The sequence below is a fragment of the Culex quinquefasciatus genome, chromosome 1 (genome assembly GCF_015732765.1).
Source record: "Culex quinquefasciatus strain JHB chromosome 1, VPISU_Cqui_1.0_pri_paternal, whole genome shotgun sequence".
In the NCBI taxonomy this organism is placed as follows: domain Eukaryota; kingdom Metazoa; phylum Arthropoda; class Insecta; order Diptera; family Culicidae; genus Culex; species Culex quinquefasciatus.
In genome coordinates, this window is record NC_051861.1 from 56,907,042 (window position 1) to 56,979,130 (window position 72,089).

The 72,089-nt window shown below is 37.4% G+C and overlaps 2 protein-coding genes across 2 annotated transcripts; both read right to left on the reverse strand.

Moving 5' to 3' along the window:
- Nucleotides 1–23,861: 23,861 nt before the first annotated feature.
- LOC119769711 lies at nucleotides 23,862–25,052 on the reverse strand. Its single transcript, XM_038263167.1, has 2 exons — nucleotides 24,701–25,052; nucleotides 23,862–24,652 (listed from the first exon to the last, which is right to left on the reverse strand). Exons 1-2 carry the CDS (start codon nucleotides 25,050–25,052, stop codon nucleotides 23,862–23,864), a joined length of 1,143 nt encoding a protein of 380 aa, XP_038119095.1.
- A 7,902-nt stretch (nucleotides 25,053–32,954) lies between these two features.
- On the reverse strand, nucleotides 32,955–58,596 carry LOC6053054 (homeobox protein goosecoid). Its single transcript, XM_038249813.1, has 3 exons — nucleotides 58,587–58,596; nucleotides 58,439–58,521; nucleotides 32,955–33,825 (listed from the first exon to the last, which is right to left on the reverse strand). The coding sequence occupies exons 2-3, from the start codon at nucleotides 58,442–58,444 to the stop codon at nucleotides 33,595–33,597; spliced, it is 237 nt and encodes a 78-aa protein (XP_038105741.1). The 5' UTR covers nucleotides 58,445–58,521; nucleotides 58,587–58,596; the 3' UTR covers nucleotides 32,955–33,594.
- Between the last annotated feature and the right edge of the window lie 13,493 nt (nucleotides 58,597–72,089).

The window sequence follows — 72,089 nt, forward strand, 5'->3', positions numbered from 1 at the left end:
GCATTATACTCACAGGTTCTTGAAATCGTCCACGGTCCCGGCTGAGCGACCGGTCTTCCTCCTCCCCTCTTCTAGTAGGTTCAGCAGCAGCCCGAGGTGATTGACCGTCGCTGGTGAATTCTTTAGTTTTTCTTAAACTCGACTACGGTCCCGGCTGTGCGGACCATCTCTATCTTCGCCTCTTTCGGAAGGTTTAGCCTGGAGTGGCTGACCGCCACCGTAATTTTCTTGCTATTCTTAAAGTCGGCCACGGTCCCGGCGGTGCGGACCATCTTCATCTTCGTATATTCCGGCTGGTCGACCGTCGCCGGTGGAATCTTAAGCTTTTCGAGCTTTTCTTGAAATCGGCCACGCCTTTCCGACTGAAAGCAGCATCCGGGTTGAGCTCCGACTTCTGGATCTGTGAAAAAGGAAACTGATTAAAAAGTTAAAAATTGTATTTCTTTTAATTCTTCCTAATTTTTTATTCTAAGCTTTAGAAATTCTATCATTTTAAAATTATAAAACCCCAAAATTATAACACTATAAAATTTATAAAATTTTAAGGTTTAGCATTTCTAAAAATTAAAAAAATACCCGTCCCTTAAAATCGAGATCTACAAACTGACATGGCGGGCGCCGTTGGTGGCCAATGACTGTTACCTATTCGCAACTGATCTTGTTTTGGCAATCATGGTGTTTTATCTTTTCAGCGCATTCATACATGCTGTTGATAAGGAAACACCACTTGATAGTCGAAGCCTATGATCAGTAGTGCTGAAAGGATATTACGGTTCTGTTCAGCAACGGAGGGGCAACCATGGGTGATCTCTCATGCTCATGCTCATGCTCATGCTCTAAAAATTAAAAAAATACCAAAAAATATATAAAATTCTGCAATTCAAAAATTCTTATATTCTTTAATTTGTTATTATTATAATTCATAAATTTCTGAAATTTAAAATACAAAATCACAAATAAATTAACTGCTAAATGTCCAAATTGTTTTTAAAAAAAGTTCATAAAAACAAAAAAATGCAATATTATAAAATCTAAATTTCTAAAATTCTTTAACACCAAAATTTTTAGATCTAAAATTATAAATACACTCAACCCCCCGGTGTTTGATAACTTTTACGTTTGAAACTTTTTTTTATTTTTGTACCCAGCTGGTTTGACAAAGTCAATCTAAAAATGACGAACTGTCACTTTTTACACGGGACTCACCATTACTATCAAACCAAACTTTTGGTAGTAAGTGTGAACTCTTTGTAAAGAGGGTGTCAATTGGTGTCAATCAATCGGGGTTTTAATGTAGTACAGATCTAAAATTTAGTGTAGTACAGATCTAAAGCATTCTAAATTTATTTATTTTATTTTATTTTAAAATTATTAAATTTTTAAGCTCATTTATAAAATTCTAAAATTTAAAAAATCTTAAATACAAAAAAATGTTAGATCATCAAAATTGAAAAAATCTAAAATTGTAAAACACTTTAGAAAACACTTGAATACTAGAATTGGAAAATATCATAATTATAAAATTTCAAAAATTCTTCAATTTCTAAAATCAATAAGGCCTTTAGAAAACTTTAGATAAAATTTGTACTAGCCTAATCCAAAGTACCAAAATTCAGGAAACATATCTACTAACATATATAACAATTTAATTTCTAAAATTCTAAAATTATTAAGTTCTAAAATTCAAAAATACCAAAATTCTAAAACTCTAAAATACAAAAATACCGAAAAATTCTAAAATACACTAAATCTAAATCTAAATATGCTAAATCTTTTATTCAACATTTGAAAAATCTAAAATCTGTACAATTCTGAAAATCTCAAAAAAAAATGGTCCTATAATTCTTACATTCTATGACTATAATTCTATGAATTCTAACATTCTTGAATCATAAAATTATGTAATACAAAAATTGTATCATTCCAAAACTTAATATTCTAAAATTCTACTGTTTCAATATTCTTAAATTCAAACATCATAAAATTCTGATATCTTTAAAAAAAAATTCAAGAATTTAAAAAAAATGGTGTAGGTTATTCTAGAACTCTTTATTTTTTAAGAAAATTACTTAACTATACTCTAAAATCGTTAAAATTCTAAAATTGTGTAATTCTTAAATAAATTTATAATAATAATATTTTCAATTTTCAAAAAATTGTAAATTCTGAAAATCTAATTCACTTGAATACTAGAATTCTAAAATATCAAATCCAAAAGTTCTTAAATATTAAAACTCAAAAATAAAACCAAAATTCTAAAAAAAAATAATATTGACAAAAATTCTAGAATTCTGAAGAACTCAAAATCTAAAGTACCAAAATTCTAAAAACTTATCTAACATATATAACAATCAACAAAAAATTTAGAATTTTGAAGAACACAAATTTTTCTATTCTTAATTTCTAAAATTCTAAAATTATGAAGCTCTAAAATAAAAAAAACTGCAAATTGAAAACCATTCAATTAAAAAATACCAATCAATTCTTAAATTCTTTTATTCTAAACTTAAAAAATCAATTATAAAATTATATAATTCTATAAATTCTGTAATTCTTAAATTCTTCAATACTAAAACTGTGAAATCCTGAAACTCTGATATTCTAAAATTCTAATATTAAAAATTCTAACATTCTAAAAATCTAGCATTCAAAGCACGATTTAAAGACTCTAAAATATACAAAAAATCTAATTTAATATATTAAAAAAAAACAATTAAATTCTAAAATTACATAATCCTGAAATTTCCAAATTTTGATAAACAAAAATTCAAAAACGGAAATTTTTAACATTGTAAAATATAAAAAAAATCAAAGTTCTAAGGTAAATTATAATATTATTTATTTATTTATGAAGCACCGTCTTTACAGACTGAATTTAAATTAAACGCTTAATCCTATGCTTAAAATTTAACTTTGTCATTCCATGGAAATATTTGTCGGATACAACATTGAAACATTTACAACATTCATAAAATGGATTGTAGAAGCTTCTCCAGCCATCGTTTGGGAGACGAATAAACTCCGCGTCCCTTAGGGTCCTAGACAGTGTGTTGGCTGGAAGTAATGCTTTCAATGCTTCACAATCGGTGACCCCGTTGACAACGTCGAACATAAATAGCCTCCTCAAGAAAGAGATGCGCCGCGAGAGCTTGTCCATTCGCAGAAAATGTAGCCTTTCTTCGTAGTGAAGCAACCTTGCCGGATGTTCTATTGGAAGCCGGCCCAGAATAATCCTAGTGGCAGTTTTTTGGACTCTTTCAAACAGGTTAGTGTCTCCAATTTGTCGGGGAGCCCAAATTTGTAACCCGTACTCAAGAGTGCTGCGAACCAGAGAAAAATATAGACATTTCAAGGTTGACGTGTCTGTAAACTCCTGCGTGTTCCGTGAAATGAATCCCAGAGTGGTTCGTGCTTTGGCAATCGTTGCTTGCAGGTGTTCCTTAAAAGACAGCGTTTTGTCGACTATGATGCCGAGATCCTTGATCGAGTCGACGAGCTCCAAGTCCGTTCCTTCGGCCTTATAGCGGTAGTTTGTTGGTGCGTTTCCTCGGTAGAAAGACATAATCTTGCACTTGCTTGCGTTGATCAGCATTCCGTTGACCCGGCACCAGTTTAACACCGCATTCATATCCTCTTGTAGCGCCGCACAGTCATTTGTGTTGTGGATAACACGGTAAAACTTGAGGTCGTCTGCGAACATCACCTTTTCAGACCTGATGATTTCGCAGATATCGTTGATGAACAGGTTGAAAAGCAATGGGCCAAGATGGCTTCCCTGTGGAACACCGGATATAACAGGGAACGGTTCAGAGCGAGCGCGACCGTGCTTGACGTATGCTTTGCGATTCTCCAGGTACGATGTTAGCCATGTCAGCAACCACCGCGGTAGACCAACTTTTCCAAGCTTGCTGATGATGATCTTGTGGGAAATTCTGTCAAATGCTTTGGCGAAATCTATGTAAATAGAGTCTACCTGCTTCCGGTTACCAAGGCATTGGCTTATGAAAGGTATATAAACCATCAGGTTGGATACTGTGGATCTAGTTTTACGAAAGCCATGTTGGTGGTCAGAAATGGTCTGATTTGTAACATCCTTCATCGCATTTAACACAAATAGCTCCAACATTTTTGCCAGGCTGCACAAAATAGACACTCCACGATAGTTTTCCATGTTGTGGATGCTTCCGCTCTTATGAATGGGAACCATGGCAGCCATTTTCCAAATAGACGGGAAAACACCGGAATGAAGCGACTGGTTAAAGAGCATGCTGACAGGAAGAGCAAGAGAGTATGCACAAGACCTCAGGAACAAAGGGGATAATTTATCCGGGCCCGGTCCTTTCTTCACATTAACCTGCAGCAGGGCTTTCCGGACATCCTGTTGTGAAAGGGTTAATTGCTGGATATCCAGATCATGCACCTTCACGTGACGGAGGTGTTGGTCATCTTGGGGATTGTCGTGCCGTGCAAATGTTGACTTGAAGAAGCGAGCACAGAGCTCGGCAGCCTCCGCCGCCGTTGAAGACTTGTCCGATTTGTAAATAAGCTCGACTGGAAGTGTTTTTGTTCCTTTTTGTTGCGAACGTAATTCCAGAAGGACGACGGGTCCTGCTTGAAGCGTTGTTGAACGGATTCCAAGTAGCTCTGGTAGCTGGACCTGTGGGCATCTTTGTATTTTGCTTCAGCGATGGCAAGTCTCCTTTCAGCAGCAGGTGTAGGTGATTTGCTGAAATATTTCCTAGCCTTACGCTGCCGGTTTTTGAGATAAGAGAGTTCACTGTTCCACCACGCAAATTTCTTAGGGACGGGAGCCCGGCGTCTTGGTACTTCCGCTTGTAGAACCTGGTATAAGCGATGGTAGAAAATAGAGACCGCTTCGTTGGGATCGCGACAGGAAAGTTCTGTGTTCCAGTCAATTTGTGTAAGCAAATAGTTGATCCGGTCAAAATCACACCGTCCGAAGTCAAATTGGTCATCGGGGTCAAGGGAAACATGAGAACTCGCTTCATCAAATGTGTAGGACAGTAGCAACGGAGGGTGATAGGCGTCCACGTTCAGCAATGGAATTGGAGGTTCAAGGACATCCCAACTTGCGGCTTCACTAACAAACGCGAGGTCCAAACGCTTGTTGTCCTCGTTCAGTACATGGTTGATTTGTTGCAACCCTGCATCAGCAACTGCATCGAGAACCACGCTTTCTTTCGTTACCTCCTCGCCAAAAGACCTAGACAGTGGTAAGAGGCACCCCAGATCCTCGTCAGGAAACCATGTAACGTCCGGCAGGTTGTAGTCACCTATCAGGAGAATCGAATCAGCTTCCGATATGTGACTATTCAGTTGTTGAATGCAATCGGCATGCAATTCATATCTGTCGAATCCAACTGAAGGGCTGAGGTAAACTGTGCAAATGACTAGCGACGATTCTCCGATGTTGACCTTAACGCATGTTTGTTCAAGCTGCGTGGCATTATTAAGGGTGATCTCGGAAGGGTGAAGGTCAGGTTTGACTGCAATTAAAACTCCACCTCCTCGGCTCAGATGACTAGTAGTAGGAGTCCTGTCACCACGGTATACTACGTAGTTCCCAGCAAATTCAGAGCTTAAGATATTGTCTGGGAGCCACGTCTCGGTCAATATTACGACATCGTAATCACATTCTGCCAACGATAGGAACAATTCACTGACCTTGGTTCGCAGTCCGCGAACGTTTTGGTAATAAATTGACCTGACATTTTTGTTGTTGTGTTGACCAATGTCAATCCCACTGTGGTGTAAGTTGACACCCTGTGATCCTTCGTTGATGGTGCTGGTGGATGAAGGTCCAGCTGACGGGAGGATACGCACACTAGCCTCAGGGTGGATGACACGCACACTAGGAGCACAAGTACTACCAGTGCTAGGATTGGAATTCTGCTGAGGGGCCATTGCATCATAGGATCCGGTAAGAGTGTTGCTGATGTCCATGGGAACACTCCGATCCACTAACTCCGTCGTATTTACAGCGGGCGGATTCTGCGTCGATGTCGATGGGAGTTGTATCTCGTGGACCTGGGAACTGGTGTTGCCAGGGGTTGACGTTAAAGGCAGAGGGGCATCCTGGGCTTGAGCATCTACATTGCCAGGTGAGATCCGGTCGGGGACGGACGGCGTCTGCTTATCTAGTGCGCTTGGTTTTACACGTTTGTTTGTAGGGTCGGATTCCGAATCAACTCCTCTTCTTTTCCGCGATAAAGCGGATTCGCCGTTCGCATCTCTGCTGAAAAGACGGTCCAGCGAGGCGCTCAAGGATTCGCGGACACGTTCATGGACCGCCGAAAGGGACTCGTCTGGGGAAAGATGGGCCAAACCGAGTGATGGGCGAGTGGACAGCATTTCGGCATTGATGGCGTTAGACGTGGTTATCGTGGCAGCCAGCTCCGTAATCATTGACGAGTTAGTATCCATTTTGGACACCAAGACTTCGAAGACTTTTTCAACATAGGTGGCCAGGTCGTAAACAGCCAACTTATTCTTCTTCACCTTTTCCAGGATAGCATCTTCACGATGATCACGACAACCAATACACACCCATGAAATGCCGTCGTTCTCCTGGCAAGCTTTGAGGTGAGGGCCTGACACACGAACACATGCAATGTGATATGTGCCTTTGCAGGGACCACTACATTTGATAACTCTTGCTTGCTTTTCAGGATCTGGACATGTTGAATACACACACACCGCCATCGCTTGCACGCTCCGGCCACCCACAGTTGGTAGCTGGGAACACTGTTACGGCGGCAGTAGTGGTGTTAACTACGTGTGTGTTGAGAACAAATAAAAAATATTTGCTACGGCCAACTGGGCCGAGACTGTTTTCTGAACTTAATTTCAAACGAAAAAATCAAGCCTCTCCGAACGAAAACGAAAAAACCTCCAACGCTTCCGTATGCAACTCAAGTGGACCGAATTCCCCAACTCAAAGCGGGGGGGATTCAAGGTAGATACTTTCAAAAATTTGCGAAAGAAAAACCAGTGGTGTGAAATAGCGTCGTGGCGTTGGTAGCTTGTGTATGCGGGTGTATATATTAAAAAATTCTAAATTATGAAATACAAAAATTCATAAACAATCAGAAAAATATAAAAATTCTATGGTTCTAAATTTCTTCAATTATAAATTTCGTATAATAAATGGACGAAAGGAACCTGTCGTGGTTAAAAAAGATCTGACCGTAACGACGGGATGGCGGGGGAGAAGCACCTAGGAGGATGTGCTCATGGTAACGACGGGCTTGGAGAGGTGGCCAAGGAGCAAGAGCGACAGGTTGGATTGAGCAGCGGATGGCGTACGACGATTGGAGATTCCGGACAATCGTAAGATCAAGTCAAGTATGTTTTCAAGATGTGGATGTGGTCCGTCCACAAAACCAAAATTGTTCAATCTAAAACTTCTCGACATAGGCGGAGTTTTGTTGGAACTGCCGCCTAGCTTAGGAAATGGCTAAACCGGATGTTCGTACTTCGATTACCAAGAACACCATAGCGACGAGGAGGATTGAAGAATCTGATGTCGTTCGAGCACTCGACCGGATCGGACCTTACGCGAGCACCGGTCTACCGCATGAACAAAAAGCTGGATGAGGAAAATAAGTCACAAAAGTTTGCCCAGTTCCCGTGGGACGTCAGCGTTCGTCTCGAGCACGCCTATGCGTGGACCGCTTCGCACGCAAGATAAACACCAGCCTGACCTAACCTTAAAAATCGTTTCGCCGGAAACCGTGTAGGCTTCCGCAGAATTACGGTTTGATGTTTCCAGCCAATTCATGTTTTGTTGACTTACCGTTTTCCGACGCGGCCCGCGATGCAAAATGGGCAAAAGGCCCCAACATGCACAAAAGAAAATGCGTGGCTTGCCACGAGCAGTGCGGCTTCCGGCACGGTTCACTCCCTTACGGCACACGGCGGGGTACGGATCGGTTCAACCTGGCACGGGCACTTTAGGCGGCACGAACGGTCGAACCGATCACAACCAACAAGCGGACACGACGCACGGAACGGAATTATCCGTCTTTTTGGGACCGAAAATATCACGCGGACACGAGACACGAGCAAAAAGAAAAAATGACAAATGACTCAAATGACAGTTGAAAAATACACTAGTGTGAGTGAAGCGAATTTTCGCCGAAATTTTGCTGTCAAATATAGCTAGGTCCCAAACCAACCAAAGACATGAACCCAACATGAATATATGGTGTCTGAGATTATCCCCGACAAACGCACGCCGCCGCCAGACGCAAGATGTTCTGCCGTCTGGGTAATCACTATTGCTTGCACGATACTGACGCGCAATAATATTCATTACCATAATGACCCCCCACCGCATGCATGGCATGAACAAGAATACGAACACAGCACAAAGAGAACACCACAAAATCCATCTCTCCATTACTACTGCTTGCACGATACCCTTTAACATCAATCCCTTCCCTACTAACCCCGAGTAGGCTGCGGGTAATCGGCTCCCTCCCTCATACATTTACACACAAAATCCTCTGTAATCACTCTTAGCTTTAAGTAAAATGTAATTTAAAAAAATGTAAAAATTAAAATGTAAGCCGACTCGGTACCAAAAATGACCTAATAAAAACAATTTTATGAAAAAAAAAACTATTTTTTTAATCTACTGGTGGTCAGCAATTTCGGGTTAACAAAATCAACAATCGATTGATAAAAAAGCTGTGAAAAAAGTTAACCCATACTTTTTTGTTGAATTAACCAAGATATTCTTAGATCTGAAACATACAATCACCTCATACCATATATGATCAAATTGCTTAAATTAACGAATCATTTATATACAGCATGGGAACCATCTGGAGCATTTATATTTTAAATTACTGCTATTTTTCTACAGCTTCTTGGAACCATCTTGATTATATTTGTTATATTTATTATATTCATTATATTTATTATATTTATTATATTTATTATATTTATCATTTATGCTATATGATTATTAGATAATACACTACAGACTCACACTTACACTTACAAACTTCCAATACATTTAATACATTATGCATTTAAGAGCGAGTTTTTCACCGATGCGAAACAGGTCGTATCGAGGTGCTCCGATTTGGATGAAACTTTCAGGGTTTGTTTGTCTATACATGAGATGAACTTTTGTCAAATATGAGCCCTCTACGACAAAGGGAAGTGGGGTAAAACGGGCATTGAATTTTGAGGTCCAAAAAACATGAAAAATCTTAAAATTGCTCGCATTTCCGTAAAACTTCATCAATCCCAACTCTCTTAGATGCATTCGAATGGTCTTTTGAAGCCCTTTAAAATGTGCTATAGACATCCAGGATTGGTTTGACTTTTTCTCATAGCTTTTGCAAATTACTGTTAAAGATTGATTTTTTTAAAACCTTAATAACTTTTTGCAACAGCCTCCAACACCCATACTCCCATAGGTCAAAAGTTAGGGAATTTCATGGACTATAAGCCTACGGTATTAATTTCTAGAACAAACATTTTACAACGTTAGTTTTTGCCCTGTAGGCCTTCATAGTGGCACTTTTTGGTCTCAATTCTGACATATTCGGAATCCTCAGAAAATTTTACATTAGATTGAGCTGTTGGAATTTTGAATTTGGAAAAAATGCCATTTAGAATTAACTTAAATATTATTTAGCATTTTGTCGGATTAGAGGTAAAACAAGTTTTCGCCTACTTGATACAGCAATTGACGTATTGATCATAGGGTAAATAAGATCTATTTCTTTTTCAAAATGTTTTGTTTTTATTTTTTCTAATCAAATTGTCCGAAGATTCCGAATATTTAACTTACGTGAAATTGTCCGAAACTTCCGATTGACAAAATTGAACCCAACTTTTGACCTTCTTGGCATACAGGGCAAAACTAATTTAAAATGTTTGTTCTACAGAAAAATCGTAAAACTATGGAAAAACTGCATTCCCCAAAATTTAAGTTCATCTCATGTATCTGAAAGTTTCATATCGGAGCATCTCGATACGACCTCTAGAAACCGAGCAGAATCTACAAATACTGCCTCTTAACCATTTTCATCGGCCCGATGAAATTCCCTAACCCCCATTCCAAACCTCCCAAAAATAATCCGTTCACTTTTAAAAGTCGCATGGGTTCCCTGCACTTTTGCCACTAGTGAACAACAAAAACATCCCCTCCCAAATCCCCACGGGACTGTGTGGGCCTTGGAGCACAGTGAGGAAATTACGTTCTTAGATATTTTTGGTTGTACCGGGCAGCAATCAAATTGTCTAAGAATATTAAATTGACCATTGTGGCACCCCCTACAGCGTGGTGCAGACCCGTAATGCTATGCTATGCTAAATAACCAAGATATTCTTAGATTTGCCCTGGCCGATCTCTCCGTGTAGTGATTGAAAAAAATGACGCTCAAAACGCGTATAATCCTGCAAGGCAAGCACGCTGCCCCACTGGCGACTGATGCAGGCAACACAATTAACACTAATCACTGAAAAAAATGACGCTTGAAACGCCAATAATCCTGCAAGCTAAAAATTGTTTTGAAATGTAATTATTTTGATTATCGCCTCAGATAAGTTTAAGTTTAATTCAGAGCAAAAAAGATAATTTATTTAAAAAAAACTTAGCATCATAAAAATTATGTTGGTGAGAATTAGAATGCGGCTCCTGCAAAAGCTGCGGTGTACTGCAGTCTACATGCAGGCTTATTCTGGACAGTGGCAACAGACTACGAGATGGCGTTAGTTTATCATCCACCATGTTTTTACACAATCAAATAAAAAAAAATCAAACCATCCACATTAACGATCCCCGGGTCTTTTGTGGTCTCTATTGCAAGTTTCTGCTCGAACCTAGGAGTCCGAAGGCTTGAATGGGGAGAGCACCCAAACCTCTTTCTACTCCAAGGAACCTTCCACCCCAGAGTGTTTGAACTGACGACCTTTGGATTGCGAGTCCAACCGCCGCCAGCGATTCCACCGGAGTAGGCTTGGTTTGGTGTGTTGTTTGTACTTATGGCATGGAGACGACTTCTACACCTGGAATGACTTAACGGCCTAACAACAACCAAGGCCGGGACCGACATTTTACTTCCTCATCCGATGGAAGGTTGGAGCAGATGGGAATCGAACCCAGAATCATCCGCTTACAAAGCGGACAGCGTAACCATTCGGCCACGCACTGCTCGATGTTTTTACACATGAATTTCAAATTATTTTGTTCTAGCTGCTACTTCTGTTGTCAGTAATTTTATAAAAATATTTTAAACCGTCATGGGGTGAATTGGAACAGCCACCTCCTCCAAAAGTGGCCACGTGTTTATGTATGGCCCCATGGGAGATTTATACGTAGAAAGTTGTGTTTCACCTTCTGGTCAACGCAAACCGTAAATAAATCAAAGTTCGTTCAAGGTTTATTCCGGATGTTACGGTAATGTCCCGAGGAACCTAATTGGGGCCATCCAAAGTCCCGATCCGCCAATACATCGATAAGGGTTTTTTTTTCAAATATTACGTCCAGCGATTATCGAAATTTGAGACATACCCCCCCCCCTTTTCCTGTCACACACTTTTCCGACACCTTTAACTTGGATTGTCCCCCCTCCATTCTTGGACGTAATTTTGGAACGAACATGGCTAAAAACGCTGTCCCAATTCGCCCCAGATGACGTATCAGTTTAAGCGAGGCGGATATCCACCAATATTTTGCGCATACACTCAACCCCCGGTGGTTGGTCACTTTTTCGTTTGACACTTTTTTTAGTTTGCACCCCGTTGGTTGGTCAAAGTCAAACTAAAAAGTGACGAACTGTCACTTTTTTACACGGCGCTCACGCACACTATCAAAACAAACGTTTGGTAGTGTGTGTGAACTCCGTGTAAAAGTGATGTCAAACTAAAAAGTGACCCGTTCGTTTGACAACAGTTGGTGGCTGTAGGGTCCGACCCTCCGAGTGTGCTGCCCCTTGGCACAAGTTGTGTGAGAGAAGTTGTGTGGGAGAGGGAAAGGACGCGAGAGAGTTAGTTTCATGCGGACAGTGTGAAGGAGTGCACGCAGCGACGAGCTGCGGCACGACGCGAGTGGTTCCGGGAGAACCGGATTAGTGTTCCGGGGCGACCAGTGTACGGACTTCGGTCAGTGGGCGGACGGGTGGACGATCGGCGGCTTTTACGAGCTGCGTCCGTTACGCGAGGACCCCACAAAGTTGGCGACGAGGATTAACAGGTATTTGCAGCTCAGCAGGTGCTAAGTTGGGCCGTTGTTTTGAAGACAGTTGCGCTGTTTTCAAATTCTGTTAAAAAAGAGGAGGAAAGATGAAGTGCTCTCTCTCTTTCGATTAGATCTTTCTAGGAAGGAGGGCAAGAAGGATCATGACGATTGCAGTGATGCATGGATTGTTGTGTGTATGCATTCTCGACACACACATAAGAGAAACGTCACATGGTGGGGTGCGTTTTGTGGCCCATGCATAATCAAGACGAATAGATGACTGATTGTTTTGGTGTAGAATTCTGTGGTTAACGTAGGACTACAGTAATTTTGATGAAGAACTTAAATTATTTTAACGTAGAACTACAATAAATTTGACGTAGAATTTCGATTATTTTAACTCAAGACTTTGAGACAATTGACAAAAGACAATTTGACGGAAACAATAATTGTTTAACATTAGACAAAAATAATAATAATAATAATAATTTTGACGTAGAACTTTGATTATTTCAACGTAGGACTACATAGTTTTTGACGTATAATTTCTACTACACTAGTTTTGACGATTAACTTCAACTGTTTGACGTAGGATTATTTAAAAGTTTCGGTTTTCAAACGATTGAGAGCAGTTGACGCGTGACAAGGACAACCTTACTTGTGGAGCGTGTAATGATTGATGACGTTTTATTCTGTGTTTAGACAGGCAGGCACCAAGAGAAATGTCCCTGTAACATTGGTTGCAGGTGGTGAACAGGAAGTTGTTCACGGGATAATGTCCCTGTGACATTGGTTGCAGGTGGTGAACAGGAAGTTGTTCACGGGATAATGTCCCTGTAACATTGGTTGCAGGTGGTGAACAGGAAGTTGTTCACGGGATAATGTCCCTGTAACATTGGTTGCAGGTGGTGAACAGAAATCTGTTCACGGGTGGATTGGTTCCGAGTGGAATGTCCCTGTTATTAAACAGGTGGTGAACATGAAGTTGTTCACGGGTAAATGTCCCTGTAGTTGAACAGGTGGTGAACATGAAGTTGTTCACGGGTGAAACCTTTCCGGGTGAATGTCCCTGTGATTAAACAGGTGGTGAACATGAAGTTGTTCACGGGTGAAATGTCCCTGTAATTGAACAGGTGGTGAACATGAAGTTGTTCACGGGTGAAACCTTTCCGGGTGAATGTCCCTGTAATTAAACAGGTGGTGAACATGAAGTTGTTCACGGGTGAAATGTCCCTGTAATTGAACAGTTGGTGAACATGAAGTTGTTCATGGGTGAAATGTCCCTGTAATTGAACAGGTGGTGAACATGAGGTTGTTCACGGGTGGATGTCCCTGTAGTTGAGCAGGTGGTGGACATGAAGGTGTTCACGGGTAAAATGTTCCTGTAAATCAAAAGGTGATAACATGAAGTTGTTGAATCGTTATCGTCCCTGTTGTGAAACAGGTGGTGAACAAAATGTGGTTCACGGGTAAAAGTCTCTATTATAGTTGTCACAGTTGGTGCACCAATAATTGTTACGGACAAAGTGATCAGTTATCTAGCTGTTTACGAATTGATTGAAACTGTCCCTATTGTTATAATAGGTGGTGAACAAATGGTTGTTCACGGGTAAAGTGTTCAGTTGTCTAGCTGTTCACGAATCGATTAGAACTGTCCCTATAGTTATTATAGGTGGTGAACAAATGGTTGTTCACGGGTAAAGTGTTCAGTTGTCTAGCTGTTCACGAATGGATTGAAAATGTCCCTATTGTTATAATAGGTGGTGAACAAATGGTTGTTCACGGGTAAAATGTTCAGTTATCAAGCTGTTCACGAACTGTTTGGAACTGTCCCTATTGTTATAATAGGTGGTGAGCAAGTGATTGTTCACGGGTAAAGTGTTCAGTTGTCTAGCTGTTTACGAATTGATTGAAAATGTCCCTATTGTTATAAATGTGGTGAACAAATTGTTGTTCACGGGTAAAATCAAGGTAAAATGTTCAGTTGTCAAGCTGTTCACGAACTGTTTGGAACTGTCCCTATTGTTATAATGAGTGGTGAGCAAGTGATTGCTCACGGGTAAAGTGTTCAGTTGTCTAGCTGTTCACGAATTTATTAGAACTGTTCCTATAGTTATTATAGGTGGTGAACAAATGGTTGTTCACGGGTAAAATGTTCAGCTGTTTAGCTGTTCATGAACTGATTGGAGCTATTCCTATAGTTATTATAGGCGGTGTTAATATGTTCACGGGTAAAGTTTTAAGTCATTTAGCTGAATACGATTAGTCATTGAGTTGTTTGTAACTGTTGCGGAAGGTAATCAGATGTCTAGCTGTAATTAATCGTCCCTGTAGCTGTCGGTACAGGTGATGGACAAATATATTGTCCACGGGTGTCATAGTAAGTGTGGTTTCAGATGGTAGAGAACATATATGTTCTAAAATCAATTGTTTCGGGGTGTAACAGGTATAGAAAATAACTGTCAGTGGCTGTTGATATCGATCATTGTGATCCAATGTGCTCTGGATGAAACAGTTTGGAAATGCTCAGTAGTGAAAACAAGTAGCAAAATGTTTGTAAAATGATAGAATAATTGCGGGGATCAGTTGAAATCTAATGCTTATTTTTATTATTTGTGTAGTTATTGGAGGAAATGATACTGTGGAAAATGCGTTTGATTCTAGATTTGGAGTGGTTAATCTAAATGTATACACAATACGGTTATTGATAGAGTGACATTAATGCGGTAGATTTGAATGAGCCAAAGGTTTAGAAAAATATTCAGTTCCAAGTGATGCCTAACTATGGTAATTGTGTTCAATGGGAAGTCAAAGAAAATCAAATTTAGGGATGTATTCAGTGTTAAATTGTTGGAGATTTTGTCACTTTATTCAAACATTGCTAGGAGTTACTGATAACACAGTTTAACACAGTTACTGAAAACACAGATTAAGTAAAACACAGTAATCAATAGAATTTATTATGTTGGAGATTGAGTTACATGATTTAGTAAATACTAATCGGAATATTAAAGGAAATGTGCCTATCTCTAGCTTATGTGACTGGAGTAACATTGGGTGAGATCACTAATGAGTTCTTTAGGGAAGGTTACATGGATTAGTTAGTATAACATGGCATGGTAGTTGAGTTAAGTAATATAACTGTGATTGCAAAAGTAAGTGGATTTTTAGGGACGAAACTATTGGCACTACGCCCCCCGGGGCATGGCCTTCCTCTAACGTGGGATTTCTGCTCCAGCGCCTCTGACGAGACAGGAGAAACCGGGACCGACGTTTTACTTCACCATCCGATAGAAGCTCAGTGGATAAGGCGGGAATCGAACCCGCGTCTCATAGCATCATCGGGATCGGCAGCCGAAGCCGCTACCCCTGCGCCACAAGACCCATCGGACATCGATCCATAAAAAAATAAGCTATTCAGGCATGTTTAGCCATGTTGGTTTGAGAACAGTTGTATGAGGTGTTAACAATCATAAGAACATTATGAATGTATTGTATGGTGAATTTAAGGATGAAGGAGAATGATTTTTTAAAGATTGATGATTCATTATTGAAGAGTACAAAAGAATGAATTGATTTACGGAAGCACTTATTGTAGAAAGCTTTAACAGTGATCCACATCCATGTTCGATGTCCACTGTTGTACAACAACGTATTAGGAATGTTTACACTGCAAAGAATTTATATGTAGATGTTTGGGGTTTTAGGTAGTTGTTTGTATAAATATATAAAATAAGCATTTAAATAATCAGTTCATTACTTGGATGAAACGTAACCAAAATAGAAATTGTGGATGCTCTTGTGAGATTTACCTTGGCAATGTGTTATTTGTTTCCAATGTAGTCAAATTTAGAAAATTTAACATAAATCACTAGAGAATGAAGATAGAAGCTTCTGAACTTACGTTGATATAAAAAGTAAATAAATTTGGTTTTGCCATTTGTTAGTTTAATAAGTATAATAAATCTGTATCACGAGTGTAACTTAAATTTCTGCTTTAGTTGCTTTAGTTTATATTTTAGTAGCTGAACTAAAATACGATAGGTACGAATTATGTCAACGTTATACTGGAAATTGTGGAACAGAGTTTTCTTGCTGACATAGGTGGTGTAGGAGAATTGAGTGCCTAATGGGCTTTAGATATTACTAAGATAGAACTTGGACGAATTGATATTGATACAACAAGGATTTGTCTATATTTCAGTCAAAACATGTTGAATGATTGAGGGACAGAATTATGTAATCGTTAGAGTAGATTATAAGACGGATTTTTAGATGTGTTTTGCAATGAAGAAAATTGTCCTAGAATTGGAAAGGCATAAGGCGGATTCGGTAACGGAGCATGTTTAAATAATAGATTTTATGCTGAAATGTGTAGATCGTTTGTTTCGTGTAGTTCAACAAAAGGAATATTTAAGAATTATGTACCAGTTTCCAAAAAAAAAAAAGTTTAAGCAAAGCTAACTTTTGTTACTATGGCACGATTAGTCACGTTTCTTGTCACAACAGGATACATTCAGAACAAACAAAATGTTTTGCAACACTTTTGATAGAAACTTGTTTGATTGAACGGTAAAGTGCTGATATGCAACATAAGAGGCACGATTGACTAAGATGCTATTTCCATATATAGATATAAACAACATGAATAAATGAGGATGTAATATTCAAGATACTTGAAAAAAAAACGAAGAGAGAATGGATTGGAGCAAAATTGAGTATTTGGAATATTTCCAGAGTAATTAAAAACTAAATTAAAAAGGAGGATTTATACCTGATAGTTTTTCATATGAATATGCAACGCTAGTATTTAACTCGATAAACTGCTAGTTTTTCAGACATGTGAGAAGGAACTTTCAACCTAATGAATAAGGGTCTATTTCATCTAGTCTTGCTTTGGAAAATATCGATTTAGAGAAGAGTTTACTTTGAACGGTACCAATGAGCAATTCAACAAACTACGCTCGAATGTATGGTTTCTGCGAATATTAGTAAGTGTGGTTGTATTGGTGGGATAAACTCAAAACCTTATGGTGCGCTTGTATGAGTACAAGAAACTTTATTAAGCTCTAAAGTCATATCTTTCAAATAAAACCAAGGGGGGATTGTAGGGTCCGACCCTCCGAGTGTGCTGCCCCTGGCACAAGTTGTGTGAGAGAAGTTGTGTGGGAGAGGGAAAGGACGCGAGAGAGTTAGTCTCATGCGGACAGTGTGAAGGAGTGCACGCAGCGACGAGCTGCGGCACGACGCGAGTGGTTCCGGGAGAACCGGATTAGTGTTCCGGGGCGACCAGTGTACGGACTTCGGTCAGTGGGCGGACGGGTGGACGATCGGCGGCTTTTACGAGCTGCGTCCGTTACGCGAGGACCCCACAGTGGCAATCGAGTGTATACGTAAAAAGAAAATGGTGAGAAAATGGACGCTAAGTAAGCAACCTAAGGGAGCACGACTCTTCTACTAGCATATCAGTTTAAAAGAGAGCGATTTTCCCAAATGAAGTCACATTTGGGAAAATCGCTCTCTTTTGAACCGATATGCTAGTAGAAGAGTCGTGCTCCCGCTTAGGGTCGTCATCGTACTCTCCACCAGTGGAAACAAGAGGATTCCACGAACAACTCGGATTGGTCAAGATAATAGAATAAGTCAAGAATACATAAAAGTATAGTCAGCTTTTGAATTGAGTGATAAAACAATTATTTTTTTATTTGGCTTTTATTTGATTCTTTCGATAATCCTCCTTGTCTAATGACAATACAAATGGGCAAGTATTAGAAAAAAATACTCACTTATTTATCTTTCCATATTCTTGCCATCTAGTATCAAATTATTGCAAACAATATGATCCCATCGAACAGCATGTTGATTAGGGTGACAAGAAAAATGAAAAATTTGGAAAAAGGTAAGAGATACCTTATGTCAATTCTTTAGGTAAAAATAAGAACACGTGTCATTTTTTATCCAAATCGGTTAAAATTCGCTTTTTATCGTTTAAGTTTGCATTGGAAAAAATAAAAAAAATTATGGGGAAAAGCAAAAAAATAAATAAAAATGAGAATTCTTATGTAAAATTTTATGATAAACAACTTTGTCGAAGATCACAACACGATTCGAATTAACCCTGACGTGTTATTAACAATTTAAACAAGACGTTTTTGTATGAAAAGATTTCCCGCCAACTTTTACGATAGAAAGCGACCCTTAACCCTTGACCAATTTCGTTCAAAATTTTCACAGTTACTTATTTTTGCCTAAGGAATGGAATCAGGGGGTATCCCTGATGTCGATTTTTTTATTGTCACCCTATTGTTGATTTAATTTTTGATTTCTTTAAATAGATACATTGTGTTACCTAATCCTATTTTTAAATTCACACACTAAGTACGTTTCTTTTAATTACATTTAGGGTGAGATAATCCATTTATTTATATATTTATATTGCATTTAAGTGTCAATAGCCTGTTTTATAAATTAATCTGAAACATTTTCGAAAGTGCAGATCCAGTGTGTTCGTTTGCATCCTTGTGTCCCCAAAAAAAGGCGATGTGGTGGAAACTTTCGGGCTTACCCGCTTTTCGATAGGTGTTTGCCTCAGGAACAATATTTTCATGCAGCGAAAAATTCCCATAAATCGTATTGAACTAGCGATTTGCGATTTATTGAAAAAATGTTTTTTTTTTCATAGAAAATTTCATATATTGTTCTAAAACCTTGAAAAATGCGTTCAAATTGCCCCGTTGTATGGTTGTATGGAAAAAAATAAAGTTGTCCAAATTTAGCGAGCACAACCATTTTTTAGTTCCTTTTGGGGTCCTAAACAACTCCCCAAAGTTTGGGAACGATTGGTTTAGTCCTCACTTTGCGCAAAGCGATTCAATTTTCCATATAAATTTGTATGGGAAAAACCATTTTTTTGGATTTTGATATTTATAAAATCCACGTTTCACGCTGTACTAAAACCGGATTCATATTCGGATGCTCTGGAAGGTGCTCTAAAACTTTCCCGAAGAGACTATGATGCTAACTGTACCTTCATTAAATTTAGAACAACTTTCCACAAGACACCATATTTTTAGGATTTTTTCCCGCGAAGTTATTAGCGTCCAAAACTGACCCTTTTTGCGCGGCCAGCTGTAAGGGGCTACCTAACAACGATGTTTATTTCCAATTCGTACACGCACGTGCTCTCTTTAGGTTCAAACTCTCTCACGAGCTTGTTCGCCTACCTGCCTGCCTGCCTGCCTGCCTGTTTAATTTAATGAAGGTTCTACATTTGAGAAATGGTAAGAATCGGATAATTATGGCGCCTTCCACAGGTAAAAAAGTGAAACAGTTGTTTTTCTCCATACATTTTGACGATTTTTTCCATACAAACTTTAATCGATTGGAGGGAGGGGTTCCCGTGGTCAGAATGAGCTCAAATTTGGAATTTAGCCTAGTGATGGGTCAATCTTTGATTTCAGGGGGTAGCCCCAAAAAAGTTCGGATTTGGACCACCCTAATAAGCCTACTACACTAGATTCATTAATTTGTATATTTTGTAAAGTTTTCGGTACACTTTACTAAGGCGGATCATTCTATTTTTTTGAAATTTTTCGTTGTGTGAAAACATTGTTCTTGAGGCAAAAAACTATCGAAAGGCGGGTGCGTCCGAAGGTTTCCACCACAACGTCTTTTTTTTGGGACAAACTAATCCTTATGCATCATCTACACAGCAATAATGAAATTTTGTGTAAATCAAATGCTGGCCTCAACTCGTATTCTTATCTGTCTCAGTTATGAAATTAATGAATTGTTAAAAAAAGCAAAATGATATTATATAGCAACTTTGATAATACACTCAATCCCCGGTGGATGGTAACTTTTTCGTTGATCACTTTTTTAGTTTGTACCCCGTTGGTTGGTCAAAGTACACGGCGCAAACAAATGTTTGATAGTGTGTCTAAACTCCGTGTAAAAGGGGTTAGTTAGTTGTCTTTATTAATGAGCCTTTCAGCCATAAAGTGTAAAAGGGGTGTCAAACTAAAATGTGACCCCGTTCGTTTGACAACAGTTGGTGTCAAACCAACGGGGTTTGAGTGTATTCTGTTGTTTACAAGAATGACTGCACAGGCTCAACTCGAGGGAAAGCATGAACTTTAATGCCCCAGAAACACGTGCACTTTGAATTTTTCGAAAATATTTAGACAGGGCCGAATGGGTTTTCTCCAACGTTTTTATGGAGGATAAGGGTGGTTATAATATGTTATAATATGTAGAAGAACCGAATCGCACAAAATCTCCATACAAACTTTCTAATCTAATCTAAGCAAACACTAGCTCAGCCAATCTTTCGAGCGATCCTGGAGAGTGCCTTAGGTTAGATTACGCCTAGCACTCTTTTTGTCATTTATTTACATTTGTAGTGTACCATTGCATTAGAATGCATTGAAACATCACAAGCGTTAAATCGGCCAGGCCTACTGCGTAAAGTCGTTTCGCAGAGACATGATTCGTTGATGTGGGTTGAGTTTGAGCACGGAGTGTTCAACAGTGATGTCAATCATCGCGAGGTTCATTTTTGGTTCGCGGCACATTTTTTTGTTTGTAGTGCTTTTCATTTACGGAATTTGACAAAGTTGTGTATGAAGGACTTTTAGAACACACCAAATCGTACAACTTTGCTGAACATAGTGTTGATATTTGATGAATACAAAAAGAGTTACAATTTAAAATTGCTGGTAGATGTGGTTCACTTTTCCTCGAAGCTGGATCGGTTCTCGTCTCGTTTCGACACTTTTAGTTCTTTTTGTTTCGACACTTTCGTCACTTTAGTTCGTTACGATTGCGACACAATTTCACGCGACTGTCTCTCGATACACTTTTCGACACTTTTCAACGCGACAATTTTGCTAATTAGCATTCTTCGAAACTAGATTCACTTCGACACAAGCGATAAACGCGTTCGCGACCGGGAACTTTCGAGACTTTCGGATAAAAGTTCTAAAGACGTGGTTTTCACTCGAGAGTCAAGTTTGAACTATATTAAGACTACTGCAGTAGGGACTATTTACAGGGGGGAATACATACAAAGACATGTACTTGTTTACTTGGCTAACACTAATACATCGATTTTTATTCTCCCTCTCTTTCTCTCGACACTTCCTTCGACACAACGACGACGGCTGACAGTTCGCTCGAGACTGCGTTTTGTTTTCGCCCGCGGCGTGCTTCACTTGCTGCTGCTTGCGCGTAGGGTGGATTGACCAATTGTCGTCACATTTTAAACATCCTCCCGCCTTTGAAAGGTTGCGCTTTCAACACCGTTCTCGGGGTCGATTGGAAGGAAGCACAGCTTTGCAACCGCTCGCTTAAGGATCCCATACTTAGTCTTGACCTTGACGACACGCGTGACTCCGTCAACGCCAGGGAACAGCTCAACGACTCGACCGAGTAGCCACTTCTACACCGGCATGTTGTCCCGCTTGATCAGCACCAGCTGTCCAACTTCAACGACGATTTTGTGGTGCCACTTGTACCTCTGCTGCAACGTCGTCAGGTACTCGAAGTGCCAGCGATCCCAGAAGTGTTGCACGATTTTGGTGATGTGCTCGTATCGTGATCGTGCGTGCTTGGTTCGGTCGACCTCGGGACGTGCGACAGCGTTCAGCGGACGAAATACCAAGAAATGTCCGGGTGTTAGTGGCTCGAAATCCTCCGGGTCGTTCGAGAGTGGCGTGATCGGACGAGAGTTGAGGATTGCTTCGATACGTGCGAGTACTGTCGACATCTCTTCGAAACATAGGGCTGCTCCCGCCGTGTGCTTCACCAGTAACTTTTTGGCCTGCTTGATGTTCGATTCCCAGATCCCGCCAAAGTGTGGGCCTCCGGGGTTGAATCTCCAGGTGATCTCGTTGATGTGGGCGCGTTGAATCTCGCTCGAGATGGATTGCCTTTGTCGACAGGCAGACGAACAGCACGATCCAGGCCTTGTGCTGAACAGTCGACCGTTTGTTGCGCTGCTTGATGAAAACTGGTCCACAGAGATCGATTCCGACTTGATGGAATGGGTACCATCCTTCCAGGCGGCACGCAGGCAGGTCTCCCATGAACTGGCGAACTGGGCGAGGGTTGTCTTCGAAGCACACGACGCACTTCCCAATCACATCTTTGACCGCGACTCTCCCACGGATGATCCAGAACTCCCTTCGACTGGCAGCTAAGGTCAGCTCGATTCCAGCGTGCATGTTTTGCGTATGCTTATCGCGGATGATGGCAACAGTTGGATGTTTCTGTGGCAGGATCATCTGGTGTTTCGTGTCGTACGAGCAGGACGACTTGGAGAGGCGTCCTCCGACCCGGGGACGTCGCGGTCATCTGTGAATGGGGAAAGCGGGATTAGCGAGTGGTTCTTGAGGGTTACCTTTTTGCGCAATTGGGCGAATACTTCCGGAAAGGCTTCCTCCTGTGCGAGACGAACGAGGACCAGCGTGGCTCGACGCATCTCCTCCGGGCTGAACAGACGACCGTGGCGACGATTCTCTGACTCCGCTTGCACGCGTTCTGGTGCCAGCGCTGGATCCGTGCGACGGCTCGAACCATGGTGAAGTACTTCTCGCAGTTGTCGAACAGCGAAAATCTCTCCACCGTTTCCACGGCGCAGACGACGAGTAGTCCCGGAAGTTGATCTTCAGGGATGAGCTGCACACTGGTTGGTCTCTTGTCATGAATGGCGGACCCTTCCACCACTTTCCGCACGTTGCTAGTTTTCCAGGCATGATTCCACGCGAGTGTAGATCCGCCGGATTGTCCTCGGTCCGGCAGTGGAACCAGTCGATCTTGCTGGTCAATCGCAAAATCCGAGCAACTCGGTTGGCGATGAACGGTTCAAGTTTGCTTGGACAGGTGTTGATCCAACTCAAGGCGATCATGGAATCCGTGTAGCAAGTTATGCGGTCGAATTCGATTGGTAGTGATCGTTTTGCTTTGTCGACTAGTTGAGCGAGCTTCACACATCCACAAATTTCTAGGCGCGGGATCAAGGCTCTTTTTTCTTTAAGCGGTGCGACGTTCGACTTGACGCACAACAAACGAATTGCAGTTTGACCTTCGTGGTTTACTGATCGTACGTAGAAATTTGCCCCATAGCCCTTTTGCGACGCATCGCTGAACCCAATCAACTCGACAAAGACCTTTCTACGGAGGGGAAGCATACAGCGACTGATCCTGATGGTTTTCATCTCCGTCAGCTCGTCCCTGTACTCGATCTACAGCTTGGCCAGATCTTCCTGGAGTGCTACGTCCCACTTCTTCTTTCCTCACCACATGTCTTGCATGTAGATTTTGCCCGTCATGACCACTGTAGCTGCTAGTCCACACGGTTCGAAGAACTTGGAGATGTCCGAGAGAACTTTGCGCTTAGTTGGAGGTCCTTCCGAAAACGCAATCGAGTGGATGTCGAAACAGAAGACGTCGAGATCTGGTTGCCAGGTAATCCCGAGGGTCTTGGTTTTGCCTTCTTCGGTGAAAAGCACTTTCTGCTCCAGTTTGTCCTCTGGTATGCCGGCCAATAGTTCGCTGCGGTTAGAACACCACTTGTGCAACTCGAATCCCGCCTTTCCGAGCATTCCGGCCAACTGCCGCTGCATTTCGAGGGCTTCTTCGACTATCTCGGCTCCAAAAACCGCTGCGAGGGGGAAATGCTCCTTCGTCGATACAGGTTTGCAGCAGTGCCCGGGTTGCGCAAGCGGTGCCATAGGTGACTGTCGTCAGTTGATAGACGCCGATGTCTTAGTCGGGACTGGTTCGCCACAGGATCTGCTGGAATCGATGATCTTCTTTCCGGACATCGATTTGCCGGAACATTTTTGCGACGTCCGAGGTGACTGTGACTTTGTACGTTCGAAAACTGAGCAGATTGTCGATCAGGAGGGTCCAAGAGTTGGTCGTTCAGGGACTGTCCGTTGCTGGATTTCGCCGAGGCATCAAAAACAACCCGTAGTTTGGTGGTACTGCTTTCGGGTCGGACGACGGCGTGATGCGGCAAAAAGTAGTAGGGCAGTTCTTGTGGTTCAGCGAGAGAGAAAGTGCCAACTCTTTCCATGTGCCTCAGGTCGATGTACTCTTGCATGAACTTCCTGTAGTCGTCGTACAGTTTCTGGTCCTTGGTCAGCTTTGCTTCCAGCATAAAAAAACGACGATGAGCAATGTGTGCCGAGTCTCCGAGCTTGACCTCTTCCTCCTTGAACGGCAAGGCGACGACGTAACGACCTTTTTCGTCTCGACAGTGGGTGGTCACAAATTGATCCTCAGCAGCTTGTTCTTCGGGGGAAAGGAAGCGTTCCGTGCTGTAGCTTTCGACTTCCCAGAACTTGGTCAGTTGTTCGTCCAGCTGTTCGTTCGTCACCGGCAGAGCTTGCAGTGTAGGATAGTTGACCTCCTCGTTCACCGGACCTCCTGCGACCTATCCGAAGATCGTTCGTCGCAGCGTAGGCAACTCGTCGCCGAGCTTATGGGTCTGGCTCAACATCATCTTATCCCACTCGACGATGCCAAACAGGATGTCGATCTTCTCCGGTTGGTTGAAGTGAGGGTCTGCGAGGTCAATCCACTCCGGTATGATCCAGCTTGAGATGTCGAACGAGCGCAAAGGCAACCGGTTAACGATGCACGGAGCGACGAGAAACTCAACAACGACTTCTTGGTGTTCGATTACAGACGGTTTCGAGAAAACGTGAGCGACAGCTGCTTCGGTGATTCCATGGCCTGCTCCACCGAATCCGACAATCGAGACACTAGCAGGGAACGTTTTGAGTCGCAGACGTTGGGCACACGCAGTCTTCATGAACGAAGTCATTGCACACGAGTCCAGGACCGCACGACACTCTTGCACTTCCCGTTTGATCCTTGAACGTACACGATCGCAGTGTGCAGCAGTGCTTGTCCGCTCGTCGAGATCAATGAACCTTCTTGGGGGACGACTTTGGTTCAACTGATCGATCCTCTGACGCCACTGGTCCGGACGTCTTCTTCGAATCTAGAGCGGGGTCGACAAGGTCCGGGCGCGGGTTGTTCACGAGTAGCGTCTGGAGAAGTCAGGGCACACAGACCGACGCGATCTCGATCTTGCTCGGGCTTGTTGTGGATTGCTCTAGGGCGAACCGACGATACACTAGACTGCGACGACGTTCCTTCACCTGGCATCTTGGGGTCGAAATGGAGAAGCGTGTTGTGACGTTGGCCACATGACTTGCAGGTACCACTCTTGCAATTGGCGACAATGTGGCGATTGGAGAAGCAGTTGATGCACAATTTCAAATCCTTGACCCTCTGGAACCGCTGCTTCACAGGCAGAGCGAGGAAGCTGCGACACTCGTTGATGTAATGGCTACCTGTGCAGTTGAAATAACCGAAATTCCTCTTCTCCTCATCACGGGTGGCGCTCACCAACACCTTCGGTTGCAGCCTGGCTCCGACTGGCTTCGGGTGGACACGGGTTTGCTTGCGTTCTTGCTCCAGGTTCTCATAAATGCGACAGCGATTCAACAGAAAGTCAACCATTTCACTCCACTTCATAGAACTCTGGCCGACCACGTGGGACTCGAAAGCCTTGTGCGTGTCACCATCGAGACAGGAAGCGACAACGTGGACTTGCATTGCATCGGAAAGGGGTTCGAGGTTAAGCTTCAAAGAGGACAAGCCACGAAGGTTCCTTTGGACGACGTTCAGCAGCTGATGCAGATCGTTCGCCGACTCGAACTCCAACCGCTTGATCTGGCGAACAGGTATTGAACTGTCATCCATTTCAGAGAACGTAAATAAAACATTTAATTCAAACGAATATTTTTTTCATGACTTTCAGGGCACTTTGTGGGTGGCAAAACTGCTTGATCGCTCTAAGGACCCGGGTTGGTTTTTTAGCAAATATTACTTTAAGGTTAGACGGAACGCCAGTTCTTGGACAACTTTTGTTCAACTTAAATAAATGTCTGAACTCGACAGGTTGCTCGCTATCGACCTATTTAGCGTCTGCAACAGACAGAACATGTTTAAGTTACGGTGTTTTCTTTAAAGGTGCTTCCAAAAATGCTAGTGGTGGTATCAATATGGCGCTGCTTTCCCGTTTTACCTTAAGTTATATGGTTGGAATTCAATAATTCTAGATTATTTTTTTTGAAAAGGTCCTATAAACAAAATTTTCAATTTTTGCTTTTTGGGTGTTTTTAGAACCGCCTTGTGTCAGGGGTATTCAAAACACCCAGAAAGCAAAAAAATGAAAATTTGGTTTATAGGACCTTCTAAAAAAAATCCATAATTATTCAATTAATTATTTGTTTTTAAACATTGCACAAGATTAAAAATAATTTCAGCAGAGCTGCTAAGTCAGAGCCTTCATAGGCGGAATCAAACCTTTTTCACGATTTGCAGTCGACAAATTTGGAGAAGCAGAAATTGAAAAATTATTTAAGCCAGAGACTTAGGATTGAGCCATTTCTTTTATAACATATAAAACGTAAAAGCACTGGTATAACTAGATATTAAATTATGTGTTTGCTTAAAGCCAACTTGGCTTTAAAATTGTACGCATTCCAACTGAATTGTTTTAACAGTTAAAACAGAGAGAAGGGAACAATGTTGGACATAAAATTGTGCGATTGTAGGAAGTTTGATAGAAAATTCCGACAAATTTTGAACCGAATGCATAATAGGTGCATTTTAAATTCGTCTGGACCGAAATATTAGCGTTTGAAATTTGGAGCACTGGCATTGGTCCTGAGGTCTGAAATCTTCTTGTAACTTTTTGCGTACGACTTTTACAGCTATACAATCACTAGCGTGCACAGGGTGGGGCAACATGGGACAATAGCTAGGGGTCGGACAGATCGGTCAATACATTATCAACGCATCAAAATAATTGATCAGTATATCGACATTTCGTCAATATATTAACGAAATCCCACCATGCCTATAGGAACCTTGGTGAGTTGAAATGTCATATTCAAATCAAAACAAAACGAATTTCACCGGTTTCGTTTACAGTCACGACGTCGTTCCAGAAAACCAAACGGAACCCATGAAAAAGTGGCCTGGGCGCCGTTTCGGCGCTGTTCTACATGGAAAGTGACGACCTGCTTTCACCCCCAAATCGGTTCCAAATCATAGGACATAGTCTCGTTACGGTGAACCAGATCAACCAACTGCCGGATGCGGATGCGGAGTCGAGCTGATGGACGTGTTTGAGCGGGTTCGAGTGAGCGGAGGCCAGTGGAAGTTGGACGTGCTGATTTCGGTTCGGTCCGATCGAATGCTGTTGAAGAAGAGGGACAGGAGCGAGAAAGGGTTGAACTGGAGCAATTGAGGAGGTTAGTAAGCTGGATGGTTTAACATCAAAAAATCCAATCGACTTCCTCCCTCAGACTCTTTTCCGGTTCTAAACAACCTCGGCGAGCTTTGCTCGTTCAAGCGCATCCGGTACGATCGCCAGTACCAGATTCAATCCCAACGTAGCCACGGGCGGCGGCGGTCGGAAGATTCCGGGAACCAACAACACGATTTACATTGTTTCGGCACTTGTGTGGAAGTTTTAAGCGGAACGCGGAGGTGCTAAATCCATTTCGTCCCAGTTGCTGCACTTTTTCAACCAGACCTGCAAACGGTTCGCGGGATACATGCCGACGAAGAATTCAAACTCATTGTTTTAAATTTTTTGTATAATTCTTTAATTTGCTGTTTTTTTTGTTGTAAATATAGTTGTGTCTCCGCTTTTTATTGATAAACCACCGAAAAAGGGAGAGGAGGGTTTCGTTTCGTCCTATACTGCCGTTCTACGCATAATTGTCCCATGTCATTTTTGGTCGATTCTGACTTTTGTCATTTTTAGGTTTAGTTTGACGTTTACTTTTCGAAAAACAAATAAAATCTAGTACTTTGTTAGGAAACTCATCAAAAACAACACCAAGTCTGTTTGTCCCATCGTTAAACTTCTACGCATAATTGTCCCACCAAGTATTTTCTTACACGGAATCATTAGTTTTACTAAGCATTATGTCTTGTTTACCTGTTGTATAGCAAGAGAATCACAAATAAGGGTGATGAACTGCTAACTGGGGCGATTAGGGACACATAGGGCGAATAGGAACCCACGGGACAATTATGCGTAGAAACACAAAAATCGGTCGAAAAATTTCAATCGCGTTTTTCTCAGTTGCACTTTTTTGAACATGGGACAATTATGCGTAGAACGGCAGTATAGTCCTGTGCAACCGGCATGCTGTAGACGGTTCCGCCGAAGCCACAGCAAAAGTCCTGAGATGCTGAAAAAACACCTTGTGCTCCAAAGGCAAATGATGGCCTCTTTCAGAGGAGCAAACGGACACAAATCATCTGAAAGCTAGCTAGCAAGAAAGTGGGTTTTGGCATTCGTGGACATTGCCGTGAACGTCCCGGGCACCACACCGTTCCGGATGGTTTCACCAAGTCCCCGTCCCCGTTTTTCCTAGTCGGGCGGCTCAGGCAGAAGGGTCATACGAAGGAATCGTCGATTCTGGATATGAACCGTGTTAAACTCCGTTTTGCGCAAACTTTTTTGAAAATGATGTTGTGATGATGTTTATAAGATGTCAAATTTAACCGAGATTGATAATACACGGTGGGAACGCTAGCTCAACTATTCGTCGATCTATTAACAAAAATATCAAAACCGCCGTCAATAGATTAACGAATAATAAAACCATCGACTCTGTCCGACCCCTAGGGCAAGAGGGTGTAATATGGTTGTATGGAAATAAATAAAGTTGTCCAAATTTGGCTAGCGCATCAACTTTTCGGTTCCTTATAGGGTCTTAACAACTCCCAAAGTTTGGGAACGATTGGTTTAGTCCTCACTTTGCGCAAAGCAATTTTCCATACAAATTTGTATGGGAAAATATTTTGAATTTTGATATTTAAAAAATCCACGTTTCACGCTATATCAAAACCGGATTCATATTCGGATGCTCTGGAATGTGCTCTACAACTTTCCCGAAGAGAGTATGGTGCTAGCTTGCTCCTATGAAAAGATACAGCGTCCTCAAAACTCGTCTAAAACGTGATTTTCGATCAAAAAACACGTTTTAGACGAGTTTTGAACACGCTATATCTTTTTATAGGAGCAAGTTAGCACCATACTCTCTTCGGGAAAGTTGTAGAGCACATTCCGGAGCATCCGAATATGAATCCGCTTTTAGTATAGCGTGAAACTTGGATTTTTAAATATCAAAATTCAAAAAAAAAAGGTTTTTCCCATACAAATTTGTATGGAAAATTGAATCGCTTTACGCAAAGTGAGGACTAAACCAATCATTCCCAAACTTTGGGGAGTTGTTTAGGACCCCAAAAGGAGCTAAAATAATGCTGTGCTGGAAAATCGATTTGGATATTACACCATATTCCTTTTTTAAGTCACCTTTTTTTAAACGATTCTCGATTTACGCAACTTTTTTTAAGTCATGACTTAAAAGAAGAATGTCCATGACTTAAATCGAGAATATGACTTAAATTAAGAATCTTTGAGAATTCGTAATTTTTCGGAGAGTTTTCAAAATGTATGAATTGTATGTTTTTAAGTTATGATATTAAAACATGTAAGCATAGTTTTGGAACATCTGGGATGTTCTAGTCCATCCGAAACTTCCGGAAATTTTGAGCAAGAGGTTTACCAAAGAAACAAGTCGAAACTTCAAGATATTGACTACGGATCCTACCCAGACTACTTTAGTCAGTGTGGTAGGCTACAGAGCATTATTGTAAGAACTTATTGGGATGTCCTGGGTCATCCAAGAACTCCCTGGAGTTAAGATCTGTGAATCTACCGCCGTAACAAGCAAGATGTCGACGGTTTTTGAACCCGGAACATACCCGCATAGCTTCAGTGAGTATGGTAGACTACTTTGCAGGGGTGTTGGGATGTGTTTGGATGTTCTGGGTCATCCAAGGACTCCCTAGAGTTAAGATCTGTGACTCTACCGCCGTAACGAGCAAGAAGTCGACGGTTTTTGAACCCGTAACATATCCGCATAGCTTCAGTGAGTATGGTGGACTACTTTGCTGGAGTGTTGGGATATGCTTGGATGTCCTGGGTCATCCAAGGACTACCTGGAGTTAAGATCTTTGAATCTACCGCCGTAACAAGCAAGAGGTCGACGGTTTTTGAACTTGGAACATACCCGCATAGCTTCAGTGAGTATGGGGGACTACTTTGCTGGAGTGTTGGGATATGCTTGGATGTCCTGGGTCATCCAAGGACTCCCTGGAGTTAAGATCTGTGAATCTACCGCTGTAACAAGCAAGAGGTCGACGGTTTTTGAACCCGTAACATACCTGTATAGCTTCAGTGATTATGGTGGACTACTTTGCTGGGGTGTTGGGATGTGTTTGGATGTCCTGGGTCATCCAAGGACTCTTTAGAGTTAAGATCTGTGAATCTACCACCGTAACAAGCAAGAAATCGACGGTTTTTGACCCCGGAACATATCCGCATAGCTTCAATGAGTATGGTAGACTAGTTTGCTGGGGTGTTGGGATGTGTTTGGATGTCCTGGGTCATCCAAGGACTCTTTAGAGTTAAGATCTGTGAATCTACTACCGTAAAAAGCAAGAAGTCAACGGTTTTTGACCCCGGAACATATCCGCATAGCTTCAATGAGTATGGTAGACTAGTTTGCTGATGTGTTGGGATGTTCTGGGACATCCAAGGACTCCCTGGAGTTAAGACCCATGGGTTCACCGCTTTAACGAGCAAGTGGTCAATAGTTATTGACTACGAGACATACCCGCATAGCTTCAGTGAGTATGGTAGACTACTATGATGATGTGTTGGGATGTTCTGCGACATCCAAGGACTCCCTGGGGTTAAGATCTATGAGTCTACCGCCGTATCAAGCAAGAGGTCAACGGTTTTTGACCTTGGGACAGACCCGCATAGCTTTAGTGAGTACGGTTGACTACTTTGCTAATGTATTGGCCTGTCTTGGGTCATCCAAGAACTCCATTGAGTTATAACACGAGGGTCTACGGCTGTAAAAAGGACTTTCTGGAGCGGGACATAACAGCAAAGAAGTCTATCATACTCACTGAAGCTCTGCGGATATTTCCCAAGGTCAAATACGTCGACCTCTTGCATTTTACGTCAGTTGACCCACAGATCTTAACTCCAGGAAGTCCTTGAATGTCCCAGAACATCCCATCATATCAGAAAAGTAGTCTACCATACTCACTGAAGCTATGCGGATGTGTTGCGTGGTCAAAACCTGTTGACCTCTGGTTTGTTACATCGGTAGACCCACAGATATTAACTCCAAGGAGTTCTTAGATGTCTCAGAACATCTCAAAACATCAGAAAACTAGTCTACCGTATCCACTGAAGCTATGCGGATATGTTCCGGGGTCAAAAAACCGTCGACCTCGGGCTTGTTACGGTGGTAGACCAACAGATCTTAACTCCAGGTAGTCCTTGGATGTCCCATAACATCCCAACACATCAGCAAACTAGTCTACAATAATCACTGAAGCTATGCGGATATGTTTCGGGGTCAAAAAACCGTCGACCTCTTGCTTGTTACGGCGGTAGACCCACAGATCTTAACTCCAGGGAGTCCTTGGATGTCCCAGAATATCCCTAAACATCAGCAAAGTAGTCCATCATACTCACTGAAGCTATGCGGATATGTTTCGGGGTCAAAAACCGTCGACATCTTGCTTGTTACGGCGGTAGACCCAAAGATCTTAACTCCAGGGAATTCTTGGATGATCCAGATCATCCCAATAAGTTGTTACAATAATGATCTGTAGCTTACTACACTCACTGAAGCAGTCTGGGTAGGATCCGTTGTCAAAATCTTGAAGTTCGACTTGTTTCTTTGATAAGCCTGTTGCACAACATTTCCGGAAGTTTCGGATGGACTAGAACATCCCAGGTGTTCCAAAACCATGATAAAATGTTTCAATAACATTTCTCAATAAAATACAATTGACACATTTTGAAAATTTTCCTAAAAATTACTTAATCCCATATATTCTTAATTTAAGTCATATTCTCGATTTAAGTCATGGACATTCTTTTTTTAAACGATTCTCGATTTAAACACCCCCATTTCGTTGTGTAAATCAAGAATATGGTGTACACCCTAATGGGGCAACTGACCCACCATCCTCAGAAATTGTTTTTTTGGTCAGAGGGTGTCCATAAATGACGTTATTTTCAAAACGATCATATTATTGCCCCACCTTCCTCGATCAGCTGGGCACGCTAGTGTATACTATGTTCTGAAGAAATGTTGATGTTGTTGAGTACTTGTATAGGCTTCGAACACAATTTTGTCGAATTCCGTAACTAAAAGCACTACAATCGAAAAATGTGCCGCGAACCTAAAATGAGCGTCGCGATGGTTGACATTACTGGTGTTCGAACAACAACACAATTCTGAATCGACAGGGGAGAAAGAAGCGTGGGGACACACCACTATACGCTCCGAGATTTGGTTGTATTCGTTGGGACCTCCATGCTAAGAAGGTTTGGTACTAAGGGACCCGCTGGGATGGAACATTGTATTTCCACGAATACCCTGGACACTATTTTCCGTGGTTATAGCACCACAACTCGCTCTCTGTAACAATATTCCTAATTCCAGTGCAAACTCACCAAGTCGTCATGGCCTAGTGGTTAGCATTTAGCTTACCAATCCAAAGGACTGGGGATCGAACCCCGTCTAGAGTGACTTTGATTTTCCGTTCATATATTAATTAATTAAAATTCCAGTGTTCTTTAACTTTCTCGTTGGGAGCAGTTGGGAATCGAACCCAGAACCATTCGCTTACAAAGCGAACACCGTAACCAGTCAAGCACGGCCGCTCCCGCATTGATTCTCCATACAAACTTAAAAAAAAAACCATTCGGCCCTGTCTAAATATTTTTGAAAAAATCAAAGTGCCCGTGTTTCTGGAGACCCCAAAGTTTATGCTTCCCCTCGAGTTGAGACTGCGCAGTAATTAAGACTTTGAAAATTTTGTTTTTTTAAGGTAACTTTATGATAGGAATTTGCAATTTTTCGAATTGCTAAATCAGGATCTTTAAAGGTCAAGTATTGAATGTTTAAGAACAAATATGAACAAATTATTTGATAAAATTATCAATAACTATAATAAAATTTACAACTGTCAGTTTTGAAGGATTTTTAAAGAAGAGCTATTCTATTCTGTTCTGAAAAATCTACGCTATTCGTTTCGACAGGCATGCATCAGCTATTTTTTTTCTAAATCCTTTTTTGTGACAAGGTACATCCAGAAATGTTTGGTCTTTTTGGAAAATTATATACAACTTAGTCAAAAGAAATTCTATTATTTTTTATAGCGTAGCCAATTCATCAAACCACTTCGACGTCTGATGCATCATCACTGGTACTCATTTCGTCAAATTTGTTCACAAACTTGTCTTTGGAAATCATCTCAGACTGTAATTGACGGAACTTCTCTTGTGTATTCACTGGAATGTTTATAAATTTTCGAATTTTGTTGTTGATTTCGAAATTTGAGAACTGTTCCTGCTCCTCACGTTTCTGCTTCCGCCACTTTGCTCTACGATTCTTGAACCATACCTAGAAAATAAAATGAATTCATTAATCATTCACCAGATTACACGGCATGTTTAAAATAATGAAAAAATACCTATTTTATTTATTTATTCTGTGGTGTTGGATTTTTCGAGCCCATAAAATTATTGATTTGTAATTGTCACACAAAATCGGGGAAAGTTGCCCCGAACCCTCTTCGATTTGCGTGAAACTTTGTCCTTAATGGTAAGTTTTGACCCTGATCACGAATCCGAGGTCCGTTTTTTATATCTTGTGACGGAGGGGCGGTACGACCCCTTTCATTTTTGAACATGCGAAAAAAGAGGTGTTTTCATTAATTTGCAGCTTGAAATGGTGATGAGATGGAAATTTGGTGTCAAAGGGACTTTTATGTAAAATTGGACGCCCGATTTGATGGCGTACTCAAAACTCCGAAAAAACTTATATTTCATCGAAAAAAACACTGACATTTTTTTTAAACTCTGCAATTTTCCGTTACTCAACTGTAAATTTTTTTGGAACAAGTAAATTTAAGGGAAATTTAATGTACTTATCAATTCTACATTGACTCAGAAGGGTAATTTTTTCATTTAGAACAAAATTTTTCATTTTGAAATTTCGTGTTTTTTCTAACTTTGCAGGGTTATTCTTTAGAGTGTAATAATGTTCTATAAAGTTGTGGACAATTACAAAAATAATGATATATAAACATAAGGGGTTTGCTTGTAACCATCACTTGTTATCGCGATTTTACGAAAAACAGTTTTGAAAAAGTTACTTTTCGCGTTTCTCTTTGTTTCGTCGTCCGTGTCTGTCGCGGGTGACTATGAACGGCCATGATCAACGACGACCAGTGCTGTTAAACGTTAATTAACGCGAACGGAGCACGTTAATTAACGCGTTAATCTTTGTGAGGCTCCGATTTTGAGGGTCTGTATCTCCCAAACGGTAACATCTAGCGGGTTACTTCCAGTTGCATTTTACGGGCATTAACTGTGACTATGAGTTCCCGGTGAGGTAATTTGTTAAAAGTGGCCACCGGTTCCGGCAACCCGGAACATCCGTCAAGCATGTTTTGCCTTCCTCACCTTACTGAAGAAAGGCTATAAAATCACTCGAAAACTGAACTCCTCAATTAGACCTCCTAGACCCACCTTCATGTATACCTATCGACTCAGAATCGAATTCTGAGCAAATGTGTGTGTGTGTGTGTGTGTGTGTGTGTGTGTGTGTGTGTGTGTGTGTGTGTGTGTGTGTGTGTGTGTGTGTGTGTGTGTGTGTGTGTGTGTGTGTGTGTGTGTGTGTGTGTGTGTGTGTGTGTGTGTGTGTGTGTGTGTGTGTGTGTGTGTGTGTGTGTGTGTGTGTGTGTGTGTGTGTGTGTGTGTGTGTGTGTAGGGATGTGGGTCTGTGCACCAAAAATATGCACTCGATTATCTCAGCACTGGCTTAACTGATTTGGACCGTTTTGGTCTCATTCGATTCGTCTTGGGGTCCCATAAGTCCCTATTGAAAATTATGAAGTTTAGTAAAGTACTTCAAAAGTTATGCTAAAAAAACGATTTTGACTAAAGTCCGGAAGATTGTAAAAAGGGTGGTTTTTGTAAGAAACCCCAGCATGTTATACATTTTTAGAAAGGTATTTAAAAGACCTTTCCAACGCGACCAATACATTGAAGATCTGACAATCCTATCAAAAGTTATTAGCAATTAAGTGTTATTTATGGACTTTTTGGAAGCCGGATCTCAGATATCACGATGAAAACGTTGTCCGGATCTATCATGCAACCCGTCGTTGAACAGGTAATCAAAAGACCTTTCCAACGCGTCCAAAACATTGAAGATCTGACAACCCTATCAAAAGTTATAAGCACTTAAGAGTTATTTATACACTTTTTGGAGGCTAGTTCTCAGATATTTAGATGAAAACGTATTCCAAATATATCATGCGACCTATCTTTGGATAGGTAATTTAAAGACCCTCCCACGAGCGTGTCTATTTTGGATAGCATTACCCTTTGAATGTGAGGAAGTCACCAACCACATAAGGGTGGATTAAGTAACGTTTTATAGTTTTAGTCGTTCAATCGTCATTTGAGCCAATGTTATTAGACGTTGTTTGTAGTACATAGGTATACTGACTATATTGGGTCAGTTCAGGGTATCTGTGGCCACTCCGGAACCGATTCCATGGTACCACGCAAATGGTTCCGACGATTGTGATATTCAAACTTCGTATAATTAAAATCATTAATCATCCATTATCATGCTGTGCCCTTTGACCCGATCGGACCACTCCGGAACCGGTTACCGGTGGCCTCGGAGGAAGTGTACTAAGTATAGAAAAGTCCTTTCATGTGACATATCAAACTTCATGAAATTGAAAGTTATGACCACTTAGATGCATGCCTTATGATTCAGTATGAAGATTTTTATATTATTCGGGAAATATTTCCGAAGCTTTTGTATTGGTTCCGGTTGACCCGTCTTTAAACTCCAGTGCGCGGCCGGGTCCGGTGGTTTAGTGGTTAGCGTGGTAGCCTCTGAATCCCAGTATGGCCTGGGTTCAATCCCAGACGGACCCGGTGGCATTTTTCGAGCCGAGATTTGCCTGACCACGCCTTCTATCGGATGGGGAAGTAAAACGTCGGTCCATTTGCGTAAAAGAGGTTTTGGGTGACTCGCCACACATAACCTTCGGACGCCTAGTAATGAGCAGAAACTTGCAACAGAGACCACAAAAGACCCGGGGGTCGTTAAAGTGGATTACTTTGCTTTGCTTTGCGCTTGCAATTAGTAGGCTACAAGATGGTACGCAGTTGAAGTCCCATTGCACTGTATCCAAGTAGGTCAATTAACCAGCTGAATTGTACAGGTTTGACACTCTCGCTGGTTACCATGGAAACCCGATCAGAGAGCCAGTAGTTGCTGTTTATTACGTCAATTGTCAAATTTGCCTAATTTTTAGTTCAAGGCCTCCCAGATTGTGTTATGGAACCACTTCTGAATGTTCTGTCGATGATTTTAAAACAAGCCAACCAAACCAGTGTATAGCTAATATATATTTTTGTTAACATAAAATTCTTCATAAGACGTCGGCCCTTTCTCTATGATGCAGGAGAAGCGAGAGGGGGAAGGGGTAAGCACTGTAGCCTCCAGTGACCGATTCCGGAAGGATCAACCCTGAAGACGTCAGTTTGGCCTTCGTTGGTTATAATTTTCAGTTTCATGAAGTTTGATATGTCACATGAAAGGACTTTTTCTATACTCAGTACACTTCCTCCGAGGCCACCGGTAACCGGTTCCGGAGTGGTCCGTTCGGGTCAAAGGGCACAGCATGATAATGGATGATTAATGATTTTAATTATACGAAGTTTGATAAGCAACAGGTCGACTTATGAATATCACAATCGTCGGAACCATTTGCGTGGTACCATGGAATCGGTTCCGGAGTGGCCACAGATACCCTGAACTGACCCAATATAGTCAGTATACCTATGTACTACAAACAACGTCTTATAACATTGGCTCAAATGACGATTGAACGACAAAAATTTTAAAAAACATGCTTGACGGATGTTCCGGGTTGCCGGAACCGGTGGCCACTTTGAACAAATTACCTCACCGGGAACTCATAGTCACAGTTAATGCCCGTAAAATGCAACTGGAAGTAACCCGCTAGATGTTACCGTTTGGGAGATACAGGCCCTCAAAATCGGAGCCTCACAAAGACTAACGCGTTAATCAACGCGTTAATTAACGACGTTAATTAACGTGCTCCGTTCGCGTTAAAGTTAAGATCGACGTAGGCTCCGTTCGCGTTCACGTTTATGTTAACTTTTAACGATTCCGTTAAGTTAAACGTCGTAATCTAAACGTTTAACAGCACTGACGACGACCAACTTTTTCAAAACTTTTTTTTTCGTTAAATCGTGATAATTAAGCAAACGTCTTATGTTTATATAATTTTTTTTTCGTAATTATCTGCTCTACAACTTTGTAGAACATTGTGACACTCTAAAACATAACCCTGCAAGTTAGAAAAAAAAAAACGAAATTTTAAAATGAAAACTTTTGTTCTAAATGAAAAATGACCCTTCTGAGTTAATGTAGATTTGAAAAGTACATTAAATATCCCTTAAAATGAATGTTTCAAAAAAAAATACAGTCACGGAAAATGGCAGAGTTTTTAAAACTATTTAAGTGTTTTTCACATAATTTTACATAAAAGTTCCTTTTACACCAAATTTTCTATCTCATCACCGTTTGCAAATGATTGAAAACACCTCTTTTTTCGCATGTCAAAAATGAAAAGGGTCGTACCATCCCTCCGTTGCGAGATATTAAAAATCGGATTCGTGATCAGGGTGATCTGAAGCGGAACAGCATTTGAAAATTACCCTCTCCGATCCTGCTCAAATTTGGCAGGGCTGTTGATACTATCAAAACATGCAAGAATCCAAAATTTCATCCAAATCGGACCACCCTCCATTTTTGTACCTCCCAAAAATCAACTTTTGGCGATTTTTGACCAAACCTCCTAGTTTCAAACGGCGATAGCTCAGGAACCACAAATCTTAGAAGGTCAGTCTTAGACTCAATTTTGAAGGAAATTGGACGTAGAATCCATTTCCATGATCAAAATGTTAATTTATTTTGTCTACCTGTATTGCGCAATTGAAAACTTTAAACGGCCGTATCTCAAAACACCCCAACTTATTTTTTTTATTTGACCTCACCATTGTGTTCCCCGGCCAATTTTACATAAGAATCACTTATCGACAGAAATGAATATGTTCCGTTCCAGAGATATCGAATTTTAAAGTTTTGTGTTTTCGAGATTACCTATATCAGCGTCATTCGCCGCATCTGCTAGAAGCACACAGGCAGGCTGATCAATAACTGCTACCTGGTCATTTATTGAAATAATATTTCATCATAAATAATCTTTATCAAATTGGGCAAAAATTTACTGTTTAACACTGTAGGAAACTGGAGTTTAATCACGAATGTTTATCTGCTCAAAAAATTAATGAAGTGAATTTTTCGTTCCAGCTTGGTCGAAGAGGAGAATGTCGCTTGTTGACGGAATCTTTACAAGATCACCAAACTTTTGTTAGTTATTTGAAAAACCACAAACACAATTTCTACACGTATGAGACCAAAAATGCTCGTCCATTCAAGGCGGTCCTGAAAGGTCTCTCCAACGACTTGTCGGTGGATGAGATCAAAAACGAACTTAAGGTGTTGCTTGGCTTTGCCCCTTCCCAAGTAATACCAATGAAGAAAAAATCAAACGGGAATATTTCTCGCTTTGGTTTGACTTCACAATTTTATCTGATTCATTTCAACAGAAATGAAATCAACAATTTGAAACTATTGGACAAAGTTCAGTTTTTGTTCCATGTACGGGTAACGTGGGAGCATTTTAAGAAACATGGCGGTAATGGCCAGAATCTGACCCAGTGCCGGCGTTGCCAGGCATTCGGTCACGGTACTGATCATTGCGCCATGGTTCCAAAATGCATGGTTTGCGGGGATTCTTTTCACGACAAGGACAATTGTCCCGTGAAAGAAGTCACCCAATTTAAATGTGCAAATTGTGGTGGAAATCACAAATCAAATTTCTGGGATTGCCCCATCAGAAAAAAGGTTTTGGATTCTCGTGCTAAGCATCAGCCGAAATCCAAACCGAAATTTTCTCAAAGTCAGGTTGTACCTGCATCTTTAAATCAAACGTTCGTGCTGTCTCACTCGAACAATGCTAGAAATACCCCTACCGTGGAAAAGTTAGGTAACACTAATGGTATTTCTTATGCCAACGTCGTTTCGGGTTCGGGTTCATCCACAAATTTTAAATCCTCTACCAATCTTCCTGAAATTGGACAGGTACCTCAAATCTCATTTGAAAATGTTTCTGCTGGCAACGCTTTGGGATCTTCTGATCTCGTTACGTTACGTTTGAAAAAATGACTTTTTTGCAAAACTCACTGTTTGGTTTGATTCAAACAATGAGTAATGCTACATCCATGATGGAAGCTATCCAGATTGGATTAAAATTTGCGAATGATGTTGCTCTTACCCTGAAGTTTAATCATGGATCTAAGTAATTCCATCAATATTATGAATTTTAATGCTCGCTCTTTAAAAGCGAAAGAAAATGAATTTTTCAACTTTTTACGAGTTCATAACGTGCATGTTGCTGTTATAACCGAAACATTTTTAAAAACTGGCACTTATTTGAAAAGTGATCCAGATTATAAAGTTATAACCAATAACAGAATGAATCGAAATGGCGGTGGAGTTGCAATAGTTATCCACCGTAGTATGACTTATAGCACGTTACGTGACTTTAAGTTGAAAGTTATTGAAAGTTTGGGCATTGAACTTGGAGCTTCTTTTGGGAAAATTATGATTGTAGCTGCATATTTGCCATTCCAATGCACTGGGGAAAATAAAAATTATTTCAAAGGGGATTTGAATAAACTTACTCGGCATAGATCTCGATTTTTGATCATCGGTGATTTTAATGCCAAACACCAATCTTGGAATAATTCAAAAGTAAATTCCAATGGTAAAATTCTATTCAGAGATTGCACTTCTGGTCTTTATTCGGTTTTATATCCGAATGGGCCAACTTGCTTTTCTTCTGTTAGAAATCCATCAACAATTGATTTGGTTTTGACAAATCAAAGTCAGTATTGTGGTTCATGCTTATTTTGATTCTGATCATCTTCCAGTAACTTTTTCACTTTCTCATGAAGCAGTTACCAGACCCAATAGTTCTGTGTTTAATTACCATAAAGCTAATTGGGACAGGTGTCAGCATCATATTGAGAATAATTTAAATCATGATTTTGTTTTGGGACCATCCATAAACCACGTGGACACATTTTTGGGATTCTCAACCCCCCCCCCCCTTCGTGGACAATCGCCATACCCCCCCCACCCCCTTAAGTGTCCACGTGGTTTATGGATGGTCCCTTTAGAAACTAAAGCTGATATTGATTCAGCCTTGGAATCTTTAACTAATGCAATTTTGGATGCTAGGAATATTGCTATTCCTAAAGTCCAAGTCAAATTTGATTCTCCCATTATTGATGACGATCTTCAGCTTCTGATTCGTCTGAAAAATGTTCACCGAAGACAGTATCAACGTTCTCGTGATCCTGCACTGAAGCGAATTCAAAAAGATTTGCAAAAGGTTATTGACCACAGATTCACTCTCCTGCGAAATGAAAAGTTCGCAAGAGATGTCGAACAAATTAAACCTTATTCCAAACCTTTTTGGAAACTTTCAAAGGTTCTTAAGGGCTAAGTGAAAGACCGAACTCCGATTTTTGTCGTTTTGTGCTTGCTACATTTCGCTCTCCCCGCGCGCTGCTCTCTCTATTCTCTCTCGCCGTCTGCACCGTGCTGCCAGCATGGGGTTAGGCATATGTTTGTGCCGCATGAACGTGATACCAATAATTATGCCGTTGATTCCATATTACTTCGGATGTAAAAATCTTCAATTATTATTTCAAGAACATTGTGAAGATTTTTGTATTCCAGTACTATAAATTATTACAAAAATATGTAAACACTTCAAAAAATCGTACATTGTTCGAGAACTTGATTTTAATAGCAATGACCCCCAAATTTTTGATTGCATAATGTTTCATCAAGCGTTGGAGCAATCTGAAGAGTTTTGTATTCAAATACTACAAAATATTACAAAAATACGTAAAATACAGTAAAATTCAAACATTGTTCTAGAATTCAACTGTTATCGTGACGGCTCCCACAGTTTCTAATGGCAAAATGATTCCTCAAGTATTAGATAGTTTTGTATTCAAGTACAACAACATTTTACAAAAATACGTAAATACAGTAAAAAACGTACATTGTTCAAGAACCTGATTTTTATAGCAATGATTCCCAATGTTTTTGTTTGCATAATGTTTCATCAAGCGTTGGAATCATATTTCTAAAGCAATCTGAAGAGTTTTGTATTCAAGTACTACAAAATATTACAAAGATACGTAAAATACAGTAAAATTCAAACATTGTTCTAGAATTCAACTCTTATCGTGACGGCCCCACAGTTTCTAGTGGAAATATGTTTCCTCAAGTATTAGATACATATTTCTGAAATAATCTGAAGAGTTTTGTATTCAAGTACTACCAAATTGTACAAAAATACGTAAATACAGTTAAAAAATGTACATTGTTCGAGAACCTGATTTTTATAGTAATGACCCCCAATGTTTTTGTATGAAAAATATTTTCTCAAGTGTAAGAAACATATTTGTAAAATAATCTGAAGAGTTTTGTATTCAAGTACTACAAAATTTTACAAAAATAAATAAATTGTTCGCTCCTCACATTGTCTTGGCGTTCTCGAGATCCCTACTCGAAACTAGGTGTCTAAAGGCTTGGTTGTTGAGGCAATTGCAAACCGCTTTTTACACCTTAGCTTCCATCCACCCTGGAATTCGAACTTACTACCTTTGTATTATGAGTTCAACAGCCTACCAGCGACTCCATCGAGACAGGACCCACGGAGACAAATTCTACACCTGGACTGAGCTAACGACCTTACCTCCAAGTTAGACCGGGGCCAACATTTACTTCCCCGTCCAACGGAAGGCGTGACCGGGATGTCATCTGGGATCGAACCCAGGCCGACTGGGTGAGAGGCAACCACGCTTATCCCTACACCACGGTCCCGGCAAAATTTTACAAAAATACGTAAATACAGTGAAAATCCTAAAGTACGTACTGTGTGTGTGATTGATTTTTATAGCAATGACCCCCAAAGTTTTTGGTTGCCAAATGTTTCATCAAGTGTTGGAAACATATTTCAAAAGCAATCTGTTTTGTATTCATATACTACAAAACATAACAAAAATACGTAAAATATAATAAAAATTGAACATTGTTCTAGAATTCGACTGTTAACATGACGACCCCCATAGCTTTTAGTTGCAAAATCTTTCATCAAGTATTAGATACATATTTCTAAAAAAAACTGATGAGTTTTTTATTCAAGTACTATAAATTATTACAAAACAGTGTTCTAGAACCCAATTTTTATCGCGATGATTTCCACATTTCTTATTCGAGCATGTTTCTTCAAATGTTTGCAACATATTTCTAAAATAATCTGAATAGTTTTGTAATCAAGTACTACAAAATATTACAAAAATACGTAAATACAGTAAAAATCGTACATTGTTCGAAAACCTGATTTTTATGGCAATGACTATGTTTTTGGATTCAAAATGTTTCCTCAAGTGTTAGAAAAATATTCCTAAAATAAATTGAAGAGTGTTGTAATCAAGTTCAACAATATATTACAAAAAAAACGTAAAATATAGTTAAAAATCAGAAATTGATCTAGAACTCGAATTTATCTTTATGAGCCCAAAAGTTTTTGATTCCAAAATGTTTCATCAAGTGTTGGAAACATATTTCTAAAAAAAATCTAAAGAGTTTTGTTTAAATTATAACAAAAATACGTAAAATACATAAAAATCCGAAATTGTTCTAGTACTAAATTTTTATTGCAATGATCTTTAATTGTAATATGTTTCTTCAAATGTGGGCATCATATTTTTTAAAAAAAATCTGAAGACTTTTGTAATCAAGTACTACAAAATATTACAAAAAAATTACAAAAATGTAATAATCTCCACATGTTTTTATTGGAGCTTATTTTTCAAATGTTTGCTACATATTTCTAAAATATTCTGAAATGTTTTGTATTAAAGTACTACAAAATATTTTTAAAAAAATACGTAACTACAGTGAAAATCGTACATTGTTCGAGAACCTGATTTTTAAAGCAATGACCATCAATGTTTTTAATTGCAAAATGTTTCAACAAGTGTTGGAAACACATTTTCAAAGTAATCAAATAATAAAAAATATTACAAAAATACATAAAATACAACAAAAATCAAACATTGTTCTAGAATTCATCTTTTATGGTGACGACCCCCACAGTTTTTAGTTGCAAAATGTGTCAGCAAGTATTAGATACATATTTCTGAAAAAAACTGTGAGTTTTGAATTCGAGTACTATAATTTATTACAAAACATTGTTCCAGAACTCAATTTTTATCGCAATATTCAAGTACTAGAAATTGTTCCAAAAATACGAAAATACAGTAAAAGACCAAACATTGTTCAAGATCTCGATTTTTATCGTAATTAACTCCACAGTATTTGGTTGGAATATTTTTTTTTAATGTTTGCAACGTATTTCCCATATAAAGATTTTTTTTTTTAAATTCTTTTCTATAAAGTTTAACTCACTGAGGTATAAACATATTTTTCAACTATTTATTATTGTGAGCTATATTATAAATCAAAGATATATTTCGAACAACATATTAAGAAATAACAGATTTTTTTTCAAATTTCTCGATAATATCAGTGAAATATCGGGAAAATCTAAATAATGGCTGAAAATTTATAGTTGGCTTCCTTATCCAAAAAGAGTTATTCTCTACGAAATCAGCCGATTTCCACCTTTTTTGTATTATTTTATTTGGCTCAAACTTTGTGGAGACCTTCGCTATTTTGTGACATTGGTTCTCCCATGCAAGACCCCATACAATTTTGGCAGCTGTCCGTACTAATATTAAAAAATCTGTATCTTTTGAGTGAATTTTCTGATCAATTTGGTTTCTTCGGCAAAGTTGTAGGTATTGTTGACGACTATTGAGAAAAAAAATTGATACACGGGAAAAATCGCAGATTTTTTTTCACAAAAATTAAATGTACCAAAATATGTATTATTTGATTTTCGAGAATTGATATGTTTTAGGAGAAAAAAAACTGCAACTTTTGAGTCATAGAGAAGTATGGTTAAAAAATTGCCGCCGAGTTATACATTTTGGAAAATAGTGATTTTAAGAAAAATTCGAATTTTATACAAAAAATGACCTAATTCATTATATAAAATTGAATTCGCAATCAAAAAGTACATCATATTTTTTATAAGGGGCTCCGTTTTCAATATAGTCACCGAAAGTTTGATTTTAGCTAAATATTTGAAGTTTCTCGATTTTTAAAAACAGTGATCATGAGTAACCACATCTGAAAATATTTGTTTTGAAAATTCTGAAAATTTCCTATTAAATTGTCTAAGAGACGTTGAATATGGGAACTCTGGTTGCTGAGATACAGCGGCTTAAAGAAAAAAGAAACAGGAAAATTTATGTTTTCTTAGTCTCACCCAAACAACCCATCATTTTCTAATGTCGATATCTCAGCAACCAATGTTTTCAATGTTAAAACATGAAACATTCGTGACATTTTCCGATCTATTCAAAAACATTGATTGGCTCTTTTAAAACTTTAGTGTTGATTAAAAAAAATTATAAATATTTTTTTGCAATGGATCAAAAAATTCAATAATTTCGATTTTTCCAAAAATCATTATTTTTTTCAAAAATCCATAACTCAGCGGCAGATTTTGTGACCATGCTTCTTTATAGCTAAGAAGTTGCGGTTTTTGTCCCCTAAAACATATCAAAAATTCTCTAAAATCAAAAAATATATAATTAGTGAAATTGATTTTTTTTTTAAATAAATTAAAAAAAAACTGTCGATTTTTATTTTTTATGTAACTATTTTATCTTCAATAGTCCTCAACAACTCCTACAACTATGCCGAAGACACTAAATTGATCTGAAAATTCACTCAAAAGTTACAGATTTTTTAATATTTACGTACCGTTTCTGTATGGACGCTGCCAAAATTCTATGGAGACTTGTATGGGTGAACCAATGACACAAAATAGCATCTTTGGTCACAAGGAAAGTCCCCACAAAGTTTGAGCCAAATCAAAAAATGAAAATAAAATCCATTTCCGGGTTTGGTAGAGAATTTCTCAAAATCGAAAGCATTTTGCATGAATTGTCCTTTCAAAAATGGTATGTATATATTTGAAAATCCGTATCTTGGAAAGGATGTCGTTGTTTGTTGGTTTCTGCCTATCTCGGTAGGAATTGTTTAAATGATCTAAAGTCTCAAGCAAAGTTGTAAGTTATGAAAAAGAGAGTATAGTAAAATCGTAAAACTCTAAAATAAATACAAAACAAAACTTTCGACAATAAAATCGCTAATGCCAACTTTTGAACTTTTGAAAACTAAAGATTGCAAAACATATGTGCAGGCGTAGAATGCATTTTAAAACACTTTTTTCATTCAAATGTTTTAACCATGGCTTGTAATTTATTTTTTTCAATTTTTTTTATATGTTTGCCCCGACTTTCGCCAGAGTCGAGGGACATAAACTTCAAAAATATTGGCAATAGAGTTCTGATATGACAGAAGAATAGCCGCAGAACAAATTGTCAAGGTTGCCTTGATTTTGCTGACTTTTCGCAAAATATTCAAAACAAATCAGGTTGACAGCCAAATCAACGCTGAATTTCAGTTCAACCTGCTGATTTTTACACAGCGGTAGTTCGGCGGCTGTAACCTCCTGTCAGCCACAGCGAAAGAGTAAATTGGTTTTATCTCGCAATAAGCAATATTTGCAACGGCCTAATAAGATACAAAATGCCTTTTTGGCCAAATCCTCGCAATGTTCAGTCAATACAAAAAAAAAATATGAAAATCACAACTTTATAATATCCGTCGATTTTGTAAAGAATTGCTCTAATACATAATCAAAATTATTGTACAACATAATAATACAACATTTACGAGTGTAAAACATTTTACAACGGTTCTAGGTTTATTTTTTTTTTTTCATTGCAGTGAGCCGCAAATTTTCGATACTTTTTCAGAACTATGACCTAAACCTTCTCAATAGAACACACATCTTCCCAATAAAACTTACTAAAGCTACCTGAAACATTCCACCTTCATACTCCTTGATAAAGGAAGCCATGGTTGACCTTCATCTCTGAATTCCGAAAAGTTAGCAGTTGTTCTAGAACTTCTCAACATACCATAGATCTACCCAGTGAAGCTCACTGAAGCTACCTGAAGATATTCCAACTTCATAGTCATTGATATAAGCAGCCATTGATCAGGTTGACCTTCATCTCAGAACTCCGTAGATTTGGTAGATGTTCTAGAACTTCTCAATAGACCATAGATCTACCCACTGTAACTCACTGAAGCTATTGATTGATATAAGCAGTCATTGATCAGGTTGACCCTCATCTCTGAACTCCGTAGAGTTGGTAGATGTCCTAGACCTTCTCAAAAGACCATAAATCTACCCACTGTAACTCATTGAAGCTACCTGAAGGTGTTCAAACTTCATAGTTATTGATATAAGCAGCCATTGATCAGGTTGACCTTCATATCTGAACTCCGTAGAGTTGGTAGATGTCCTAGAGCTATTCAACAGACCATGGATCTACCCACTGTAACTCACTGAAGCTACCTGAAGATGTTCCAACTTCATAGTAATTGATATAAGTAGCCATTGATCAGGTTGACCTTCATATCTGAACTCCGTAGAGTTGGTTGATGTCCTAGAACTATTCAACAGACTATAGATCTACACACTGTAACTCACTGAAGCTACCTGAAGATGTTCCAACTTCATAGTTATTGATATAAGTAGCCATTGATCAGGTTGACCTTCATATCTGAACTCCGTAGAGTTGGTTGATGTCCTAGAACTATTCAACAGACTATAGATCTACCCACTGTAACTCACTGAAGCTACCTGAAGATGTTCCAACTTCATAGTAATTGATATAAGTAGCCATTGATCAGGTTGACCTTCATATCTGAACTCCGTAGAGTTGGTTGATGTCCTAGAACTATTCAACAGACTATAGATCTACACACTGTAACTCACTGAAGCTACCTGAAGATGTTCCAACTTCATAGTTATTGATATAAGCAGCCATTGATCAGGTTGACCTTCATATCTGAACTCTGTAGAGTTGGTAGATGTCCTAGAGCTATTCAACAGACCATGGATCTACCCACTGTAACTCACTGAAGCTACCTGAAGATGTTCCAACTTCATAGTAATTGATATAAGTAGCCATTGATCAGGTTGACCTTCATATCTGAACTCCGTAGAGTTGGTTGATGTCCTAGAACTATTCAACAGACTATAGATCTACACACTGTAACTCACTGAAGCTACCTGAAGATGTTCCAACTTCATAGTTATTGATATAATCAGCCATTGATCAGGTTGACCTTCATATCTGAACTCTGTAGAGTTGGTAGATGTCCTAGAGCTATTCAACCGACCATGGATCTACCCACTGTAACTCACTGAAGCTACCTGAAGATGTTCCAACTTCATAGTTATTGATATAAGTAGCCATTGATCAGGTTGACCTTCATATCTGAACTCTGTAGAGTTGGTAGATGTCCTAGAGCTATTCAACAGACCATGGATCTACCCACTGTAACTCACTGAAGCTACCTGAAGATGTTCCAACTTCATAGTTATTGATATAAGCAGCCATTGATCAGGTTGACCTTCATATCTGAACTCTGTAGAGTTGGTAGATGTCCTAGAGCTATTCAACAGACCATGGATCTACCCACTGTAACTCACTGAAGCTACCTGAAGATGTTCCAACTTCATAGTTATTGATATAAGTAGCCATTGATCAGGTTGACCTTCATATCTGAACTCTGTAGAGTTGGTAGATGTCCTAGAACTTCTCAACAGACCGTAGACCACCAACTCACTGTAACCTCAAAAAAACCTATCTGATATTTCTAAGTTCATAAAAAATTATTAAGTTTTAAAAAGTCTTTGAAAAATATAAAGAAAACATTCTGGCACCACTGCAAACGAACTGTCAGCACGCGAGCTCGAGACAAAATGAGAGAGTACAATTCTGCGCGAATTTGTTTATGTTTTCGATATTTTTTGGGAAAAAGATAACCACTCAATTATTTTACAACTAAAGTATGACTTTATATATATCAAATTGCAGGTAATTGTCTCGACTACAAACTGTCGAGCTTAGATTTTTCAAAAACGCTTTCATTTTTTATAAAAATTGGGAGGAAAATTAGGCAATTTTCAAGGTGTTTTAGTACCTTTTACTAAAAAGATAACCACTCAGGCTAGTCTTAACCAATCAAGCTCATATTTAACCAGTAGGTGCGTAAGAATGTTGGCTACAAAATGTCGGGTCGGTTTGTTGAAAAAATGTATCGTTTTCGAGATATTTCAATTTTACTGAAAAAACTCCCAGCTGGTTCTCTTAGCCCTCAAAAACCTCAAAAACCAATCCCTTCTTTAAAAGATGGTGAATATTCTATTATCTTATGGGGAGAAAGCTCAAAAACTTGCTCAGCAGTTTGAGAGTGCTCATAATTTCAACTTAAATGTTTTGAGTCCTATTGAAGATCAAATTTCAATAGAATTTCAGAATATTGTTGATCAAGAATTTTCATCAGATGAAGTTTTTAATACGGATCTGAATGAAATAAAATCTATTATCAAAAAATTTAAAATATGAAAGCCCCTGGTGAGGATGGCATTTTTTACATTTTAATTAAAAAATTACCTGAAGCAACTTTAAGTAGCTTGGTCAAAATTAGCAACTTGTTAGTCGTCGACTAACAAGTTCTTTAACAAAAATGTCGCCCTCCTTAAACCATTTGGCGCCCTCAGCAGGGCCCAAGAGAAACTTTGCATTTTGCAAATTTGCCAATTTGTGCTGCGCCAAAAGATGTCAGGAAGCACCAGGGTGCCCAAAATGCCATTTTGCAAATTAAAAAGAGCCTAGATCAGGGCTGAGCTGTAGGTAAGTCGAGGTTAGTCGTCGACTAACAAGTTCTTTAACAAAAATGTCGCCCCTTAAACCATTTGGCGCCCTCAGCAGGCCCAAGAGAAACTTTGCATTTTGCAAATTTGCCAAGTTGCCGATTGAAAAGATAAAGCGAAGGGTGCCCAAAATGCCATTTTGCAAATTAAAAAAGAGCCAAAGGGAGATCAGGGCTGAGCTGTAGGTTAGTCGAGGTTAGTCGTCGACTAACAAGTTCTTTAACAAAAATGTCGCCCTCCTTAAACCATTTGGCGCCCTCAGGGCCCAAGAGAAACTTTGCATTTTGCAAATTTGCCAAGTTGCCGATTTGTGCTGCGCCTTTTGAAAAGATAAAGCGCCCCCTCAGGAAGCACCAGGGTGCCCAAAATGCCATTTTGCAAATTAAAAAAAGAGCCTAAGGAGATCAGGGCTGAGCTGTAGGTTAGTCGAGGTTAGTCGTCGACTAACAAGTTCTTTAACAAAAATGTCGCCCTCCTTAAACCATTTGGCGCCCTCAGCAGGGCCCAAGAGAAACTTTGCATTTTGCAAATTTGCCAAGTTGCCGATTTGTGCTGCGCCTTTTGAAAAGATAAAGCGCCCCTCAGGAAGCACCAGGGTGCCCAAAATGCCATTTTGCAAATTAAAAAAAGAGCCAAGGGAGATCAGGGCTGAGCTGTAGGTTAGTCGAGGTTAGTCGTCGACTAACAAGTTCTTTAACAAAAATGTCGCCCTCCTTAAACCATTTGGCGCCCTCAGCAGGGCCCAAGAGAAACTTTGCATTTTGCAAATTTGCCAAGTTGCCGATTTGTGCTGCGCCTTTTGAAAAGATAAAGCGCCCCTCAGGAAGCACCAGGGTGCCCAAAATGCCATTTTTGCAAATTAAAAAAAAGAGCCTAAGGGAGATCAGGGCTGAGCTGTAGGTTAGTCGAGGTTAGTCGTCGACTAACAAGTTCTTTAACAAAAATGTCGCCCTCCTTAAACCATTTGGCGCCCTCAGCAGGGCCCAAGAGAAACTTTGCATTTTGCAAATTTGCCAAGTTGCCGATTTGTGCTGCGCCTTTTGAAAAGATAAAGCGCCCCTCAGGAAGCACCAGGGTGCCCAAAATGCCATTTTGCAAATTAAAAAAAGAGCCTAAGGGAGATCAGGGCTGAGCTGTAGGTTAGTCGAGGTTAGTCGTCGACTAACAAGTTCTTTAACAAAAATGTCGCCCTCCTTAAACCATTTGGCGCCCTCAGCAGGGCCCAAGAGAAACTTTGCATTTTGCAAATTTGCCAAGTTGCCGATTTGTGCTGCGCCTTTTGAAAAGATAAAGCGCCCCTCAGGAAGCACCAGGGTGCCCAAAATGCCATTTTTGCAAATTAAAAAAAAGAGCCTAAGGGAGATCAGGGCTGAGCTGTAGGTTAGTCGAGGTTAGTCGTCGACTAACAAGTTCTTTAACAAAAATGTCGCCCTCCTTAAACCATTTGGCGCCCTCAGCAGGGCCCAAGAGAAACTTTGCATTTTGCAAATTTGCCAAGTTGCCGATTTGTGCTGCGCCTTTTTGAAAAAGATAAAGCGCCCCCTCAGGAAGCACCAGGGTGCCCAAAATGCCATTTTTGCAAATTAAAAAAAAGAGCCTAAGGGAGATCAGGGCTGAGCTGTAGGTTAGTCGAGGTTAGTCGTCGACTAACAAGTTCTTTAACAAAAATGTCGCCCTCCTTAAACCATTTGGCGCCCTCAGCAGGGCCCAAGAGAAACTTTGCATTTTGCAAATTTGCCAAGTTGCCGATTTGTGCTGCGCCTTTTTGAAAAAGATAAAGCGCCCCCTCAGGAAGCACCAGGGTGCCCAAAATGCCATTTTTGCAAATTAAAAAAAGAGCCTAAGGGAGATCAGGGCTGAGCTGTAGGTTAGTCGAGGTTAGTCGTCGACTAACAAGTTCTTTAACAAAAATGTCGCCCTCCTTAAACCATTTGGCGCCCTCAGCAGGGCCCAAGAGAAACTTTGCATTTTGCAAATTTGCCAAGTTGCCGATTTGTGCTGCGCCTTTTTGAAAAGATAAAGCGCCCCTCAGGAAGCACCAGGGTGCCCAAAATGCCATTTTGCAAATTAAAAAAGAGCCTAGGGAGATCAGGGCTGAGCTGTAGGTTAGTCGAGGTTAGTCGTCGACTAACAAGTTCTTTAACAAAAATGTCGCCCTCCTTAAACCATTTGGCGCCCTCAGCAGGGCCCAAGAGAAACTTTGCATTTTGCAAATTTGCCAAGTTGCCGATTTGTGCTGCGCCTTTTGAAAAGATAAAGCGCCCCTCAGGAAGCACCAGGGTGCCCAAAATGCCATTTTTGCAAATTAAAAAAAAGAGCCTAAGGGAGATCAGGGCTGAGCTGTAGGTTAGTCGAGGTTAGTCGTCGACTAACAAGTTCTTTAACAAAAATGTCGCCCTCCTTAAACCATTTGGCGCCCTCAGCAGGGCCCAAGAGAAACTTTGCATTTTGCAAATTTGCCAAGTTGCCGATTTGTGCTGCGCCTTTTTGAAAAGATAAAGCGCCCCTCAGGAAGCACCAGGGTGCCCAAAATGCCATTTTGCAAATTAAAAAAAGAGCCTAAGGGAGATCAGGGCTGAGCTGTAGGTTAGTCGAGGTTAGTCGTCGACTAACAAGTTCTTTAACAAAAATGTCGCCCTCCTTAAACCATTTGGCGCCCTCAGCAGGGCCCAAGAGAAACTTTGCATTTTGCAAATTTGCCAAGTTGCCGATTTGTGCTGCGCCTTTTGAAAAGATAAAGCGCCCCTCAGGAAGCACCAGGGTGCCCAAAATGCCATTTTGCAAATTAAAAAAGAGCCTAAGGGAGATCAGGGCTGAGCTGTAGGTTAGTCGAGGTTAGTCAAGTTCTTTAACAAAAATGTCGCCCTCCTTAAACCATTTGGCGCCCTCAGCAGGGCCCAAGAGAAACTTTGCATTTTGCAAATTTGCCAAGTTGCCGATTTGTGCTGCGCCTTTTGAAAAGATAAAGCGCCCCTCAGGAAGCACCAGGGTGCCCAAAATGCCATTTTGCAAATTAAAAAAAGAGCCTAAGGGAGATCAGGGCTGAGCTGTAGGTTAGTCGAGGTTAGTCGTCGACTAACAAGTTCTTTAACAAAAATGTCGCCCTCCTTAAACCATTTGGCGCCCTCAGCAGGGCCCAAGAGAAACTTTGCATTTTGCAAATTTGCCAAGTTGCCGATTTGTGCTGCGCCTTTTTGAAAAAGATAAAGCGCCCCCTCAGGAAGCACCAGGGTGCCCAAAATGCCATTTTTGCAAATTAAAAAAAAGAGCCTAAGGGAGATCAGGGCTGAGCTGTAGGTTAGTCGAGGTTAGTCGTCGACTAACAAGTTCTTTAACAAAAATGTCGCCCTCCTTAAACCATTTGGCGCCCTCAGCAGGGCCCAAGAGAAACTTTGCATTTTGCAAATTTGCCAAGTTGCCGATTTGTGCTGCGCCTTTTTGAAAAAGATAAAGCGCCCCCTCAGGAAGCACCAGGGTGCCCAAAATGCCATTTTTGCAAATTAAAAAAAAGAGCCTAAGGGAGATCAGGGCTGAGCTGTAGGTTAGTCGAGGTTAGTCGTCGACTAACAAGTTCTTTAACAAAAATGTCGCCCTCCTTAAACCATTTGGCGCCCTCAGCAGGGCCCAAGAGAAACTTTGCATTTTGCAAATTTGCCAAGTTGCCGATTTGTGCTGCGCCTTTTTGAAAAAGATAAAGCGCCCCCTCAGGAAGCACCAGGGTGCCCAAAATGCCATTTTTGCAAATTAAAAAAAAGAGCCAAAGGGAGATCAGGGCTGAGCTGTAGGTTAGTCGAGGTTAGTCGTCGACTAACAAGTTCTTTAACAAAAATGTCGCCCTCCTTAAACCATTTGGCGCCCTCAGCAGGGCCCAAGAGAAACTTTGCATTTTGCAAATTTGCCAAGTTGCCGATTTGTGCTGCGCCTTTTGAAAAGATAAAGCGCCCCTCAGGAAGCACCAGGGTGCCCAAAATGCCATTTTTGCAAATTAAAAAAAGAGCCTAAGGGAGATCAGGGCTGAGCTGTAGGTTAGTCGAGGTTAGTCGTCGACTAACAAGTTCTTTAACAAAAATGTCGCCCTCCTTAAACCATTTGGCGCCCTCAGCAGGGCCCAAGAGAAACTTTGCATTTTGCAAATTTGCCAAGTTGCCGATTTGTGCTGCGCCTTTTGAAAAGATAAAGCGCCCCCTCAGGAAGCACCAGGGTGCCCAAAATGCCATTTTTGCAAATCAAAAAAAAAAGAGCCTAAGGGAGATCAGGGCTGAGCTGTAGGTTAGTCGAGGTTAGTCGTCGACTAACAAGTTCTTTAACAAAAATGTCGCCCTCCTTAAACCATTTGGCGCCCTCAGCAGGGCCCAAGAGAAACTTTGCATTTTGCAAATTTGCCAAGTTGCCGATTTGTGCTGCGCCTTTTGAAAAGATAAAGCGCCCTCAGGAAGCACCAGGGTGCCCAAAATGCCATTTTTGCAAATTAAAAAAAAGAGCCTAAGGGAGATCAGGGCTGAGCTGTAGGTTAGTCGAGGTTAGTCGTCGACTAACAAGTTCTTTAACAAAAATGTCGCCCTCCTTAAACCATTTGGCGCCCTCAGCAGGGCCCAAGAGAAACTTTGCATTTTGCAAATTTGCCAAGTTGCCGATTTGTGCTGCGCCTTTTGAAAAGATAAAGCGCCCTCAGGAAGCACCAGGGTGCCCAAAATGCCATTTTTGCAAATTAAAAAAAAGAGCCTAAGGGAGATCAGGGCTGAGCTGTAGGTTAGTCGAGGTTAGTCGTCGACTAACAAGTTCTTTAACAAAAATGTCGCCCTCCTTAAACCATTTGGCGCCCTCAGCAGGGCCCAAGAGAAACTTTGCATTTTGCAAATTTGCCAAGTTGCCGATTTGTGCTGCGCCTTTTGAAAAGATAAAGCGCCCCCTCAGGAAGCACCAGGGTGCCCAAAATGCCATTTTTGCAAATTAAAAAAAAGAGCCTAAGGGAGATCAGGGCTGAGCTGTAGGTTAGTCGAGGTTAGTCGTCGACTAACAAGTTCTTTAACAAAAATGTCGCCCTCCTTAAACCATTAGGCGCCCTCAGCAGGGCCCAAGAGAAACTTTGCATTTTGCAAATTTGCCAAGTTGCCGATTTGTGCTGCGCCTTTTTGAAAAAGATAAAGCGCCCCCTCAGGAAGCATCAGGGTGCCTAAAATGCCATTTTTGCAAATTAAAAAAAAGAGCCTAAGGGAGATCAGGGCTGAGCTGTAGGTTAGTCGAGGTTAGTCGTCGACTAACAAGTTCTTTAACAAAAATGTCGCCCTCCTTAAACCATTTGGCGCCCTCAGCAGGGCCCAAGAGAAACTTTGCATTTTGCAAATTTGCTAAGTTGCCAAGTTGCGCCGCGAAACGCTGCCGCGTTTGTTTTGAATCAACTATCAGTTTTTCAACGAGTTCCGTTTTGATGATTCTTTCCTTTTTCTAGATGCTGCTACGTTGCTGTTCGCTCTGTTCACACTGTTCGTTTTATGCATCGCTAGCATACAATGACCGGTGTTATGGTATATCAGGGTCTAATCTGTGTTTGAAATATACATTTGTTGTTCGCTGCGATGATTTAATTTATTGCGGCTTGAGTGGCTATTTTTTGCCAAATCATTAATAAAATTACCTTTAGTAGGGGTGCAATCGGGTCAAAATGATTTTTTCTATGGAATTTGCAATTCCTCAGTCTTTTCAATGAAACTTAATTATGTTTAAAGGGTAGAGTAGCATACATCTAAAAAACGTTTGCTGAAAATGTCACATTCCAAGAACAAATCCCGCGATTTTGGCAGCTTTATATATGTGGGGTACACCCAAAGGAAAATATATCTCAAAATCTGCAACAGGATTTGCTGCAGAAAATGTCATATTTTATAACATTTTTTGCAGCAAGCCCCTAGATCATTTTAGCCCGCGTGTAAACATTTCAGCGATCTGCAGTTCTCACCAACACATATAACGCTGGCCCGTCCCCGAGCAACACTCCAATGAGAAGCATATGTTGGTGCTCTTTCACTCACTTTTAATCAAGCGTCCATGGCGCGGTGGTAGCGTGTCGGATCAATAAGCAAGAAGTTAGTGGTTCAATCCTCGTTCTGTTAAGTGTTTTTTTTGTGGAATACAACCAAAAAGCCGTCGCTAATGTCGAAAATTGTCGGTAACGGGCAAAAATGTCATACCCCCATATCGCAAAAAATGCATGAGGACAGTTTTCATGTAGATTCTGATATACTTTCATGCCGCCATGCATCACAATCATGCGACCGCCGTTTGGGTGTACGGTTTTCACCAAAAATGTTTTTTTCAAAAAACAACCTTTTAATATGTTGAAATGGGTCGATTCCTTTGAAAGAGTAACACTGCTGAGTTACTTGTTTTGATCATTGCTTCGTATAAGAGCATTATTTTAGTTTCAATTTTTAAACGATTCATCAAATTCCATCATATTTTTGGAAAATGTTGGTAAACTATCTAAGATCAATCCTTCGCTTTTTCGCTATCATTTAAATTGTTTTTGTTCGTTAGAAGTAATTAGATTAGATTAGATTAGATAGATTAGATTAGATTTGTTCGTAAGAAGTAATGAGAAGTGAATCGTTTTTTGACCCATAGTCACACAAACTGACGGTACAGTAATGTTAACTTGATAAAGTTTTCAATGTAATTTTGAGATAGAATATTGTTGATTTTAAATGAAATATGTTTGTATGAAAATTGATTACCTTTCCGAATAGGGGATTCATACTCGTACTGTTGCTGTATAACTGTTGCAGTTTGCCGATAATCAAACAACATTTTATGATTAGTGCAGGGACCTAATGGAAAGGGCAAATGGATAAAATTTATGTGTCTTTCTGAAACTCACATTTTTATTTGCTAACGTAGCTGTTATTTTTTGTGTAATCAAAAAACGAAGAGCATATTCCACACCCCCCCCCCCCCCGCTCATCACTTGGCGCCCCTTGTACAAATATAGGCGCCCTCGCCAAGAACATTGCACTATGGGGTATTTCCATATAAGCGAGCGGCCAAAAATATTTTTTTGCTTTTTTGTGACTTTTTTGTGTTGTTTGTACTTAGTATAATGAAAACAAATGAAATTTGATATTTTTCCAAAAAAAAAGTTTAATTTTCGATTTTTTCATATATTTGAGGCCACATGCATTAAAGTGGAGAATTTTTATATTCTTGCTCTGTCTATTTGATGCACGGAATGGCGGTTTATGCTATGTTAAAGTTTCTGATTTACGTTCAATCTCCCTCCCCTTTTCTTGAGTTAAAATCCACCTCTCTTTGAAGACATCCCCCTCCCCAAATCAAAATCACTATGTAACCGATTGTCGTTAGATTACTTAAAATATGAACTTCTTCTATGGGCTTTTGTATACCTCGTTTTGAAGCTACAGAACAACGTGCGTAGTTTTTTCTCTGTGGTATTTCCCTGAGTTGATCATGTGATGGTTCTGCAATGTTGTAATTCTTACAAATATACTCGAATGCAGTTCTCACGTTTTCCGAATAGTGGTTCGTTATATCGTACAGGGACACTACGGTATTATTATCCATACTTTCAAAAGAACACAACAACGAACTGATACGAATATTCGACGAATCGTTTCTGTAAAATAATTAGAATAGGAATTTCTAATTTTATTAAACGTACCTAATTACCAACAAAGTCATGAATATCAAATCAATTTCAAAACATACATAGCAGGTACGTCGTTTCTGCCTCCGCAGGTAAATAATGTGATTTTAACCAAGCGTATACGCGAAATCATTAATTTCCTTGCATGAATCAAAATGTTCAAAATGGCATAACTCAAAAAAGTGCACATAAGTGCACTTTGAAATTTGGAGACAAGTTAGGACATGGTTCAAATTTTAAGCACAAATGCACACAAAAAAAGTACTCCATTAACAAAGTTGAAAAAAACTAAATTTTGAATAAAAATCCATCTATTTTGATTTTTATTATTTTTTTTGCCCGTAAAAGTGTGTTTTGTAAAATATTATTGAAAAGTTGAATCAATTACCTTTCTGAATATATATAATGATGCAGGAAAAAATACATAAACAGCTACACAGTACAACTATGAAAAATAATCATTTTTTTGTCAAAAAACATGTTTTTTCTTACCATTTTCGCCTTTGAAGGTCTGCAATTCAGTGAATTTTGAACCTACAACTTTCAAACTGCGGATTTTTCTTAGTTAGAATGTTTATTTTCGAAAAAAAATACCAAAAAAATAATTAGAGTATGTCGGTTTTTCGATTTATGGCCGCCTGAAACCCCATAGTGCATTGGCGCCCTAAACCCGCCAACAGCGACTAACTAGTTCAAAATCGTACAGCTCAGCCCTGCACTTATAAACAGGAATTCTAGACTTTGTCTCAAGAATAAACTGTTTTTTTTTTTTTTTTTAAGAATAAACTGTTAATTTATAAACAAATTTTCAGACCTGCCAAGCTGTTGCTTAACCAGGAAGAAAAAACTTCAGAGGATTCAGAACAAAATTCTGAAAATGATTCTGAAACTTCCTCCCTGGTTCAGCACCAGTGAACTTCATCAATTAGCCGAAGTTGACACTTTGGATGTTATGTCCAATAAGATACACGCAGCAAAATTCAGCCTTATCAAATTGATAAATATTTTTATCAACATTGATCACTTTTAGTTATTGTTTTGATAATTTTGATTTATCTTTTTGATAAACTTTGATTATCGAAACGATAATATTTGATATTGTTTTGATAAATAAAATTATCGTCGGACTTTTTCCCGCGTGCACGTTTTCTCCTGTCAAATTAAACATAAACAAACTGATCGGAGCGGAGAAGCAAATCTGAACCGGTAAAACTGACCGGCATCCAACCCGTGCGAAGTTTGCGACGTCGCTTGATGACTTCCCACACGTTAAAATCAGAGTAAAGTCCCTGGCTGAGCACTGCAAAAAAAAAATAAGAATCCAGAATAAAAGGCGAGTTTTCCTACAAAATGCCAATTCCAAACCTCCGGGACAACAACATAGTCAGCGATGGACAGTCCGGCTCCATCCAAAGCTGATTCAACGCCAACTTACGGAACCAGAATGTCTTGAATTAGAGTAAGTATTGTTGTCAAGAAAAGCTTTTGAAGTTGTTAACCTTAGAATGCTACTTTTCAGTTTATTATCGCCAGGAATCTTTGTCCGCCACCAAAATGCTTTCGATCGGAATTTTGGCCATTGACCGAGCCGGTACAAGTTCGCGTCATTCAGAAGAACTCAGCTGTTTGGTCCGCCACGGAGGCATGAAGAACAAGGAACTACGGGGGAAATCGATGTTGAAATCTAATTCATACGGTGAATAATAAGATTTACGTAAATAAATAGTTAATTAAACAGTAAACCTGTGATTTGGTTTGATTCTAAATTGAAAGAAAGATAAAAAGTACTACCTAAGAAAGGACGATAAATACAATTTTTGTTTCGATAATCCAGATTATTGTTTTGATAAAAAAATTATCAAAATGATCAATAATCTTATCGAATTGATACTTTTTGCTTTTGACGTTTCATCAATGGTGTTTGTCAAACTGATAATATAGTTTATCAAACTGATAATATAGTTTATCAAATTGATAACAATATTTATCAAATTGATAAGAAAAGTCATTGAATTTGATAAAATAAATTATTGGTTGCCAACCGATAGTTTTATTTATCGAATTGATGTCATAAATTTATCAAATTGATAATTCTTTTCTCTGCGTGTAATTGATGCATTTCGACAAAAGTCATTGATTCCCAGTCAATCAATTCGACCTAATTGAATCGTATACAATTTTTAAACGCAACAACCGGTTCCGTGTCCGAACCGGTTGTTGCGTTTGAAACGGAATTTGTATACGATTCTAACTAGATTCCGTTTCAGAATTCGGATTGATTTGACTGGGCTCTTCAGCTGCATTGATCCGCTCTTTATATAGTTTATAAGTTAGTTTTAAGGTATCCCTTTTCCCTTTTGTACATGTAGGACCTCCTACATTTGAAATCACTGAATAGCGAAAGCTACAATATTTCATGAATAAATGAAAGTTGCTAGTATTTAAAATTGAGGTGAAAAGCCATCGATTGTGATTGGACACTCAATAATATTTTAACTGAATGAATGTACATGGAAGAAAAAATCTGAATAAACATAAATTAAAAAAAAAACAAAACTTTATAATTCGATATCCCTGGAACGAAACATATTCATTTCTGTCGATAGGTGATTTTTATGTAAAATTGGCATATACACAAAAATGGCTTATATAGGCCTAGGATAACATGTCTTAAAAGTTTCATTGAAATCGGAGAGGGTCGGGTACAAAAGGTACCAGAAAAATTCCTGGATTGAGCTGGAATTGCTCTATTTCTAAAATAGTAGCAGCATGGTTAAATATTGTAACAAAACCATAAAATATCATTTGAAAACCATTTCTGAAATAGTAAAAACCGGAAGAAAAACGGCGGTTTTAAGCGAAAATTAACTTTATTTTTACCATTACACAACTGGTAACTTGACGAAACGTTGTTCGAGGATTTTTAAGGTTATACCGATGACGTTATACCATTGCTTACCGCCATCATATCAAATGGTCGAACTTTATGAAAAATGGTAGGGTACCATTTCGGATATGGTATTTTTAAGGTTTTTCAAATAGTGGTTACGATCTCTGAAATGGTGAGAAAACCATTTAACAAACTTTTTTTTTTAATATTCTCGTTTATGCGAGAAGTGAGCACCTCTATTCCTTGACATGACCTCAAAATAGGACAGATTTAAGCAAAGAGCAAGATTATCCGTTCGACGCAGTGGTGGATGCAGAACATTGGGCCAGTTTGATTTTTCCAAGATTTGTCAGTCAGACATTCTACAGAGGTTGCTTTATTGGTCGATGACAAGCAAACTATGATGACAGTCGCAAAGTTTTGCGTCCGCCACTGCGTCGGATGGATAATCTTGCTCTTAGCTTCATGCACAGGCAATTGTTATTTTTTTGATTCTGAGTCAATATGTATATGCGACGGTGGGCCTAGTAGGCCTAGCCAAAATCATCATTTTCAAGTGAACCTTGAAATAAAGAAAGTACAACTCACCTCGACACGCTCCTCCTTCAGATCGACTTTCACCGCCAATTTTTCCCGAAGCAGCACATCCGGATAGTGAGTTTTATCGAACGTTGCCTCCAATTGTTCTAGTTGTTCCTCGGTAAAGATTGTGCGATGTCGTCTTTTGCGTTTGATGTGTGTATCAGAGTTGAGGAAAGGATATCGTGGTCGGAAGCTTCCATCGCACGATACTAGTCCGACGTGTGGTGCATGCAGTTGCGCGGAAAACAAATCATGCTGCATGTATGAGTGGCATGATCCGGGATATGTAACTGAATTAAAAATAGAATCGGTATGAAATATTAAAAAAAATCAAGAAAACTACATGTTCGATGCATTAAAGAAAAAACATACTTCCTAACAAATTTGTAGACAGCAGTGATAAATCAGAGGAGGATGAATTGTGCAAGGAGTTCATTCCGGAGTAGTGAAAATAGTTAGTGGGACTGTTATTCAAACTTTCCGCCTGCGACTCTTGATGACAATTTAATGCTGCGGTTTCGTGCAAAGTGTCTTTTACAACATGTGTTTTTAAACCTAGTATACTTTCAATTGTAAAAATTGAAACAAAGGGTGGTTTTTCTTTTGTGAAATTTGTTTGCTCTTCCGACTCCTCTTTAACAATCCTATGGTCGTTTATGTTATCGTTATGGAACATTTTTCGGAATTCTTAACTGGATCACTCTTTTGCAAAATATTCTTCTAGCTTTTGATAACTTATTCGATACTATCACGTTTGACTAGATAAGATTATTTCCTTAAAACCTTACAAAACTTTAAAGTTAGAACTGATGTCAGGCTTGATGAGAGTAAAAAATAATAATTTTATACTTTTAGCAATACCGCTCACTTTTGTAACGAGGGGAGGAGCAACGTTAGCCTACAGTTGACGTTTAAAAAGAAAGCGGTTGGATAAAGTCTCACATGTACAGCTTGATCATGCTTTTCTTTAACTCTCATTGAAATCTGTAGTTTATTTTTTGGGGGTCGGGTCAATCGGCAAAAACCGATCGGCAGAATGCCAAGTGGCAGACATTTCAATCGGCAGAAAAATAAATGGCCGAATGATAAATGGCAGAATAGGACGATTGGCAGAATTTCATTTGTCAGAAAAGGTCAAACGGCAGAGAGGATCAATAAGCAGTAAATTAAAAAACCGAATAATCAAATGACCGTCAAATTTAATGACAGAAAAGTTCAATGCCCGAAAGTTATTCAGCAGAAAAATTAAATTGCCAAAAAATCAATAAGCAGAAAATAAATGGCAGAAAGTTGATCTGTAGATAAATTATGCAGTAGAAAATTAATTAGCAGAAATTTAAATGGCTGAAATGAGAGAGAGAGAGAGAGAGACAGAGAGAGAGAGAGAGAGAGAGAGAGAGAGAGAGAGAGAGAGAGAGAGAGAGAGAGAGAGAGAGAGAGAGAGAGAGAGAGAGAGAGAGAGAGAGAGAGAGAGAGAGAGAGAGAGAGAGAGAGAGAGAGAGAGAGAGAGAGAGAGAGAGAGAGAGAGAGAGAGAGAGAGAGAGAGAGAGAGAGAGAGAGAGAGAGAGAGAGAGAGAGAGAGAGAGAGAGAGAGAGAGAGAGAGAGAGAGAGAGAGAGAGAGAGAGAGAGAGAGAGAGAGAGAGAGAGAGAGAGAGAGAGAGAGAGAGAGAGAGAGTCCCGAAAGTGGATGACGCGTCATTTTTTGTGCGATCAATTCGCGTTTCTTGTGACAACTTGGTATTTTTGTGGCAAAAGTGGCAGGAATTGGTTTGTCTTGAAGTGGACTAGTCCGGCATTATTCCGGCGCCGGTATTGATCAGCATGATAGGGGCCTTTGAGAAGTAGCGAAGCGAGGAAGGATAGCTCCCACTTATCTTCCACGGCTCGTGGATGTAACTTCTGGAGGTCCTGGTCAATAACGGAGTAGCAACTGCGGGTGGGCACCTATGCTTATGCTTATGCTAAGTGGACTAGTCCGGCATTATTTGTGTCAAACTTCACGATTTTAAAAATCACATGTGAAAATTACGAAAATAGACATTTTCATCGAACTGGCCACTACCCGCATGGTTCCGAGTTCCCCGAGGGATGTTCCAATGGAAGGACATTGGCCGCAACGAATGAATATGGGCAATATTGGTGTCAAACTTCATAATATTCAAAATTACTTATGAAAATTACGAAAACTGACATTTTAAACTGGATGGTCAGAACCCGGATGGTTCCGGGTTCCCCGGGAGATGTTCCGTTGAGCGGACATTGGTGGCACCGTGTGAATATGGGCATTATTTGTGTCAATCTTTACGATTTTCAAAATCACATGTGAAAATTACGAAAATAGACATTTCCGAACTGGCCACATCCTGGATGGTACCGGGTTCCCCGAGAGATGTTCCGTTGAAAGGACATTGGCGGCACCGTATGAATATGGGCAATATTGGTGTCAAACTTTACAATTTTCAAAATCACCTACAGTGCCTGCAGTTCCTGAAGTCAGAAGATCAACTTGCGGATATGATGACAAAGGGGCTGCCACCTGGAGCTTTCCGGATACATCGTGCCAGCATTGGATTGGCAGACGGCAGCGCTTGAGGGGGAGTGTTGAGGATACAGCCCTGTCGTCTAGGTGTACCGAGTAGTGCGCCTTCACTGTACACAGGAAGTGTACCGCGCGAGAGAGAGAGAGCTGTGACCGAGCTGTCACTGCACAACAAAGGAGAAACCATTACCATTTTTGATCGAGTAGAATAAACAGGTGTGTGAAGTTAAATCGCGTTTTATTCCGTGTGTTACGTTCCGCAAGAATGCGAAACCCACTTTATTATCTGAAATTGTTTTAAAAAATCGTTTTTTTTTTTAATATTTTTAGCACCACACAAAATCATACCATCCACATTAACGACCCCCGGGTCTTTTGTGGTCTCTATTGCAAGTTTCTGCTCGAACCTAGGAGTCCGAAGGCTTGAATGGGGAGAGCACCCAAACCTCTTTCTACTCCAAGGAACCTTCCACCCCAGTGTTTGAACTGACGACCTTTTGATTGCGAGTCCAACCGCCGCCAGCGATTCCACCGGAGTAGGCTTGGTTTGGTGTGTTGTTTGTACTAATGGCATGAAGACGACTCCTACACCTGGAATGACTTAACGGCCTAACAACCAAGGCCGGGACCGACATTTTACTTCCTCATCCGATGGAAGGTTGGAGCAAACGCCAATCGTCCCTCCTCTAAACGCCACCACGCCGCAGCCAGCAAAAACGTCATCACAAACTCCTGAAGTAACAGACAGTATGTTCTGTCTGGACCCAATGAAGCCCATAGTACGCCTAACTGAACAGTCTGCAGTCGGCGATGGCCGTTTCCTGCTGGCCAGACTCCGCGAAACGAAAGTCTATGACAATCTCAGAAAATAGGGGAGAGTGGGGAGACTTGATCCCCTTTTTTTGTATCGCACATAACTCTGTCAATTTCTCACAAAACTATGATCTTTTTGCATGAATTGAAAGCTTAAACATTCAATTATGTTTGGCTGATAAGGGTATTTCATCAGATAAACTCTTCGAATCATGCCAAGCGTTTTAAAAATATTTTAAACCTGCATTTTCAAAATGTTAGGGTAATTTGATCCCCTTCCAACATTTTGAAGAAATCTTAAGCAAAATGTTTTTCATTCATCCAAACTTTTAATTTTCTATAAGTAACAGCAATTTCACATTAAACTTGTACGTTTGTGTTCAAAATATAACAAGTTTAGCATGAAAAATATTTAAAACTTAAAATTTTCTTTTTAGACCAAAATTGAGCATGTTTACAAAAGCTGGTAATTGTGGTTTACAAAACTTTTGAAAAATGGTTCAAACTGCAGTAAGTTATGTACAACTATACAAAAGGAAACTATGTACGAAAACCCAGCCCAATTATTTAATCTTAAGGGCATCTCCACCGCAGGGACCTAATTGCGTTGCAAAGCTAATTTGGCACCCGCGTCAAGCCCACCGCGGTACTTGTGCGAGAGCTAATTTAGGTTCGAGTTCATCCGTGTTCATCCGAATCTAAACAAAACTCAGGTTAGCTCCGGGATCTACCGGGAGCAAATCGTCTGACGGATGGTTTTTTCAAAACAATGTAATTAGGTGAATGTGAGTTTGTAAACAAAGAGTTTATCCTGCTCACGTCAGATTGTGTGTGAAAAGAAGAGAATTTTATTTCGTGTTTCATCCTGGTTGGCTTGCCCACAAGCAGAAGAAAATCAGTTCAATTAGTTGGGTGGTGACGCGCGGTCAATTATGTGGCATTGTGTGTGAAAAGAAAAGAATTTTATTTCGTGTTTCATCCTGGTTGGCTTGCCCACAAGCAGAAAAAAAATCAGTTCAATTTGTTGGATGGTGACGCGCGGTCAATTATGTGGCATTGTGTGTGAAAAGAAAAGAATTTTATTTCGTGTTTCATCCTGGTTGGCTTGCCCACAAGCAGAAGAAAATCAGTTCAATTTGTTGGATGGTGACGCGCGGTCAATTATGTGGCATTGTGTGTGAAAAGAAAAGAATTTTATTTCGTGTTTCATCCTGGTTGGCTTGCCCACAAGCAGAAGAAAATCAGTTCAATTAGTTGGGTGGTGACGCGCGGTCAATTATGTGGCATTGTGTGTGAAAAGAAGAGAATTTTATTTCGTGTTTCATCCTGGTTGGCTTGCCCACAAGCAGAAGAAAATCAGTTCAATTAGTTGGGTGGTGACGCGCGGTCAATTATGTGGCATTGTGTGTGAAAAGAAGAGAATTTTATTTCGTGTTTCATCCTGGTTGGCTTGCCCACAAGCTGAAGAAAATCAGTTCAATTTGTTGGATGGTGACGCGCGGTCAATTATGTGGCATTGTTTGTGAAAAGAAAAGAATTTTATTTCGTGTTTCATCCTGGTTGGCTTGCCCACAAGCAGAAAAAAATCAGTTCAATTTGTTGGATGGTGACGCGCGGTCAATTATGTGGCATTGTGTGTGAAAAGAAAAGAATTTTATTTCGTGTTTCATCCTGATTGGCTTGCTCAAGTCCTTCCTACATCATCGTTGATCGGGAGGCACGACGTCGTGTGAATTGTTGCATTAAAATAAGTTTAAGTATTACTGTAAATGACCTCCTATATCATCAATGTCGTCTGGGTAATCGTGATGAAAAATTACATTTATTCAGTATTTAAATACCTATGCGCGAGTGTTTTGGTGTGCTAATTAGAAAGACCTTCCCATAGCATCGTTGCTCGGAAGGCTCGCCGACGGGTTTGTTATGAAAGTCCTCCTCATAGCATCGTAGCTCGGGAGGCATCGAAAAGCCAATACCTTATCTTACTAACCCAAAAAAATAATAATCACGTGATGCTTGAAGGAGATGCTGTGGATTCAACGGTCTCAAGCGGTATCAACAAGTATATAGCGAAAAACTATGTGCTTGATGAGTCTGCAACTTCAACTATCGGACTAACATTCCTCCCTTTGTTGAACTGCAGGCTTCTTGGGAGGGCGCCGGTATTGACTAATAAAGTCGGGGTCTTCAGGGTTAAACAGTGAACGGATGGTTGGCTCCCACTGATCATTTTTGATTCATTGTTTAACTTCAGCTGATCTGTCAATAACGGAGTAGCAGCTCATTGGCAGTCAACCATGCTCATGCTCAAAGAGTTTATCCTGCTCACGTCAGTAAATGTTTACATTAGGAGTGATAATTGATTTTTCGATTTCAATTCTTCGAGTTTGGAGATATTTTCCTCCTGTGCAGCAAGTTTACGCATGAAAATGACTTTGGCCACCTTTTGGCAATCTGGGGTGATGCAGTTTAGTTTTTGAGGTCAGATCTTAAATTCTTAAATTCTCAAATTCTTAAATTCTTAAATTCTTAAATTCTTAAATTCTTAAATTCTTAAATTCTTAAATTCTTAAATTCTTAAATTCTTAAATTCTTAAATTCTTAAATTCTTAAATTCTTAAATTCTTAAATTCTTAAATTTTAAATTCTTAAATTCTTAAATTCTTAAATTTTAAATTCTTAAATTTTAAATTTTAAATTCTTAAATTTAAATTTTAAATTCTTAAATTCTTAAATTCTTAAATTTTAAATTTTAAATTTTAAATTTTAAATTCTTAAATTTTAAATTCTTAAATTTAAATTCTTAAATTTTAAATTTTAAATTTTAAATTCTTAAATTCTTAAATTCTTAAATTTTAAATTTTAAATTTTAAATTCTTAAATTCTTAAATTCTTAAATTTAAATTCTTAAATTTAAATTCTTAAATTCTTAAATTCTTAAATTTAAATTCTTAAATTTTAAATTCTTAAATTTAAATTTTAAATTTTAAATTTTAAATTCTTAAATTCTTAAATTTTAAATTTTAAATTCTTAAATTTTAAATTCTTAAATTCTTAAATTTTAAATTTTAAATTTTAAATTTAAATTCTTAAATTTTAAATTCTTAAATTTTAAATTTTAAATTCTTAAATTCTTAAATTCTTAAATTCTTAAATTCTTAAATTCTTAAATTCTTAAATTCTTAAATTTTAAATTCTTAAATTTTAAATTTAAATTCTTAAATTCTTAAATTTAAATTCTTAAATTCTTAAATTTTAAATTCTTAAATTTAAATTTTAAATTTTAAATTCTTAAATTCTTAAATTCTTAAATTCTTAAATTCTTAAATTCTTAAATTCTAAATTCTTAAATTTAAATTTTAAATTTAAATTTAAATTTTAAATTCTTAAATTCTTAAATTCTTAAATTTAAATTTAAATTCTTAAATTCTTAAATTCTTAAATTCTTAAATTTAAATTCTTAAATTTTAAATTTAAATTTAAATTTTAAATTCTTAAATTCTTAAATTTAAATTTTAAATTTTAAATTTTAAATTTAAATTCTTAAATTTTTAAATTTAAATTCTTAAATTCTTAAATTCTTAAATTTTTAAATTCTTAAATTTAAATTTAAATTCTTAAATTCTTAAATTCTTAAATTTAAATTCTTAAATTCTAAATTCTTAAATTCTTAAATTTTAAATTCTTAAATTTTAAATTTTAAATTCTTAAATTCTTAAATTTTAAATTTAAATTTTAAATTCTTAAATTCTTAAATTTTAAATTTAAATTCTTAAATTCTTAAATTTTAAATTCTTAAATTCTTAAATTCTTAAATTCTTAAATTCTTAAATTTTAAATTTAAATTTTAAATTCTTAAATTCTTAAATTTAAATTCTTAAATTCTTAAATTCTTAAATTCTTAAATTTAAATTCTTAAATTTTAAATTCTTAAATTCTTAAATTCTTAAATTTAAATTTAAATTCTTAAATTCTTAAATTCTTAAATTTAAATTTTAAATTTAAATTCTTAAATTTTAAATTTAAATTCTTAAATTTAAATTCTTAAATTCTTAAATTTAAATTCTTAAATTTTAAATTCTTAAATTTTAAATTCTTAAATTTTAAATTTAAATTCTTAAATTCTTAAATTCTTAAATTCTTAAATTCTTAAATTTTAAATTTAAATTTTAAATTTTAAATTTAAATTCTTAAATTTAAATTTAAATTTAAATTCTTAAATTCTTAAATTCTTAAATTTTAAATTCTTAAATTTTAAATTTAAATTTTAAATTTTAAATTTTAAATTTAAATTCTTAAATTCTTAAATTTAAATTCTTAAATTTAAATTTTAAATTCTTAAATTTAAATTTAAATTTTAAATTTAAATTCTTAAATTCTTAAATTTTAAATTTTAAATTTAAATTTTAAATTTAAATTTTAAATTTAAATTTTAAATTCTTAAATTCTTAAATTTAAATTTAAATTCTTAAATTTAAATTCTTAAATTCTTAAATTTAAATTCTTAAATTCTTAAATTCTTAAATTCTTAAATTCTTAAATTCTTAAATTCTTAAATTTAAATTCTTAAATTTAAATTTAAATTCTTAAATTTAAATTTTAAATTTAAATTTAAATTTAAATTCTTAAATTCTTAAATTCTTAAATTTAAATTTTAAATTTTAAATTTAAATTTAAATTCTTAAATTCTTAAATTTTAAATTCTTAAATTTAAATTTTAAATTTTAAATTTAAATTTAAATTCTTAAATTTAAATTCTTAAATTTAAATTCTTAAATTTAAATTTAAATTTTAAATTTTAAATTCTTAAATTTTAAATTCTTAAATTTAAATTTAAATTCTTAAATTCTTAAATTCTTAAATTTTAAATTCTTAAATTTTAAATTTTAAATTCTTAAATTTAAATTTTAAATTCTTAAATTCTTAAATTTAAATTCTTAAATTCTTAAATTTTAAATTCTTAAATTTTAAATTCTTAAATTCTTAAATTTTAAATTTTAAATTCTTAAATTTAAATTTTAAATTCTTAAATTCTTAAATTTTAAATTCTTAAATTCTTAAATTTTAAATTTTAAATTCTTAAATTTAAATTTTAAATTTTAAATTTTAAATTTTAAATTTTAAATTTTAAATTCTTAAATTCTTAAATTTAAATTCTTAAATTTAAATTCTTAAATTCTTAAATTTAAATTTAAATTTTAAATTCTTAAATTCTTAAATTTTAAATTTAAATTTTAAATTTTAAATTCTTAAATTTAAATTTTAAATTCTTAAATTTTAAATTTTAAATTCTTAAATTCTTAAATTCTTAAATTTAAATTTTAAATTCTTAAATTCTTAAATTCTTAAATTTAAATTCTTAAATTCTTAAATTCTTAAATTTAAATTTAAATTTAAATTCTTAAATTCTTAAATTTTAAATTTAAATTTAAATTCTAAATTTTAAATTCTTAAATTCTTAAATTCTTAAATTCTTAAATTTAAATTCTTAAATTTTAAATTCTTAAATTTTAAATTCTTAAATTTTAAATTCTTAAATTTAAATTCTTAAATTCTTAAATTCTTAAATTCTTAAATTTAAATTCTTAAATTTTAAATTTTAAATTCTTAAATTCTTAAATTTAAATTTTAAATTCTTAAATTTAAATTCTTAAATTCTTAAATTCTTAAATTCTTAAATTTTAAATTTTAAATTTAAATTCTTAAATTTAAATTTAAATTTAAATTTTAAATTTAAATTTTAAATTTAAATTTAAATTTAAATTCTTAAATTTAAATTTTAAATTCTTAAATTTTAAATTTTAAATTCTTAAATTTAAATTTTAAATTCTTAAATTTTAAATTTTAATTCTTAAATTTTAAATCTTAAATTCTTAAATTCTTAAATTCTTAAATTCTTAAATTCTTAAATTTTAAATTCTTAAATTTAAATTCTTAAATTTTAAATTCTTAAATTTAAATTCTTAAATTCTTAAATTTAAATTTAAATTCTTAAATTCTTAAATTTTAAATTCTTAAATTTAAATTTAAATTCTTAAATTCTTAAATTTAAATTCTTAAATTTAAATCTTAAATTTAAATTCTTAAATTTAAATTCTTAAATTCTTAAATTCTTAAATTCTTAAATTTCTTAAATTCTTAAATTTAAATTTTAAATTTAAATTCTTAAATCTTAAATTTAAATTCTTAAATTCTTAAATTCTTAAATTCTTAAATTCTTAAATTCTTAAATTCTTAAATTCTTAAATTCTTAAATTCTTAAATTCTAAATTTAAATTCTTAAATTTAAATTCTTAAATTCTTAAATTCTTAAATTCTTAAATTCTTAAATTCTTAAATTTTAAATTTTAAATTTTAAATTTAAATTTAAATTCTTAAATTCTTAAATTCTTAAATTTAAATTCTTAAATTTTAAATTCTTAAATCTTAAATTCTTAAATTTAAATTTTAAATTCTTAAATTTAAATTCTTAAATTCTTAAATTTTAAATTCTTAAATTTAAATTTAAATTTAAATTTAAATTTTAAATTCTTAAATTTAAATTTTAAATTCTTAAATTTTAAATTTAAATTCTTAAATTCTTAATTTTAAATTCTTAAATTTAAATTCTTAAATTTAAATTTTAAATTCTTAAATTTAAATTTAAATTCTTAAATTCTTAAATTTTAAATTCTTAAATTCTTAAATTTTAAATTCTTAAATTCTTAAATTCTTAAATTCTTAAATTTCTAAATTCTAAATTTAAATTCTTAAATTCTAAATTCTTAAATTTTTAAATTCTTAAATTTAAATTTAAATTCTTAAATTCTTAAATTTTAAATTCTAAATTCTTAAATTCTTAAATTTAAATTTAAATTCTTAAATTCTTTAAATTCTTAAATTCTTAAATTTTAAATTCTTAAATTCTTAAATTTAAATTTTAAATTTTAAATTCTTAAATTTAAATTCTTAAATTTTAAATTTTAAATTTAAATTTTAAATTCTTAAATTTTAAATTTTTAAATTCTTAAATTTAAATTCTTAAATTTTTAAATTTTAAATTCTTAAATTCTTAAATTCTTAAATTTTAAATTTAAATTTTAAATTTAAATTTTAAATTCTTAAATTCTTAAATTCTTAAATTCTTAAATTTTTAAATTCTTAAATTCTTAAATTTAAATTCTTAAATTCTTAAATTTAAATTCTTAAATTTAAATTTAAATTTAAATTCTTAAATTTAAATTCTTAAATTTAAATTCTTAAATTCTTAAATTCTTAAATTCTTAAATTCTTAAATTTAAATTTTAAATTCTTAAATTCTTAAATTTTAAATTTTAAATTCTTAAATTCTAAATTTTAAATTTAAATTCTTAAATTCTAAATTTTAAATTTAAATTCTTAAATTTTAAATTCTTAAATTCTTAAATTCTTAAATTTAAATTCTTAAATTCTAAATTCTTAAATTCTTAAATTCTTAAATTTAAATTCTAAATTCTTAAATTTAAATTTTAAATTTAAATTCTTAAATTCTTAAATTTTAAATTCTTAAATTTTAAATTCTAAATTCTTAAATTTAAATTCTTAAATTTTAAATTTAAATTTTAAATTCTTAAATTCTTAAATTCTTAAATTCTTAAATTCTTAAATTTAAATTCTTAAATTCTTAAATTTTAAATTTAAATTCTTAAATTTAAATTTAAATTCTTAAATTTAAATTCTTAAATTTAAATTCTTAAATTCTTAAATTTAAATTTAAATTTTAAATTCTTAAATTTAAATTCTTAAATTTTAAATTCTTAAATTCTTAAATTCTTAAATTCTTAAATTCTTAAATTCTTAAATTTAAATTCTTAAATTCTTAAATTTTAAATTCTTAAATTCTTAAATTTAAATTCTTAAATTCTTAAATTCTTAAATTCTTAAATTTAAATTTAAATTTAAATTCTTAAATTTAAATTTAAATTTTAAATTCTTAAATTTTAAATTTTAAATTTAAATTCTTAAATTCTTAAATTCTTAAATTCTTAAATTCTTAAATTCTAAATTCTTAAATTTTAAATTCTT

Bases quoted from the DNA above. Each gene is read 5' to 3' on its own strand.
- LOC119769711 (XM_038263167.1), bottom strand. From the start codon at position 25,052: ATGACTTCGTTCATGAAGACTGCGTGTGCCCAACGTCTGCGACTCAAA. The intron at 24,653-24,700 runs GCGACGAGTTGC...GATAGGTCGCAG, and splicing joins GAGCCAGACCCATAAGCTCG to GAGGTCCGGTGAACGAGGAG.